Source organism: Lacerta agilis, chromosome 16, assembly GCF_009819535.1.
Source record: "Lacerta agilis isolate rLacAgi1 chromosome 16, rLacAgi1.pri, whole genome shotgun sequence".
NCBI classification, from domain to species: Eukaryota; Metazoa; Chordata; class Lepidosauria; order Squamata; family Lacertidae; genus Lacerta; species Lacerta agilis.
In genome coordinates this window covers 38986214-39057451 of record NC_046327.1, presented here as the reverse complement: position 1 = coordinate 39057451, position 71238 = coordinate 38986214, and the positions used below count along the sequence as shown (strand labels likewise).

Genomic DNA, 71238 nt, shown 5'->3' with positions numbered 1-71238 from the left:
GAGGAGACTCTTGAGAGTCCCATGGACTGCAAGAAGATCAAACTTATCCATCCCTAAAGAAATCAGCCCTGAGTACTCACTGGAAAGACAGATCCTGAAGCTGAGGCTCCAGTACTTTGGCCACCTCATGAGAAGAGAAGAGTCCCTGGAAAAGACCCTGATGTTGGGAAAGATGGAGGGCACAAGGAGAAGAGGACGACAAAGGATGAGATGGTTGGGCAGTGTTCTCGAAGCGACTAGCTTGAGTTTGGCCAAACTGTGGGAGGCAGTGAAAGATAGGCCATGGGGTCACGAAGAGTCGGACATGACTGAACGACTGAACAACAACAATCCCATAATGCAGTGGTCTTCAACCAGTGTGCTGTGGCACCTTGGGGTGCCTTGAATGATGGTCAGGGGCAACACTGGCCTCCGTCCCTCTTTCCTCCCCTCTGATGCCCTCTCTTGTCTCTGCCTCCCAAAGGCTTGCACAGCTGTTTGTTGCAGCAGCCCTGGCTACAAGCTCCCCAAGTGCCTCTGGGGCTTGCCAGGGGGTGCTTCCCAGGCCCCTGTTGGGCAGTGTGCATGGCACCCTTGATGCTTCCTGGAGCTCAGGAGCTTTAGCTGCATAACGAAAGATAGGAAGGATTCTAAAACGCTCCAATGGTCTTTGCTGGTAGCTGGCAGGCAGCCAATCCCTGCCGGCATAGGGCCAGTGTTGTGATTTGCTACTTGCAGCATAAGGTGACCTATCACAGGTGGGAGGGTGTTACCTGGGCTGGCTTAAGGTGTCTATATACTGGGCCAAGTGCCCTAGATTGTCACTCTTGCTCCTGATGCTTCAATAAAACTTTTTGAACTGAACCTAGGCCTCAGGTCATGCTTGAATCCACCTACTCTTCAGGTATTATACTATTAGTGTGGCCCAGCACAAAGTTTAACCCAGCAAGCTAATATCCTCAAGGCTGTCAGCCCACATTTCCAAAGTACTGCCTTCAAGAGCCACTTCCTTTTTGTCCTGCAGGAATCAGAGAGCTATATAATGCTGGGCTTTGGTTTTGCTGCTGACCACAGGAAGAAAACCACAGTGCTAGCTGTGCCAACCCAGATGTTACTTCTAAAACAAAAGGAAGTTATTAATTGCAGACTAATGGAACTGCCTTCCAGTCTGTTGGCAGACACCTGGCACAGACCATTCCTGGCAGCTGCTATTATCCTGCTGTAGCCACTGACATGCTGCTAATTATCCAATTGAGGCAGCCTAATATTATGGGTTTTGGAGAATAACAGTGGGATGGATGAGGACCACAGTTATCCTAAGTCTAATGGTGTGTCAGGAGAGAGATCAGGGAGCGCCTCAGGGAGCCCAAGGCAGTGAGCAGCAAATGGGGTTGTTGTCCCTTGAAAAATTTAGAATATTGAAGGGAACAATACAAGGGTGCCCCTTGTCACCAATATTATTTATTTTCCCTGGCAGGAAAAAATTGTGCTGATGAGACAATTAAAGTAATAATGGTAGGAAACAAAGCATATAAATTAAAAGCTTTTGCAGATGACCTTGTGATTAAAAGCTTTTGCAGATGACCTTGTGATTACTGTAGAAGACCCTAAGAATAGTTTACCAAAGGTTCTGGAAAGGATCCAAGAATTCAGACAGGTAGCAGGCTTTAAAATAAAAATAAAAATAAAACTAAGACAGTGAGAAACCTGACAGAACAAGATAAAAAAAGATCTACAAACAGATATAGGTATGCACAAGAAAAGAAAATATTTGGGGGTATGACTGACAGCTAGGAATATCAATATATTTAAAGATAATTATATAAATATCATATCTACTACTGTGGGCAGGAATCCCGTAAAAGAAATGGAGTGGCCCTCATAGTCAACAAAAGAGTGGCGAAAGCTGTACTGGGATGCAATTTCAAAAATGATAGAATGATCTCGATACGAATCCAAGGCAGACCTTTTAACATCACAGTAATCCAAGTTTATGCACCAACTACCAGTGCTGAAGAAACTGAAATTGACCAATTCTATGAAGACTTACAACACCTTCTAGAAATGACACCAAAGAAGGACATTTCTTCTAATAACAGGGGATTGGAATGCTAAAGTAGGGAGTCAAGAGATAAAAGGAACAACTGGCAAGTTTGGCCTTGGAGATCAAAATGAAGCAGGGCAAAGGCTAATAGAGTTCTGTCAAGAGAACAAGCTGGTCATCACAAACACTCTTTTCCAACAACACAAGAGACGACTCTACACATGGACATCACCAGATGGGCAACACCGAAATCAGATTGATTATATTCTCTGCAGTCAAAGATGGAGAAGCTCTATACACTCAGCAAAAACAAGACCTGGAGCTGACTGTGGCTCAGATCATCAGCTTCTTATAGCAAAATTCCAGCTTAAACTGAAGAAAGTAGGAAAAACCACTGGGCCAGTAAGATTAAATCTAAATCAAATTCCTTATGAATACACAGTTGAAGTGAAGAACAGGTTCAAGGATTTAGATTTGGTGGATAGAGTACCTGAAGAACTGTGGATGGAGGCTCGTAACATTATACAGGAGACAGCAACGAAAACCATCCCAATGAAAAAGAAATGCAAGAAAGCAAAGTGGCTGTCCAATGAGGCCTTACAAATTGCGGGGGAGAGAAGACAAGCAAAATGCGAGGGAGATCGTGAAAGATACAGGAAATTGAATGCAGATTTCCAAAAAATAGCAAGGAGAGACAAGAGGGCCTTTCTAAACGAGCAATGCAAAGAAATAGAGGAAAACAACAGAATGGGAAAAACCAGAGATTTGTTCAAGAAAATTGGAGATATGAAAGGAACATTTCGTACAAAGATTACCACAATTAAGGACAAAAGTGGGAAGGGCCTAACAGAAGCAGAAGACACCAAGAAGAGGTGGCAAGAATACACAGAGGAATTATACCAGAAAGATATGGAGGTCTCATACACCCCAGGTAATGTGGTTGCTGACCTTGAGCCAGACATCCTGGAGAGTGAAGTCAAATGGGCCTTAGAAAGCCTTGCTAACAACAAGGCTAGTGGAAGTGATGATATTCCAGCTGAACTATTTAAAATTTTAAAAGAGGATGCTGTTAAGGTGCTACACTCAATATGCCAGCAAGTTTGAAAAACTCAGCAGTGGCCAGAGGATTGGAGAAGATCAGTCTACACCCCAATCCCAAAGAAGGGCAGTGCCAAAGAATGCTCCAACTACTGCACAATTGCACTCATTTCACACGCTAGCAAGGTTATGCTTAAAATTCTACAAGGCAGGCTTAAGCAGTATGTGGAACGAGAACTCCCAGAAGTGCAAGCTGGATTTCGAAGGGGCAGAGGAACCAGAGACCAAATTGCAAACATGCGCTGGATTATGGAGAAAGCTAGAGAGTTCCAGAAAAACATCTACTTCTGCCTCATTGACTATGCAAAAGCATTTGACTGTGTCGACCACAGCAAACTATGGCAAGTTCTTAAAGAAATGGGAGTGCCTGATCACCTCATCCGTCTCTTGAGAAATCTCTATGTGGGACAAGAAGCTACAGTTAGAACTGGATATGGAACAACTGATTGGTTCAAAATTGGGAAAGGAGTACGACAAGGCTGTATATTGTCTCCCTGCTTATTTAACTTATATGCAGAATTCATCATGCGAAAGGCTGGACTGGATGAATCCCGAGCCGGAATTAAGATTGCCGGAAAAAATATCAACAACCTCAGATATGCTGATGATACTACCTTGATGGCAGAAAGTGAGGAAGAATTAGAGAACCTGTTAATGAGGGTGAAAGAAGAGAGCGCAAAATATGGTCTGAAGCTCAACATCAAAAAAACTAAGATCATGGCCACTGGTCCCATCACCTCCTGGCAAATAGAAGGGGAAGAAATGGAGGCAGTGAGAGATTTCACTTTCTTGGGTTCCATGATCCCTGCAGATGGTGACAGCAGTCACGAAATTAGAAGACGCCTGCTTCTTGGGAGAAAAGCAATGACAAACCTAGACAGCATCTTAAAAAGCAGAGACATCACCTTGCCGACAAAGATCCGTATAGTTAAAGCTATGGTTTTCCCAGTAGTAATGTACGGAAGTGAGAGCTGGACCATCAAGAAGGCTGATCGCCGAAGAATTGATGCTTTTGAATTATGGTACTGGAGGAGACTCTTGAGAGTCCCATGGACTGCAAGAAGATCAAACCTATCCATTCTCAAAGAAATCAGCCCTGAGTGCTCACTAGAAGGACAGATCCTGAAGTTGAGGCTCCAGTACTTTGGCCACCTCATGAGAAGAGAAGACTCCCTAGAAAAGACCCTGATGTTGGGAAAGATGGAGGGCACAAGCAGAGCCGTCTCATCCATTGGGGCTGGTGGCGCGGCGTGCCAGGGCACAATGGCCTGGAGGGCGCCTCTGTCCTCCAGCCCCGCTGGCAGCGCCTGCCGGCAGCGCCCTCTGACTCCCGGCAAGGGAGCTGGCCGGCCACGCCACGCCTTCTGGCTGCCCAGCAGAGCACAGGAGCACAGCTCTGCGCGCCCTTCCAGCGCTTCCGGGACGGGAGGCGAGGGCGGCCGGCTCGCGCTCCCGCGCGCAGCCGGGTGGCGCGGCGCAGCCGGGCAGCTTGCGCTCCGTGCGCAGCCGGCCGCCCACCCGATGGAGCACAAGCAGCCCAGCCGCGCCGCCCGGCTGCGCCGCGCCATCCGGATGCGCGCGGGAGCGCGAGCCGGCCGCCCTCGCCTCCCGTCCCGGAAGCGCTGGAAGGGCGCGCAGAGCCCCGCGCCGCTCCAGCGCCACGCCCCTCATCCCCCGCTCGCCCACCCCCCTCCCAAGGGGCGGCAAGCGCGGGAGGGAGGCGGCGGAGAGGCGGCATGGCGGGGGCACCGGAGGGATAGCCGCGCCAGGGCGGCAGATCCCCTTAAGACGGCTCTGGGCACAAGGAGAAGGGGACGACAGAGGATGAGATGGTTGGACAGTGTTCTCAAAGCTACTAACATGAGTTTGGCCAAACTGCGAGAGGCAGTGAAGGATAGGCGTGCCTGGCGTGCTCTGGTCCATGGGGTCACAAAGAGTCGGACACGACTGAACGACTGAACAACAACAACAATATAAATACTTGGAAAGAAATAAAGAGAAACTTGGAAATATGGAGCAGGATGAAGCCATCTTTTTGGGGACGAATATCAGTTATAAAAATGAATGTATTGCCAAGAGTGTTATTTTTATTTCAGTCTATATCATTGACTGGCAATTCAGGAAGCCTCAAGGAATGGCAAAAGGATATTTCAAGATTTATCTGGCAGGGGAAGAGACCCACAATTTAAGAAGGCTATTGACAAGTTGGAATGTGTGCAAAGGAGGGTGACCAAGATGATCAAGGGCAGAGCCGTCTCATCCATAGAGGCCGGTGGCGCGGCGCGCCAGGGTGCAGGGCACCCCAGGGGCGCCCCCGTGAGCCCGCCGGCATACCGGGCTCCCGCTCCCCAACCCGCCCCCGCCCCCATGGGCAGGCAGGCACTCGCGCGCCGGCGGGCGGGCGGGCGGGCGGGCTGTAAGCCGCCCGCCCTCGCCTCCTGGAGCGGCGCGGGGCTTTGCGTGACCTTCCAGCACTCCAGCTGGGGCTCTGGGAGGCGAGGGCGACCGGCTTGCAGCCCGCCTCCCCCCCCGCCGGCTTGCAGCCCGCCCTCCCGCCGGTGCGCGAGCGCCCGTCCGCCCGCCCCTCATCCTCCGCTCGCCCACCCCCCCTCCCGAGGGGCGGCCAGCGCGGGAGGGAGGCGGGCAGAGAGGCGGCAGGCTGGGGGCGCCGAGGGATCGCTGCGCCAGGGCGGCAGATCCCTCTAAGACGGGCCTGATCAAGGGTCTGGAAACCAAACCTTATGAGGAGCGCTTGAAGGAGCTAGGTATGTTTAGCCTGGAGAAGAGGAGAGTGAGAGAAGATATGATTGCCATCTTCAAATACCTGCAGGGCTGTCTCAAGGAAGATGCAGCAAGCTGGTTTTTTCCTGCTTCAGAAGCTAGTACCTGAACCACAGACCCTTCAAGTGTCCCTATTTTCCAGGGGCGTCCCTGATTTAGAGAAGCTGTCCCAGTTTCTGATTGGATCCCGTAATGGCCCACTTTTCCTTAGGACGTTCCTATTTTAATTGGAGAAATATTGGAGTGTATGGAGTTATCCGACCCCCGAGCTGTCTGAAGCAGGGTGGATTTGATTTAAATCAAACTGATTTAAATCATGATTTAAATCACTAGTCAGTAAGGCTCAGGGCCGATTTAAATAAAAAAATCTGATTTAAATTAAAAAAATCTGATTTAAATAAAAAAAATCCGATTTAAATCGGATTTTTTTAAAATTTAAATCGGCCCTGAGCCTTACTGACTAGTGATTTAAATCGTGATTTAAATCAGTTTGATTTAAATCAAATCCACCCTGGTCTGAAGGCAATCCTGTATAGGGAAGTTTTTTTTAAATGTTTTATTATGTTTTTATATATGTTGTAAACTGCCCAGAGTGGCTGGGGCAACCCAGTAAGATGTGTGTGGTGTAAATAGTAAAATTATAATTATGGAATGGAACGTCCCTATTTTCATCGGAGAAATGTTGGAGGGTATGTTACCATGTTGCAGTAATCTAACCTAGAGTTTACCAGATCATAGACAACAGTAGTTAGAGTGTCCCTGTCCAGATAAGGGTGCAGCTGGGCCACCAATCAAAGGTGATGGAAGGCACTCTGAACTACTGAAGCCACCTGAACCTCAAGCAACAGCAAAGGATCCAGGAGTACCCCCAAACCAGTGGCAAAGGTACAAGATTTGAGTTTCAGGCTAAACATCAGGAAGAACTTTCTGATAATAAGGGCTCATCCTGCGTAGCCAGCACAGGTCTAAGTGGCTCCACCACTTTCCTCCAGAAAAGCTGCTCTTTAGAACTAAATTGGAACAAACGGCAATCTGCAGAAAACCTGTTTACTGTTTGTTCCGATTCAGCACTAAAGATTGGGTTTCCCCAGGGGAAAGTGAGGTTTGGATAAGCCCTAAGAGCTGTTTGACAGTGGAATGAGCTACCTTGGAAGGTGGTTGACTCTCCTTCCTTGAAGGTTTTTAAGCAGAGGTTGGGTGGCCATCTGTCATGGATACTTTACTTGAGATTCCTGCATTGCAGGGGGGTTGGACTAGATGACCCTTGGCTTCCTTTCCAACTCTACAATGCTATGATTCTTTGAGTAGCACAATAACCAACCCATTTTCTCGAAGCAACTTTCCAAAAAATTTTTTAAAAAAATTAAATGCGTTAGTTGTTATTGAGTGAAGGAGAAACACACAGAGGGAAGGCAAAAAACTCAAACCAGGGGGAAAGAAGTCCTTTTCTTCCTCTGAAGTCACACGTATATTTGCCTCTTTTAGACATAAAAATAAAACAGTACAAGACTCCCACTTCCCCTGCATCACCATGCCTAGCTATTTAAAGATTGTTTTAACATTTACTTTTCACTGAAAGGAGCCCTCCCCCCCCATCTGCACTAGAGTGAACAACATCACCTGGCATTTAAAATATTTTAAAAATCAACAAACAGTTAATCTTCCCCTCTCCTTATCAAGGCTTCTAGCAAAGGAAAGGAGAAAATTCTGAAAATGTTGCCTGTCAGCAGCCAAAATGCTTCCAGTTGAAAGAGATAACCATAGCCCTTCTCTGATAGGTCAGTCGTATCGCAGGAAGGTCTCTTGCTTTCCCTCCACCCTCTTCTTTTGGCTTAAGAAATAGATGTTCTCTCCCAGGAATCCATGTCCTGGGCAGTTCCAAGAAGTATAAATCAACCTTCAACCTACAAGCGCTAATGGGAAGCAAAATGAAAAAGTCCAGAACTTAGTGTGTGCCTGATTGCAGGGTGTAAGAACAAGAGTAATCTCAGTTGTGTAGGTTGCTGCGCTTCCCCAGGGGAGGGCAAATATTAAGTAGTGGGTGGACATAGCAGACGACACAGTGATTCTCCAAGCAGCTCTCTTTATTCTCAGGCCGGAACAGAAATGGACTGAAGGGCTGAGCCAGCCTGCTTATATAGTACTCAGTAACATGCAACAGTAACAACTCTCTCTAGCTACCCAATCCGTGAACGGCACTCTCAATCCTTCATTTGCATATTGTGGACCTGAGTGAGAACTGCAGCCAAGGTGAGCAGAGTGAAACTATATACACAACACCCCTAGTGCACAGCTGTCAACTTTTCCCTTTTCTTGCGAGGAATCCTATTCGGAATGAGAGAATTTCCCTTTAAAAAGGGAAAAGTTGACAGCTATGCCCCAGTGGCCTGGGGTGAGAACTTCAATACATAACAGCAAACTGATGTCCAGAGAGTTGCAGGAGTATTGTACAAAACAAAGGCTGTGTTTGGGGAGCCCTTTCATTGAATACATGGAAAGACTGTGAAGAGCAGCAGCCCTAGCAAATGGATCTTATGGGGACTGTGCCACTTTTCCTTCCTAATGATCCCTCCAGTGTGTGTGTGTGTGTGTGTGTGTGTGTGTGTGTGTGTGTGTGTGTGTGAGAGAGAGAGAGAGAGAGAGAGAGAGAGAGAGAGAGAGAGAGAGAGAAGCTTATGGGTAGACCAGATGTACTAATTCATTGTCTGCAATACAAAAACACCCATGCAAGCATGCACCCCTCTGCAGCACAATTGATACTAGTGTCTGGGTGTCTATCACAACACAGTCTTCTTTGCTGCTGTGGTGCACATCAAAATTAGCACCAAATTTTGGTAAACAGACAAGGCATTTTCACATGTCACCATTTGAGCCTCCCTTGCTTTTTTCATTTTGAATCCTGATCAACTGTCCATGCAAAACAGGAAGCAGAGGAGGGGCATTTATCATGTGAATGAGCATCCTGGGCCAAGGTAAGTTACAAATGTCCTTCCTGTTACAAACTCAGTTGAGGCAAAAGCCTCTTGGAGCTTCCTGAGTGAAAATATTCCCAGGAGAGACAAGGCCTGAGTTCATCATATTGTGGACCCTGAGGATACAGAATATCATTGCTACTGTGGAAAATAGTCCCCTCTTCAAATCTGGCAAAGGCAGTAGATTACACATTGAGGATGAGTATATTTGGCCCCACGCTATGTGGGCCGTAAGCAGTGCTGTTTTTCTAGAAAAAGAGGTGCTGGAACGCAATCAATCAGTCAATCAATCAATCTTCTTTATTGGCATAGTAAGAGTATGGATCGGAACACAGCACAGGTGATGAAACATAGTCGGAGGGTAAGACTGTGCAGACATCATGAAATACAAAGGTGGCTCTTAGGACCACCTATGGTGAAGTAATTTCATGGCATCAATCAAAAATATTGCCACATTCTCCACAACGTCAATCCTACAATTATTCCACAGATAGGTCACCCTGGAAGAGTCAGTGTGATAGATCCCCTCCTTCAATAAGGGGGCCAAATACTTATCATATATTTTTGCATATAATAGGTAATGAAATAAAACGTGTGATGGATTCGACCTGTTTTGTGCCACAAGGGCAGGACCTTTCAGAATATGGGATTTTGAAGAATCTACCTTGCAAGACTGCAGACGGCGAGGGAAAGAGCTCTGCATAGATGGGGATCATAAAGGTGATGTAAATTCCTCCTAGCCATAAAGACCTATTCCCCAATGGGGAATAGGTCTTAATGGCTGTGCTGCTGAGGGTTTGGAATTCAACCTCTTGAATTCTGCACTTGATTGTCTGGAATGCTTCCAATTGTGGGAGCAAAAGCAGCGACTCGAGTGATAGGCCACAGGTTCTGATTTTGCTCTCAATGCAAGCTAACCATTTGGAATGGTGAGATTCTCCCAACATATGGAAAGTTAAAGAAGATGGGTTGGACTTGAACTCACCACGAACACCTCCCTCATTTTCTTAGAATGGCAATGGAACTCACCTGAGAGGTGCCAGAACTGAGTTCCAGTGAGTTCTGGATGAAAAAAAGCCCTGGCTGTAGGTGGTCATCTAGTGGAGGGCACCAGGGGAAAAAATGGTCAGGGGCACAGAATGGATGGTGGAGATCTCTAGGTGGGCCAAAAATAAAAATATCAGCATGTACTAATGACAGGAACTGTTCTCCCTCCCCAAAGCCTAGGAAGAAAGCTGCCTCTTTCTTCCTCAGAGCTGACTGGTTAGAAAGAACCAGGAATCAGGTTTCCTCGATTTCTGTCTCTAGCTGGAGAAAAGAAGTCTAATTGAAAACAGCCATCTCTTTACTTCAACACTGCCATTTCCCACCCACTCAGGCACAAGAGGCTGCAGGGTCTGGCGTCTGCATTCTGAGGCTCCCTGCTTAAGAATGGAGAGGGAAAGGGGCTGGTTCTGAGAAAGGCACAGAAAGATGAAGGATGGGCGTCTCGCCAAAGCCTATGGAGGCAACGTATGCAGATTGCACCCACCCACACTCTCTCACCAAACATGGGTGGAGCACCTCCACCAATGCTCCTCAAAATGTACATTCTCAGACTTGGAACCTGCCTCCCTGGTCTGGAAGAAACAACCTCTTCCCTGCTCATCTAGCCACTTCCCTCTCTTCTTTTAGAAATTCATCCTCAAGTGCATACCTCTCCAGAAAATAGTTTCTGCATGAATAAAGCCTTTGAATGCCAGAAACTAAGTGATTACTGTATTCCAGTCTAATTCACCCAAGCTGCAAGGTCTGCTAACAGGTTACGGACACAGGCATTGATTTGGAACGCCAAACTTTGTTTCCAAAAGTTTCCCTTCCAGAAGCCTTCCCATCCCAGCTGCACTTCTCCAAGGAGAGAGCCAGCAAGAAGGGGAGTGAATATCAAGGAAACTGAAGAGAAAAGATTGGAGTGGGCTAGAAAGTAAGAGCAGGCTGCAAAGGAAAAAGGAAGGAGTCAGCAAAAGCAGGAGGAGACAGTTTGCATTGCTGAGAACTGCAATTAGATTGGGTTGGGGTTAGCATTAGAGTTAGGGTTCTGGTTACTGTTAGTGTTATTTGTGGTTAGGGTTACATTTGGGTTGAGGTTAAAGAGTGGGTTAGGACTAAGCTTGAGGTTCAGATAAGGGTTGGGGTTTGAGTTAGAGTTATGTTTAGGACTAGGATTAGGGCTGGGGTTAAGTTTATGATAAGGGTTAGGGCTAGAGTCAGGCCCATGCATGGGTGGGGGGCTGCCAAGTACATATGCTCCAGGTCTGAGAGGGCTAAGCAAGCTGGGGGGCCCTGCAAGTGGCCTGCCGGACTTATGCTGTCATGCCAAGAATGCCCTGCACATCCCAGCCACCTCGGGCCTCTGTATGGGCCTGGCCAGAGTTAGAGTTAGTGCTGGGGTTAGGGTTACATTTTCCCGGGACATTCCCAGAATTACAGAATCCATCCTGGCTTCTGATTTGATCCCGGAGTGTTTGTTTCCCCCTCCAGCCCGGCTGCCTAGCTTGGGGAGTAGGATGAGCTGGCACTTGCAGCCAGCACTTGCGCTTGCAGAGGAACCCTCAGGAATCAGAACCGTTGTGTCCGGGAGAGGCAGTTTCCTGCCAAAGCGGAGGCGGTGGGTGGGCACAACTGCACACTCCAGTAGTTGTTGCCACCGCCTTCCCACTTACTCCTGCAGCCTTGGTCCACTATAACAGAGGTGAGTTTATCTCACACCACATGAAAATCCGCCTGAATGAGGAAGGAATAAGACACACAAGAAGTGTTAGCTACACCCCACAACAAAACTCAGTCACTGAAAGTTTGTATCTTCTCTGGAAATGGCATTCCCAAATGCTAACTGAGTCAAGTTTTACTGCCTGCACCACTTTTTTCTGAATGGAAAAACACATGAATCTGACATTTGGAGAGATTGTAAACAAACCATTTTTAATTTACCAAATGTGTGATCTTCGTATGCTAGGGGTAGAGGGAAACACCGGAAGGAACTTGGAATTACACACAGTATTTTAAAGGTCTAGCAGCCTATATTTTCATGTAGCACCTTAAAGACCAACTAAGTTTGTTCTTGGTATGAGCTTTTATGTGTATGCACACTTCTTCAGATACACTGAAACAGAAGTCACCAGACCGGTGTGGTGGGAATGGGTCATTGGCTGATAGGAGAGGCAAACCTGTTGACCACTGTTAACGACTGCAATTGGCCTTGCAATATTTTTTCCCCCCGACTATGGCAGACCAACACAGCTACCTACCTATACTTTCGTGTTTTACTTTGCTGCATATTTTGTGATTTTAAATCTCTTCTGGGGTTCTGTCACCAAAGTGTACTTGCCCTAAACTTGGATCTATGCATCCAGGAATTCTCCTTTCTCTATTCCTACTTTTTCCTTGCTACCAACAGTTTTGTCCCTATCTTCCTCCCTCCTGAGTTCTACAAGGGCAAAAAAACTGAGACAGAGGAGCCTGACAGCCAGGGCCATCCTCTGGCTTGGTTGTTAAAGTCAGGTGGGTGCTGGCTGGGGGAGACTCACATTGGTGGGACATGGCCCCATTTGCCCTATTTGGCTAGCCTCCACTGTCACTGTTAGATTGCAATGCCAAACACACATATTGGAGAGTATAATCCATTGGACACAATGGAAATCCTTTTCATGTAAAGCTACATACTGTAGGATTGCAACATTATCATGGCAGGCACATTTGTGGATTTGCGCACACATTGCCAGATTCATCAATAATTATTTGGCACATCAAATCAATGTGTGCAGAGGAGGGCTGCCACAGGGGTGGTGAAGCAAGATTCTTTTCTCCTGCTCTGGAGGGTGGGAACCCAACCAAGGGCTTCAAGGTGAACATCAGGAAGAACTCTATGGTGGTGACAGCTGTTCAACAGTGGAATGGATTCCATTTGGAGGTTGTGGACTCTCCTTCCCTGAAGGTTTTTAAGCAGAGGTGAGATGGCCAGCTGCCATAGATGCTTTAGTTGAGATCCCTGCATTGCAAGGGGATGGACTAGATGACCCTCAGGATCCCTCCCAAATCTACAATTCTGTGTTTCTATGAGCCAGTGTGGTGTAGTGGTTAGGAGCGGCAGACTCGTAATCTGGGGAACCGGGTTCGCGTCTCCGCTCCTCCACATGCAGCTGCTGGGTGACCTTGGGCTAGTCACACTTCTCTGAAGTCTCTCAGCCCCACTCACCTCACAGAGTGTTTGTTGTGGGGGAGGAAGGGAAAGGAGAATGTTAGCCGCTTTGAGACTCCTTCGGGTAGTAAAAAGCGGGATATCAAATCCAAACTCTTCTTCTTCTTCTTCTAATGACCATCATTAAGAAACTGGGATAAGAAGCACATAGGACACATTCTAATTTTGCAGATTTACATGTATACATAGCTGGCTGGGTGGGTAATATAAACAGTAATGTCCAAAAGCCATGAGATGCAGGAAGTACATTTTCAGTCTGTGATTTATTGTTGCTGGTTTTAAATGTCGTTTTGTTTTTAACAGACATGTTGTTTTAATTTTTCATTTTGTGCTGCTTGCATTTTATAGAGATGTGACTAATGCACTTCATAGATAAGAAAATAAATCTTTGTCTACGTGAACCCTGGAGAGCCATTGCTTCAGTTGAACTCCCACAGCACAGGGGGCTCCAACCTAGGAATCAGAAGTTTGTGAATCAGAAATTCTCCTCTTGATGCCTCTGGTGCCACTTCATAAATCTGAACAGCCTGGAAAAGAGCTGAACAGTTCAGAAAATTAGATGTATGACCACACAGAAGTAGTATTTGCAGGAATTTAGAGCAGGAGTTGAAGCACCAAGGAGCTTCAAATTAAGAGTTTTGATTGCAGTATTGGTGGTGGTTGCATAACTGGATTGAAAACGTCTGGAGAAACTCTGTGAACTTTGACTTTAAAAATTACAATTAAAAAATAGCTCAGTTCCTGAATTGTGCTTTACCTCACATCATTCCACAATTTCACATAGTTTCATCCATGGCTTTACAACCCCCTCCCTCCAGGGCTTGCTTACTTTAAGTAAAGACTGAAACTGGAATGTGTTTTCTGTGCCAAGGCTTAACCTCAGAATAAATGAAGCACTACTGAGCATGTGCACAGTTTGCCCCAGGGTTTCCAGGCAATGCATTACTGGACGGTTCAGCATGTCAACACTACAGTATCAGGAATTAACTGCCAGCAAGCATGTCTGTAAAATTTAAGATTCACCTATGTCAAATCTGGAAAACAAAGCAGAACCATAAATTAACACTGTATAACAGGGGTAGGCAAACTAAGGCCCGTGGGCTGGATGTGGCCCAATCGCCTTCTCAATCTGGCCAATGGACGGTCCGGGAATCAGCGTGTTTTTACATGAGTAGAATGTGTCCTTTTATTTAAAATGCATGAAATATACTCGGAGTCCAGTGTGAATTTCATGCTCTTTATTCAGCTCATAGTAGTGAGGAATGCAGTTTCCCCAAAACGTTTGCTTTATATACACTATTTACACAATGGACCCCACGTGATTGGCTAATTCCGGGATACTCCTGTATGCCAATCGGAGTGCGGATTCACTTCCACCTGGAGCTGGATTGGGTGGCTCCTGCAGACCAATCAGACTGCTGCAATCTCAATCCTATTGTTCTGGGACCAGTCAGACTGCTGCAATCTCAATCCTATTGTTCTAGGACCAATCAGACTGCTGCAGTTTGGATCCTATTCAACTCAGTACATAACAATGCATCTCTGGGTTATTTGTGGGGCATAGGAATTCGTTCACCCCCCCCCCCCAAAAAAAATATAGTCTGGCTCACCAAATGGTCTGAGGAACAGTGGACCGGCCCACGTCTGAAAAATGTTGCTGACCCCTGCTGTATAGGGATTGTGTTCTCAAGTACAGGATTCCAACACTTGACAGGGTTGTCTACTGCTGGGAAGCTGCACTACTAAGGGAGCCACATGTCCAGCACTGTCTGGTTGGTTAACAATAGTTACGAGAGAGTAATGGGAAATGATTCACAAAGAATTAAAAAAATATTCTTAAACTCACATTTCCCCAAAGAAATTATCTGTTAGGGATAATAAGTGGTTACATTCCAAAAAAGGCACTCACAATCGTTCAGTACATGACTGCTGCAGCTAGAGTAGTTGGGGGGGGGAGTGGAAAGAAGAAGAGGTACCCACAAAGGAAATTTGGCAGGACAAATTGATAGAATACATAGAACTAGTAACTATGACCATGAAACTAAGGAATGAGGATGAGTTAAAGAGAAGAGTGGAGGTGTTTTGGAGATTATTTTAGAGGGTGCAATATACAATTTAACCTACGAGTAGGAGTTAACAAATGAGCAGAAGATAACATCAAAAAAGTAAGTGTTGAGATGATAATGGGTAGAATATCAGTATATGCAGTAGATCAAGGTTTCCCTAGAATGCCACGGAGAGATGGACTGGGAAATCCTAGGAAAAGAGATAAGTGATGGATACTGTATGTTAAAATTGCATAAGTAAGAGTTGTGTCTCCTTCATGGATCACTGCCTTGTCGTGGCGAAGGGGCTTGAATAACTCAGGGAAGCTATGAGCTATGCCATGCAGGGCCACCCAAGATGGACAGGTCATAGTGGAGAGTTTTGACTAAACGTGATCCACCTGGAGCAGGAACTGGCAAGCCACTCCAGTATCCCTGCCAAGAAAACCCCATGGACAAAGACAACAGGCATATAAAAGATATGACGCTGGAAGATGAGCCCCTCAGGTCGGAAGGCATCCAACATGCTACTGAGGAAGAGCGGAAGACAAGTACAAGTAGATCCAGAGCTGATGAAGCGGCTGGGCCAAAGCCGAAAGGACGCTCAGTTGCGGATATGCCTGGAAGCCAAAGGAAAGTCCAATGCTGTAAAGAAAAATATTGCATAGGAACCTGGAATGTAAGAACCATGAACCTTGGTAAACTGGATGTGGTAAAAAATGAGATGGCAATAATAAATATTGACACCCTGGGCATCAGTGAACTAAAATGGATGGGAATGGGTGAATTCAGTTCAGATGACCATCATATCTACTACTGTGGGCAGGAATCCCGTAAAAGAAATGGAGTGGCCCTCATAGTCAACAAAAGAGTGGCGAAAGCTGTACTGGGATGCACTCTCATAAATGATAGAATGATCTCGATACAAATCCAAGGCAGACCTTTTAACATCACAGTAATGTGATGCACCATTTATGGTTTATGCACCAACTACCGGTGCTGAAGAAACTGAAATTGACCAATTCCATGAAGACTTACAACACCTTCTAGAAATGACACCAAAGAAGGACATTTCTTCTCATAACAGGGGATTGGAATGCTAAAGTAGAGAGTCAAGAGATAAAAGGAACAACTGGCAAGTTTGGCCTTGGAGTTCAAAATGAAGCAGGGCAAAGGTTAATAGAGTTCTGTCAAGAGAACAAGCTGGTCATCACAAACACTCTTTTCCAACAACACAAGAGACGACTCTACACATGGACATCACCAGATGGGCAACACCGAAATCAGATTGATTATATTCTCTGCAGCCAAAGATGGAGAAGCTCTATACACTCAGCAAAAACAAGACCTGGAGCTGACTGTGGCTCAGATCATCAGCTTCTTATAGCAAAATTCCAGCTTAAACTGAAGAAAGTAGGAAAAACCACTGGGCCAGTAAGACACAATCTAATCAAATCCCTTATGAATACACAGTAGAAGTGAGAAACAGGTTTAAGGATTTAGATTTTGTGGACAGAGTGCCTGAAGAGCTATGGATGGAGGCTCGTAACATTATACAGGAGGCAGCAACGAAAACCATCCCAATGAAAAAGAAATGCAAGAAAGTAAATTGGCTGTCCAATGAGGCCTTACAAATAGTGGGGGACAGAAGGCAAGCAAAATGCGAGGGAGATCGTGAAAGATACAGGAAATTGAATGCAGATTTCCAAAATATAGCAAGGAGAGACAAGAGGGCCTTATTAAACGAGCAATGCTAAGAAATAGAGGAAAACAACAGAATGGGAAAAGCCAGAGATCTGTTCAAGAAAATTGGAGATATGAAAGGAACATTTCATACAAAGATTACCATAACAAAGGACAAAAGTGGAAAGGACCTAACAGAAGCAGAAGACATCAAGAAGAGGTGGCAAGAATATACAGAGGAATCATACCAGAAAGATATAGAGGTCTCGAAACCCTAGGTCAGTGGTGGTGAACCTATGGCACGTGTGCCAGATTTGGCACGCAGAGCCCTCACTAGGTCAGTGGTGGCGAACCTATGGCACACGTGCCAGATTTGGCACGCAGAGCCCTCACTGCTGGCACGCGCACCATCGGCCCATCCGGGAGAGGCGGCTCTGCGTGGCCAGCAGCCCCGGCGAGTGTGGGCGGGCTCCCGCCTGCGGGGACTGCAGCTTGCCGGAGAGGCTGGGGGATTTGGGGGGCACCGGCGGGGGCTTGGCGGAAGCTGCACGGGCGTGGAGGTCCTTGAGGAAAGGTCTGGCTGGGGAAGGAGCTCGGTGGAGCCTCTTCTTCTCGGCGAAGGAGTGGTGCGGGCTCTGCGGCGGCTTCAGAGGCTCGCCGAGGCTGGTGCCATTCAAAGTCTCAATAGTCCCGGCTGCCTAAGAAGACGCCGGGGAGGGGCGGACACTTGAGGCTCCTCGAGCCCTTCCCGAGCGCAGGAGTGTGAGTGGCGAAGACTACGGTCCTCCCGGCAGAGCCCCGCAGCAACAGTGCCTTCCTCTAGTTTTCGCCTTTGCTCTCTCATCACTCCTGCTTCCTCCTTGCCCGCCACAAAGCTCACACTTTTTCCTCAGTCTGATTCAGCAAGACGGGCTCTCCTCCACCCCTCGGTCAGAAAACACAAACACACACAAAGCACAATCGGTGGCAATCTTCCTCCCACCCCCACCCCCACAGATCTTTCCAATCCGCTTGATGCAGCTCACGGTAACGTTGCACCCTGCAACATCGACTCCCTTCCCCCCCAAAAAAGCTCAGCAGCTTTGGGGCGCCCCCCCAAAAGCAAAGCAACTTTTGTGCGACCCCCCCCCCAAAAGCTCCAAAACTTTGGTCGGCAGCTCCCCATAAAAAGCTCAACAAGTTTGGGCACTTTGTAATAAGTGGTTTTTGGTTTACAGTTTGGGCACTCGGTCTCTAAAAGGTTCGCCACCACTGCCCTAGGTAGTGTGGTTGCTGACCTTGAGCCAGACATCCTGGAGAGTGAAGTCAAATGGGCCTTAGAAAGCACTGCTAATAACAAGGCCAGTGGAAGTGATGATATTCCAGCTGAACTATTTAAAATTTTAAAGGATGGTGCTGTTAAGGTGCTACACTCAATATGCCAGCAAGTTTGGAAAACTCAGCAAATGCCAGAGGATTGGATAAGATCAGTCTACATCCCAATCCCAAAGAAGGGCAGTGCCAAAGAATGCTCCAACTACTGCACAATTGCGCTCATCTCACACGCTAGCAAGGTTATGCTTAAAATTCTACAAGGCAGGCTTAAGCAGTATGTGGACCGAGAACTCCCAGAAGTGCAATCTGGATTTTGAAGGGGCAGAGGAACCAGAGACCAAATTGCATTCCATAGTAGACAAATGTTGCTTGTTTGTAGATAGATAGATAGATAGATAGATAGCTTTAACAGTTTCTTAGCATTTTCTTAAAGCGATAGGCTATCCATTTTGGGGCCCTGGGGCCCCTCCCACAAGGAATACCTCCAAAAAAGCACACTGTGGAGGAGGAGAGTTTCCTGGCTCCCTCTCAAAGAAGAATTCAAACTCAGGCTGCAGTGTCTACCAAAATCTTTAATGCTCCGATCAGTGCGATACATGGGCAAAATGCCATTAAAAGGCACAGCAGGTGCTACGCATAGCCAAGCAAGCAAAGACATGGATCCAGGAATGACACACACCCCAGCTTAGGAGCGAACTCCTCTTAAGCCCCCCCCCCAATACACATGAGGGGGCCAGGGACCACCCCCGTCAAGTTGATGGGCATTGCCATTTAATGGTGTGTGCCGTGTCATGTGACTATGTAGGGCAGGGCTTACTGTCGTCGTCCCCGCCCCCCATATTTTATTCAAGTTGGCACCGCAGCAACCCTGTTATTAGGGAGTGGTGCCGGTACTAATTTCTCACCCATGCGCAATGATCCTATGTTGAAAACAAACACATTTGTATCCACTGTATCCATGCGCCGAGGGACTTTTTTATGTGTCATTATGACTGACAGGTGGTGGAAGGAGCGAGCCAGAGTCTTGTGAGTGAGACTGTCCCTGGCTGTAATACTGGTTTTAGCCCTCTCACTGCTCAGAGTTGAAGTTGTTATTTACAACTTTAAAAAGAGATACAACAAATTTTCACTTGTGATCTCCACAGTTGGTAATTGTAAATGTTGCTTGTAGATAGATAGATAGATAGATAGAGCGAGAGAGAGAGCTTAATTCAGTAACTCCCTAAAAAGTGTTAGGAGAGGCAATACATTTAAATTAAAAGGAAACTGAAAGAAAATAGAAGACCAACAAAGAATTAATCATAATAAAACAGGGACAGTAGATTGTGGACAGATGATGGACTTTGAGAAAGCCCCCAAAAGAAAGCTTAGCCAAATTTAAACTGAAATCTCATGAAAATACAAAGATGAAGATTTTAAAGAGAATCAAGAAAAGCAGATACACCTGATGACTAGAAAAGCCAAGGGAAAACTAAGACAAATGAAGGAACGTGAGGGGAGAAAGCAAGTTTATTTACCTTTCGACCGACAAGTCTTTGGATGTACGAAGGAGCAGAGGAAAGGGTAGGTGGATATGAAGTCTGCTTCAAGCAGAGTGAAGAATAATTGCAGAAAATAGAAGGCTTTTCTTTTAAAAGGCAACTAGAGAAGCCGTTTCATAAAAAGAAGGCTGCAGTTTCTGTTGCCAAAGTTAATATTTATTTATTTAATTTCTATACTGCCTTAAACCCAAAGGTCTAAGGGCGGTTCACATAAAATATCCAATACACAAAATAAAAAAAAAAGAACAACCCAATAACAGGTTACCAGATCATAGGCAACGGTAGTCAGGCAATCCCTGTCCAGAGAGGGGCGTATCCAGATAGGGGCACCAGCTGAAGCTGATGGAAGGCACTCCGGGGCGCTGAGCGGCTTCCCTTGTCTCTCGACAGAGGTCATTGTACAGGGCGACCAAGGCAGTTTCTGTGCCAAAAGCAGGCCTCAACCCTGATTGAAATGGATCCAGAAAAGAGCACCTGGATCTGGACTGCAACCACTCGCTCCAGAACCTGGCTCCAGAAGTTGGAAAAACCAAGACTGGTAAGATTTTAACACAGGTAAGTCTTAGAAGCGAGAAGGGTAGGGGGATCCAGGCGGGGGAAAGCTGTGCATGTGATAAAGAGCAAAGCAGAGGGGCAGAAGACAACATAGTTCCATTTAATTCCATGTTAGCTCAGGTTCCCTTTGCAGCCATTTTGTGATAGCTTCTTGGGGACTAGAGATAAGCTCCTTCGCTAATGGGCAGAACTTCCTTTTATTTATAATGTGGCTTCCAAGGTGTAGACCTAGTGGTGGGGGAAGCAAAAAGGGGGAAATAACTGAAAAGGCCACAAGGAGCAGCAGCAAAAAGCAACCAGCCAAGGGTGAGAGTATTATACCTAATTGTAGTTACTGGGCAGCTGTAGAAGAGGCATTTTGAGGGGAATGTACTGACGGCAATGGTTAGAAGCGGCCTGGTAGAGCCCTTGGAGTGAGTAGAGGTTTTCACCATTTTGCCAACCATTTTTAAGCAAAAAAAAAAAAAAGTCCAGCAAACGTTTAAGCACATATTCAGAATTAGGAAGGATGAGCCTTGACCATTTTCCCCTGTACATAAGGGGCAGAAAATTTTGTCTGCTAATGGTAAGGCTGAACTGACTGAGAAAATATTTGAAATTTTATGAATCCGGACGCTCTGGCCATTTTGATTCATACACAAGGGGGTGGCTGATTGTTCCACTAATGACCAGAGCAGGACCACACAAAATAATGATAACAACCCACATTTGTGAAACATTTTGGAACAGAGGTCTGTACCCTTAAATCCTGTAGATAAAGGAGGCATGTAGCTCCCAGTTTTCTTTGCCTGGGGTACAGGTATGTCTCTTTAAGGCAGGAAACATTATTCATAAATGCTGAAACTTTATTAGAATTTTAATTTGACCCAAATTGTATTAATGGCTTTTTGGTGAAAACTTGCACGATAGGGTTGATAGTCGCTGGGTTTCTGACAAACACTAAAATTTGAATCCTCACCAGTACTTCTGTTCCTAAGGTAGAATTCCCATTTAGAATACTCATTTTTACACCTGGTGCATCAAACTGCTTCCTTTGTCTGCAACAGCTGCCTTGCTGATTTCAGTGTGAAAAAGCAAATAAGGCATTTTGAGGGTGAGTCTACTGATGGCATTGGAGTGAGTAGAGGTTTTCACCATTTTGTCGGTCATTTTTAAGCAAAAAATGTCCAGCAAACGTTTAAGCACAAACATATTCAGAATTAGGAAGGATGAGCCTAGACCATTTTTTCCTGTACATAAGGGGCAGAAAATTTTGTCTGTTAATGGTAAGGCTGAAATGACTGAGAAAATATTTGAAATTTTATGAATCCCGAATCTCTGGTCATTTTGACTCGTACATAAGGGGGTGCCTGATTGTTCCACTAATGACCAGAGCGGGGCCACACAAAATCATAATAACCCACATTGATGAAACATTTTGGAACAGAGGCCTGTACCCTTAAATGCTGTAGATAAAGGAGGCATGTAGCTCCCAATTTTCTTTGCCTGGGGTACAGACAGGTATGTCTGTTTAATGCAGGGAACATGGTCCATAAATGCTGAGACATTATTAGAAATTTAATTTGACCCAAATTGCATTACTGGCTTTTTGGTGAAAACTTGCACGATAGGGTTGATAGTCGCTGGGTTTCTGACAAATACTAAAATTTGGATCCTCGCTAGTACTTCTGCTCCTAAGGCAATATATTTAAAAACCTGTTGTAGAAACTGTTTCCTTTGCCTGTAACCTCTCACTTGGTTACCTTTAACTGCAATCATAGCTTCTATTAAAAAAAACTTTTGAATTATCAGAGGTGGTGATAGGCACTAATAACGAACAAGTAATTTCTAAATGTTCTATTGTAATTGTAGCAGCAATACAGTTGTGTGTCTTCTGGCTGAAGGTCCACTAGGTGAGTATCTTGTGCTTGGCTGAGGAGAAAATCTCTGTTGTGTTCTGCCTGCAACTCTTTGTACAAAGATTCTTTCAGGTCGCAGTGAGGGGGACCATTCAAGCACCCGGAGCCTGTTGGAGAAAAGTTAGGCTCTAAATGGAATAATACATCAAATATGCAAACTAAATATTCCCAAGAGCTTGTATTGAGCCATGTTGGTTATTCCAGTGTTTTTCAACCACTGTTCCACGGCACACTAGTGTGCCGCGAGATGTTGCCTGGTGTGCCGTGGGAAAAATTGTGTTTATTTGATTCCTATTCAAAAGAATTACTTTATATATAGTCAATATAGGCACAGAGTTAAATTTTTTAACATTTTCTAATGGTGGTGTGCCTCGTGATTTTTTTCATAAAACAAGTGTGCCCTTGCCCAAAAAAGGTTGAAAAACACTGGGTTATTCAATCACATTTTCAGAAGAGCTGTGAACTCGAAAGCCTAATGCAGTCGCTCTCCGTGCTTCTACCTGGAGGGACTTCTCTTGTCGGGACACCGCTGCAGGGGAGGCCCTTTCCTATGCCATCACCACACAATAAGGTACATCTTTTGGTGGGACAGCCATCCTTGTTTTGTTGCAGCTCTTTTTTTTACAGATCTCACAGAGCTACCTGTGCCGGAAGCAGATCTGCTCCATTGCCAAGTAAGAGGCAGTGTCAGAGCTCTTGATACATCAAGTGAACATCTGCAGTGTAGGATTGAGAGACACCTGCATCTTGGCTGCGCTGCTTTAGGTAACCGGCTGTTTTTGCTCCTGTGTCTGGAGGGGAGGGCTGCTGAAGACCCTAGTCTCTTCCAGGTGCATCTCAGGGACACGAGAAATAGAATTTTGCAAGCCTTCAGGAAACTTAACTGCAAGTGAACTTCACACTCCATAATTCAGTCATCTTTTTCAGTACAATCCTTTTGTGCTGGCCTCTCCATTTCCCCCCGCTTGATCTCTTCACAGTTCTGCCCAAGAGCCCACCACCCTCAGGTGAAGCCAGCTCTTCCTGCAGAAGTCAGGTCAGTAAGAACAGCTATGTTCAAAAAACATTTCTCTGGAATTGGCGGGAAAGGGCTGGGGACAAACTAATGAGTCCAGATTGCTTTTCACAGACCAGCAGAAGGAACTTCCAGGCCCATGGATTCACACTTCAGAGGGACAAACAAAAAGGTGAGCATAAAGGCAGAGTTTGAAGACTGGGACCAGTCTCTCTGTTCTGCCCTGCAAATTAATGGCAGTCAACATGGCACTCGGTGACTTGAACACATCTAGGTGAATATCCCTTGCTTGGCAAGGGATACAACCTCGATTGTGTTCTGTCTGCAACTTCATAACTCTTAAGGGTTTTCTTTTTTCCTGAGAGAACATTCTGTATTCAGAGTGTTCTCTCAGGTTTTGCTTTTCACCTTGTTGCATTGGCCAAAAAAAAAGCAAAAGACGCTGGTGGTCGGCGCTCCTGGTTTCCAGGACGGGGTTCAAGCCCCTGCGGTGTCCCTGCTTACTTCCAATGCAACCTCTCTCTCTCTCTCTCTCTCTCTCTCTCCCTTAAGAGCTAAATGAAGCAAGGTCACTGGTGTGTGTCTAAGACAAGGTGGATTACATGGATGCTTCCCATCCTAGCACTCCTTGCCATAGGGAACAAAAAACTTACTTCTTTTATATATATATAGGACTGCCTCTTAATTTTGCATTGTTTGTTTAGGCAGTAACCAATATACAAACATTCTTGTACATTTTATGCTCCTTATCGCTACCCCCAACATCTGTGAGCTGAGGATCCCTTTCCCATCATCATCATTGGCCAAGATTGTGCTGGGCTCCCTGGCCCCTGACCCTGAGCCCCGCAAAGAAGGGATCAGCAAGGAACTGGGCGTGACGGAGGACATCTTGCATGTGTGAGTATTGTTCTGGCACCCCCTTCTACAAGAGGCAAGGTGTGGTGGCATTCGGGGCAGATGATGGGCTCTGAGTCCTGGGTGCAGCCTGCTGGAAGGTCTCCTGCACAAGAGACAAGGTGGCACCGTAATGGATGGCATGTTGGACGTGAACCAGGGTTTAAACAACAACAACAATTCTATTATTTGTTCCCCGCCCATCTGACCAGGTTGCCTCAGCCTCTCTGGGCAGCTTCCAATAGATATAAAAATATAAAACATTTAAAACTTCCCTATACAGGGCTGCTTTTAGATGCATTGTAAAAGTTGTATAGTTATTTATCTCCTTGACATCTGATGGGAGGACGTTCCACAGGGCGGGTGCCACCACCGAGGAGGCCCTCTGCCTGGTTCTCTGTAACCTTCTTTCTTACAGGAGGGAACCGCCAGAAGGCCCTTGGAGCTGAACCCTTTGGAATGAGTCTGCTTCTTGGCCTGACCTACCCTGCAGGGTTGTTTTGAGCATAACTTGGAGGAAGAGTGGGGTGCAAGTAAAATAAAGTGGTGTGCTGAGCAAGACCTGCATTTGGATCAGTGTGTTTCTGCAAACCTCCTGTGAGGCTCATACAGGACAACTTCCTGGGGATGTAGGAATCTGCCTATCATCCATTTAGCACAGGATCATCTGCAGTTTTTCAGGGGGACAGACAGGCATAGTTCCCAGACCTACCAGGGGCTGACCATCTGCATGCAAAGTGGCTGCTCTCCCACTGAGCTGGGGCCCTTCCCCAAAAAGGGGGGGGGGGTTGTGCCCACTGCTAGTGAGTGAAAGTTGGTGGGATGCAGATCCCCTCGTATTTTCTGTAAAGTGGTATACATGCTGCTGATCCTATATAGAGAAGGAGGATAATAAGAATAATTCCTCCCATCCTCTCTGTTGAGTCCTTTACATTCAGGTGGTGCTATGATAAGAATAAATTAATTAAGGGAAACAGTCTATTTTCTGTCATCAAAATGTATTGGACCAGGTGCCCTGTGTCTGGCAAGAGTCAAAGGGAAGCTCAAGGACTGGAATAGAATGAGGATATTGGCAGAAGGAGTGGCATGTTCATAGGACTCTTAAGTGTAGTGTAAGTGTTGACGTTTTATGTTTCAGTCTACACAAAATATATACATATATATTATTTTTTGCAGTCGATGGAGAGCAGATGAAGCCCGTATTCTGCATGTGTCCATCAGCTCCTTCCTGGAGCATCTCTCCTTGGTGGTGGAAACTATGGACCTGTTTGGGCCTCCGGTGGCTTGATAGATGGTTGCAACAGGAAGCTTCCCAACAGTCTTGGCTGGACTCTGGACTTGCCCCTGGGCTACTGATGTCAGAGGAGGCCCTGAACATGCCATCCTTAGAGCCAAGATGTTGCTTTGTGTTCTGGAGCCAGCGGGGAACTCTTTGCTCTTGGATACTTTTGGACTTGGATAGATTTTGGGTGCTGAGAAGCAGACAAGCCTGGGACTGCTTTGATATAAGACAAAGTACATGGAATCTGGTGCTCTAATAAATTATCAATTGTACTTTACTTTATTGTCTGCATGTGTTAACTGATTTAATATATTTGAGCCAGATCACCATATTGAGTAATCAGTTACACAAACACAAGCAAAATCTTAATCATAGTGTTTCTCCAGGTGTTGCTGGACTCCAGTTCTCTTCAGCCCCATCCCGCATGGCCGAGGGTCAGGGATAATGGGAGGTTTTAGCCCTCTCACTGATCAGAGCCAGGCCCAAACAGAGGGGGGGGGTCATATGGGCCACTTGGCTCAGGCCTCTGATTCCAAAGGGGGCCTCAGTCAGCATATTCACAATCGCTCACCATTATTTAAATGTAAATACTTAAAATAATCCTTTTCCTTATGTATTTTTAAAAAGCACTATTATTTATATACTTACTTATATATAAGACTTCGGAGATCCCCAGGGTAAAAAATAGGGGGGGGGGGCACATTATCTACCTGGCCCGGGCCTCTGCCTGGCTCTGCAAGGACCTGCAAACATGCGCTGGATTATGGAGAGGAGCTTCATGCTCCTTCGCTCCGGGGAGGCAAGCAGCCCCTTGCCGCTGCCGCTCCTGGGCGGATGGAGCTCCCTAGCTGCGCCGCCCAGGGTGCCCACCTGCAGGCAGGCAGGGAGCGGTGGACCATAGGCCGCTGCTTCGTGCTCCGAAACAAAAAACCAACCAATGAAACTCCAGAACAAAAAAACCCGGACATTTTGCGTCATTTAAAAAATCCGCCCGGATGGACATTTCAGTCCTGAAAAAGACGACGTGTCCAGGAAAGAACAGACTTATGGCAACAAGAATATCTGGGGAAGTGTGCATGCACATGAAAGCTCATACCAAGAACAAACTTAGTTGGTCTCTAAGGTGCTACTGGAAGGAATTTTTTTATTTGTTTCAACAATAATTTGTAATCTTGTTTAATACAAATCGGCAGAACTTATGTTAAAAACAAGTTTCTGTAAAAATATGCTCCTCCAGTGAATAGGAGGGGCTTTTAAATTGATCTAACATTTTAAAATGGATTTATCTGTTCAATCAATTAAATATTGCAGCCTAATAAAATAGGTTGTCTGTCATCCCTTGCAAAATGACTTCTTCCCCTCGCAGAAGTCACTGTAGGGTTACGTAAGTAGCCAGATGACTGAGGAAGAGGAAATCACATGGTCTCTGTCTGGAATTATTAACTTAGAAGTTGATGTGTCACTGAGTCAATTTCCATTTCACTGGAAAGCAGAAAATTCCTCAGTGTATTTGGTTCTTGGGTCAAATGTTTTTAATCTGACCCAAACTGCTTCTCTTCAGTTGAAATGTACAGGGTGGGGGGCAATGGGTAGGAATAAGAAGAACCCAAAATATTTGTTGTCAGAATATTGCCAGTGGCTCCCGGAAGTTACACACCAACAGGTATCTAAAATCTGGCCACCCTTGCCACCATGATATTTCATGCTCAAATCATCCACCCCGTTGTTGAACCAGCACCGGCTGTGAAAACACAAGGAAAATCGATGTCTGTATTTGAATGGAAAGAGAAGGTTCTTGCTTAAGGAGCAGCAAACAGGATCAACTTCTCACTGCATTTTGGACTCCCACATGCAAAGGATTTGGGGTTGGGGTTGGATTGACTGTGAAGCTGTCATGGGTGGGGGGCGTGTTTGCAACAGGAATTCCCAACTTATTTTGGTCCATGGGCACATTTGGATTTTAGAGGCAGTGCTACCCCCTCCAGTCACTTCTGCCCCACACCACCTGCTTAGCTTTTGTCAAGTTGCCTTTCCCTGTCCCTTCAGGAAGCTAGTGGCCAGGGATGGTGGGAATCAGATATCCAGGTGTTTCTGGACTTGTATCTCCCATCATCCTTGACTGCTGGTCATCCTGGCTGGGGTGGGTGGGAGTTGGACATCCATACCATAAACCGTCCTGTGATTGTTGGATGAAGGATGGTATAGAAATTTGATATATAGCAACAACCCCCGCCATCCTGGGTAGCTCATTTGGTTAGAGGGTTGGTGGTGCTGATAATGCCAAGGTTTCAGGTTTGATCCCCATATGGGACAGAGGCATATTCCTGCATTGCAGGGGGTTGGACTAGATGATCCTTAAGGTCCTTTCCAACTTTCCAATTCTATGATTCTATGATAATAATCATGTTTTGGCCAAATTCTACTGTGGTAGCAGGAGTTACTGGACATGACTGCATAGCAACCCAACGGCCAGGGATGGCAGGAGCTGCAGTCCACCAACATCTGGGGAGACACCGGCTTCCATTCCCTGATGTTGCTTTGGAACTAGCTGGGCCCATTTCTCCACCCCGTAACATTTCATTTCACATGTCATTTGTATACTGCATTTCTATATTAGTATACACAAAGCAGTTTACAACAACAATATACCACAAAGATCACTCAGGCTTATAACAATCTAATCTAATACAGAAAGTCATAATAAAAACATAGCTTTAAAATAAGCAGTTTATATCAAATGAAGTAATATTCAACAGTCCATTAGAATATACAGTGGTACCTCTGGTTACGTACTCAATTCTTTCCGGAGGTCCGTTCTTAACCTGAAACTGTTCTTAACCTAAAGCACCACTTTAGCTAATGAGGCCTCCCATTGCCGCTGCGTCGCCAGAGCACAATTTCTGTTCTTATCCTGAAGCAAAGTTCTTAACCTGAAGCGTTATTTCTGGGTTAGCGATGTAACCTGAAGCGTATGTAAGCCGAGGTACCACTGTACTAGTACACAATAAAATTAACTCTCAAGATTATCAGCAAATACTACTTACACATAAATTCACTAATCTACAATCAATAAAAACAAAAGCAAGTCACAATGCCTAAAATACCACAATACATACAAAACCATATCAAAGGATCAAAGTGAGAAAGAAAGTCACACAACTTTTAATTTTTTAAAAAATCTCCCTCCTCCCTCTCTTTGTTCTTAAAGTCCTTGACTGAGGGTGGGAGAGGCAAGGCTCTGCTACCCTTTTGTGCACTTCCATGCTGAAGAAGCTGGAGGGAAGCTGAGGCAGTCAATGTGAAAGGGTTCATTTCCATTGTGCATCCCATTCTCCTCTTCATCCCTGTTTCTGCTGCTTGTTCACTTGTCATGTCAATCTGACTGAAGCTTCAATATAATGCCTGGGGCAGCCACACCTTATACAGTGGTACCTCGGGTTAAGTACTTAATTCGTTCTGGAGGTCTGTTCTTAACCTAAAACTGTTCTTAACCTGAAGCACCACTTTAGCTAATGGGGCCTCCCGCGAGCATGATTTCTGTTCTTATCCTGAAGCATTATTTCTGGGTTAGCAGCAGGGGCGTACCCAGGATCAAAACTGGGGGGGGGGGGAGCCATGGTCGTTCAGGTTCAAAAACATAACCAGCTTCAAAAAACAAAAACAGCTTTAAAAAACATAACCCCCCCCCCCCAAAACAGAAAGCCCCAAATGGCTGAAAAACTCAGTTTCCCAGGATCCTCAGTCCTCGCAAAGGAACTACTCACCATGCAAGGGAACTCAGTTTGCCAAGCTCCCTTGCAACGATGAATCCCGGCAACGATAAATTCGCCCCCTGACACTGCCCAAGTCTCAGCCTGCAACCCCATTTGACCAAGCAGGGTGCAGGCTAGGATCCGGTCTCTGATAGGCACGCCAGCTCTTTGTCGGCATGAGGGAGGGGGAAACAGCCGGCGCTACACACACACACACACACACACACACACACAGAGTGGCCAACTGCCTCGGCAAGAGCGGAAGAGCTCAATTGTTATTGAGATTTTGGGAGGGGGAGAAAGACCAGTCTTGAGCTTTTTTTCCTTTTAGGCTGCCTATAACCATTTAATATTTTTTTTGGCAGCTCCCCCTGCCCCCCCCTGGGTACACCCAAGGTTAGGGGAGTGTGTAACCTGAAGTAGATAACTCATTTACACATGAAAAGCACTATGCAAGAGGTGAAATTCATACAGGCACCTTTCCTTTTCTAATTAGCTCTTGCCAATCATGTGGAAGCTGAAAAGTGCCTTCTAGGAAACTTTTTGCTTGAACATAAAAATATGTTAGACTGCCCTCTGCTGGTTCCTTTAAGAGGGATCACTAAACTTGCACATGAAAAACTTGGGTGCAATCTAGGATTTGGAGTTTTGAAATCTGGGGAAATTAGGCAGTGGCGAAGTTGGTAATGCTGAGACAGTTGTTTAACTCAGAAGAAGAGTTAATCCCTTTATCAAGTTGGAAACAAAGATAAAACCTACCAAGAGCAGCAAGCTAGAAAAACATACTAGACTGTGTACATATTATCATTGGCTCTGGCTCCAGTGTGCTCCCACTGCTAGTGCTTGGAGCTGAGAATGCAAGACATTAGCCACAATCCATAGGTATCCTTTAGCTTCTTGAGAAACATTGTTTCCCTCAAACATTCCCACTTGACTGTGGCTAAGCTGATGTGTGACATTTCAGACAGTCATTTCACATGCACAGGTGACAGATTCATGATGGGGTTGCAGGTGCAGGGAGACAATCCAGGTAACACACATCAGCTGAAGACATCTCCACCTCATCTCTGGTGTGTACAGCAACATATAAACATGACTTCAGATGCAGCCACTGCAAGCAACTTCACTGTGTTTCAAGCTGCTAATGTGTACCTAGGCTTCATTGCCTGACTGGTGCCTGCAGCTCTTTGCGCATCAGAATCACCTTGTGCACACCATACATTTAAAGCACAGTACTTCCCCCAAAGAATCCCTGGAGCTGTAGTTTGTAAAGGGTGCTGGGAACTGTAGCTTTGTGAAGGAGAAATGACAGTTCCGAGGATTCTTTGGGGAAAACACTGTGTTTTGAATGTATGATGTGTACACAACTCTAGAATACCATCTAATTGCTTCAGACTACCTTCATTCTAAGGGACGCGGGTGGTGCTGTGGTCTAAACCACAGAGCCTAGGGCTTGCCGATCGGAAGGTCAGCGGTTCGAATCCCTGTGATGGGGTGAGCTCCCGTTGTTTGGTCTCAGCTCCTGCCAACCTAGCAGTTTGAAAGCGGTTTGAAAGCACGTCAAAGTGCAAGTAGCTTCCGGCGGGAAGGTAAACGCCGTTTCCGTGTGCTGCTCTGGTTTCACCAGAAGCGGCTTAGTCATGCTGGCCACATGACCCGGAAAAACTGTCTGCGGACAAACGTCGGCTCCCTTGGCCTGTAAAGCGAGATGAGCGCCGCAACCCCAGAGTTGTTTGTGACTGGACTTAACTGTCAGGGGTCCTTTACCTTTACCTTTTATACCTTCATTCTACACAGAGTACATCCACTGAAATGAATGTACCATCTCTGAGTATGATAAACAATGGACACCAAACCGAAGGTTTTGCTCCTGTAAGGTGAGGGAGAAATGGAATAGGAAGTGTCCAGTACATAACAGGCTATGCTGATCTCTAAAGAACAAAATTCCTTAGATACATTTGGCTGCATTTAATGCAGCAAAAATTATTTTGGGGATATAGAATGATAGAAATGGGACCCCAAGTGTCATCTAGTCCAACCCCCTGCAATGCAGGAAGGTCAACTAATGCATCCATAACACATGGCCATCAAACTTCTAAACTTTAAAACTTCTAATGAAGAAGAGTTCACAGCCACCTGAGCGAGTCCGTTCCACTGTCAAAGAGCTCTTACTATCACAAAAACTCTTCCCAATGTTTAGTCAGAATCTTCTTTCTTATAACTTGAAGTCATTGGTTCTAAACCATCCAACAAGTCTCCAATGAAAATGGGGACGTCCCATTCCATGATGATAATTTTACTATTTATACCACACACATCTTACTGGGTTGCCCCAGGGCAGTTTACAACATATATAAAAACATAATAAAACATTTAAAAAAACTTCCCTATACAGGATTGCCTTCAGACAGCTCGGGGGTCGGATAACTCCATACACTCCAATATTTCTCCAATTAAAATAGGAACGTCCTAAGGAAAAGTGGGCCATTACGGGATCCAATCAGAAACTGGGACAGCTTCTCTAAATCAGGGACGCCCCTGGAAAATAGGGACACTTGAAGGGTCTGTGGTTCAGGTCCTAGCTTCCGAAGCAGGAAAAAACCAGCTTGCTGCATCTTCCATGAGACAGCCCTGCAGGTATTTGAAGATGGCAATCATATCTTCTCTCACTCTCCTCTTCTCCGGGCTAAACATACCTAGCTCCTTCAAGCGCTCCTCATAAGGCTTGGTTTCCAGACCCTTGATCATCTTGGTCACCCTCCTTTGCACACATTCCAGCTTGTCAATAGCCTTCTTAAATTGTGGTCTGAGCAAGATGTGGTCTGACCATGGCAGAATAGAGCGGGACTCGTACTTCCCTTGATCATGGCACCCAGCTTCTTGCCTCAAGTAGAAGGAACACTGCCAGAAGTAGGTACCACCGCCAGAAGTACCACCGCTTGCAATACCTCCTCCAAACATGCTGCCAACAGGATACGCAAAAACATGGCAAGTAAGTAGGCTACATACCCACTTAGGGTGGTCACTAACGTAGCGACAACAACCAAAACATAGGCCTACTTTGAATTTTGCCGACAACTTATTATTAACACGGCTTGTGATGCCTGGGTGTGCACAAATAAAAGACCTATGACAGTTTACAATATCCTGTCTATTTTGGCTAGAGCTGCTCCACTGGCATTAACACCAGTCAATATTATGGCGGGTTTTAAAGTTTTGGGAATTTTCCCACTGAATCTTGAAATATTTACAGACTCTGATTTTATGCTATCTTACTTTACTGACAGGCCAGCTCCTGCCGTAGGCCTACCAAATCTTGAAAGCACCAACAATCCTGAACAGACTTCAAACTTGCCAGAAAAATTGGCTGTTTATAGCCTTAATTCAAAACCATCGAAAGCATCAACTCCTTCTACACCAATGCAGGCTAGCACTTCCAAAGAAGCTGTTCCTTTGAGTTCCACTCAAACTTTCCCTATTGCTTATCAAGAAGGCGTTCCTTCTACATCCAAACAAACTTGTCCTACACCAGAAGAAGTTAGGCCTTTTGAGAAGGCGGCACCTTCATCTTCAAATTTAAAAGGCATTAAAAAAATCAAATCCTAAAAAAGGTTCAAAAAGCTTACATTCAAGTGATGAAGTTGAAGATTGTTTATGCATTTATTGCTTTGAACCTTATGCCAAATCTAAGGCAAAAGAAAAGTGGGTGCGGTGCACAAAATGCAAGAAATGGGCGCATGAAGACTGCACCAAAGGGGATGTTACATTTTTTGTTTGCGTTCACTGTGATTCAATGATGACTTTTGTTTAAAAAGAATCTGTCTTTGTAAAATTGTTAAGTGACAGTTTTTGGAAAGATTAAGTGGCATTTGTTTTCTATATCCAATCACTTTCTCTATTACTCTATTATTATCTTACCTACTATTATGCCTTTTTAGTTTACAATAAAAAATACATATTAAGTAACAAGCAAGATTTATTACCTGTGTTTTACCATTTAAAGTATAGTTGGAAAATTTGCCCCTGTACATTTTAGTAGGCTGGAAAACTTGCCCCGCATACAGGGCACATTTTCCAAATTAACATGATCAGACTTAACCATTTGCTGTCAAAATTATATTTACTTTTTTTTGGGGGGGAATGTGCTAGTTTGTAGATAAAGGTATAGGAAATACAATGATATCCTGTTTACCTCAAAATAGATAAAAATACAAAATACAAAAAATACATTATAAAAAGTTGTTAATGCTCTGTTAATGGCCGTGTCCTTTATTATGTTTTGCAGGAGGAGACACGCTGGAGGCAAGGCTGGTGTGAAACAATATGGCATGTCCAGGCATTCCTGGCAGTCATTGTTGCGTGAACTTTTGGGACATTATCTTGGGGCATCAGCCTTGGTTTGTGGCTGGGTGTCAGAGTGTTTGAATGGCTCTCTTAATAAAGTCTATTTGTCCTGGTTGTGTGGTAGTCAACCTTTTTATACCTACCGCCCACTAATGCATCTTGGATGGTAAAATTTCCTTACCACCCACCAGTGCTCTATGGATGGAGTATTCAGCTTGTGCTGTAGAACCCCCTACCGCCCACCTAGAATCCTGAAACGCCCACTATGGGTGGTAGGGACCAGGTTGACAACCCCTGGTGTAGACTCAATAGATGGCAGTGTGGGGCTGCCTATAACGGACATGTCATAATGGCAACAATTTTTACATTTATACACATAAGCTCTCACTTCGGCTACATTCACTTTGTTGTTACATTATTTCATAGGGTATTTCTTAGGCATCCCTTTAGAGACATTAATAGAATACAGTATATTACATTTTACATGATTATTATTATGAAGAGAGACCGAGGTTGTACATTATTCTGTTAGTCCTTGGGCACACACTTTATTAACAGTAGGTTTCCAGGAATGTGAAGGGGGGAATCCCCCCCCCAGTTCTGTTTACATCAGTCAAGGGAGCCATGTACTCAAAAAGGTTGAAAACCTGTGGCATAAGGGATAAAACTAAACCCTGAAGACCCCAGGTACCAGTGCAAACAGTGCCACTCACCTCTAACTAAGACAGCTGCTCCAGAAGGATACCATGGTCGATGGTATCAAAAGCTAAGAGGTTGAGAATTAACAAGGACACATCTCCATTGTCTCTCTCCTGACAGAGGTAATCATACAGTGTGACCAAAGCAGATTTTGTACCAAAGCTGATTGAAATGTATCTAGAAAAACAGCTTTCTGCAAGAAAGTGTGAATCTTTCCCTTTTGAAGGGAGTAAGTTTCCAAAGTGTGTTAGTCAGTTTGTGTACTGTGAGAAAATTTCATCTAGCGGGTTTTTCGTTTCGTGAGGCATTCATCTTGCGAGGTACCACTGTAGTACAACCGTAGAGTAGAAGGAAAGTATTTAGGGCTTTATAAAGGCTTCCAAGTCCGTGTGTGTATGTGTGTGTGTTGGGCTTCCCAGGGAAGGGGGCCGGCAGGCTGGGGCGTGGAGTGTCCGACGCAGCCTCAGCACCTGGGCAGGAACAGGTGCCCAGCACCCGCTTGCTCTTTCTTACAGGCTAAGCACAATTCCTTATCGTTTACCATCGTCGTCGTAATCATCTCTACTATTGTGGTTTTATTCCGCCCTTCATCCAAAGGAGGGGCGGCCCCAATAGTGCTCCCCCGCTTGCTTTTTAGCCTCACGACAATCCTAAGAGGTAGGCCAAGGTGAGACAACGGTGACCTGCGCAAGGCAGCCCGGAAAGCTCTGCAGGTGAAGGGGGGGGCATCCTTATCTCTCGACCACCCCCCGCCCCTTCCCCGGTCTCTCTTCCTTCAAAATATAAAATCAAAAAATCAAACATTCCTTCCGGTAGCACCTTAGAGACCAACTAAGTCTGTTCCTGGTAGGAGCTTTCGTGTGCCTGCACACTTCTTCAGTTTCGGTCCCTCCCCCTCCGGTTAGAAACAAACAAGAACACGAGCGGCGTCATCAGCCGCACGTTGCACAGAAACGAGTCTAACATTTTTTGGATCTATAGTCTCTTATGATTCCGGTCCTTAGAAAACGGAAATGCGCGGAGAGGTCCCTCTAGTCTTGTCCCCCGACTCTTTCTACGCTGAAAAGCCATCTAAGCACCGGAAGCGGAAGTAGGGAAAGCCGTTTCCTAGAGCGGAAGGGTCAGTCGCGTGGCGTCTCTTATGAAAATTCCTGTGCGCCCACATGAAGCAAAGCCCCTTTCGCGACTGACGTCATCGGCCAGGGACGAAAGTTTTTTGTTAAAGTGCGCGTGCTCTGTGTTTGCCGCCGGGCGAGGCGCGGGAGCCGCTGTGATGTTCCGGCTTTGCGCGCAGCTGCTGAGTCGGGGAGTCGCTTCGCGGGTGAGGCGACGGTGCGCGCGTGAGGGAACGGGCGGCAAGAGAGCGGCCCAGGCCGCTATGGGGCTATTCCTCCGCCGCCCGGTGGTTCTTGGGAAGCGGGGGCCTCCCCTCCCCTAACCTCCTCCGAAAAGCGCCCTCGGCCACACGCCCAGGGGTCCGTACTGTAATTTTTTAAAAAATGAAATGAGGATTGTACTTGGCGAACCTGTTCAGGCTGGACTTCAGCTGGCGCTACTATCAATATTTGGTGAAATAAACGAGCAGGGCCCCCAGCTTGAGTAAAATATTGTGGGGGAGGTTGGCATGGGCGCAGGCCGGATTTTTTGGGGGGTGGGGGAGAACCTCAGTTAAGTATTTTTCCCCATGGGCCCTGGTAAGCCTCACTCCACATAATCACAAGACGCTGTGCTTGCACACCATTTGAATGGCAGTGTCCATTAACTGGGGGGGGGGGCTATGGAAACGAGGAAATAAAATTGAAGACGCTATTAATTTTTTTATTCATGGCAGCACGTACTGCCATGGTTCAGAAGTGGAAGAACAGCATTGGAGAGGCCTGGTAGGGTTAAGCCAGAAGCCTTGGGTGTTTTGGAGAGATCTTATTGAATATATGGACAGGGCAAAGCTGCTACACTCCTTGACAGCCTCCACAGACATATGTAATATGTGAAGACAGTATTATTTTTGTAGTTATATCAATATTTTTAAGCATCCCCATTTCCTTCTTTTCAGCTCATTTCCTATGTTTGTATTTGTTCTGTGAAGTATAAGATACACTAGCCACTTATATTATTTATGTCTATTGTCCATCAAAATGTGATTCCCCATCCCCCATTATGTTTGCTTTATTGGTTTCTAAACTATGTGCAAAATTCACAATGAGTATTTGAAAAAACATATTTGTGTTGATCACCACATATCACAGCAGCAAGTTCATTATTTTTGTGTGAAAAGGGACTTTCTTTGCCTTGTCTTGAATATTACTTTTTATATTCACAGTCAGTTCTCAATACAGTGGACGCTTGGGTTGCAAACATGATCTATGTGGGAGGTACGTTCGCAACCCACGGCGTTCGCAACCCACAGCACCGCGTCTGCGCACACGTGGGTTGCGATTTGGCACTTCTGTGCATGCGCAAAGCGTGATTTAGCGCTTCTGTGCATGTGCAAAGTGCGATTTAGCGCTTCTGCGCATGCGTGAGTGTCGAAACCCGGAAGTAACGCATTCCGGTACTTCCGGGTTCAGCACAGTGCGCAACGCGAAATTGTGCAACCTGAAGTGGCCGTAACTCGAGGTATGACTGTTCGTGTGAATATAGCCACAGAGGGAACAAGAACAAGGTGAAGCCCTACACAGATGTACTTGCAGCTGTGTAAAGAAGTGCATGGTGTTATCTTTTCTGAGTCTTCTCTTGGTTGCACATCCACCTGCTATGCAAACCCAATCCACTTCAGTCCTGAGATACCCAAAGCAACTTTGATGGATGTCTGTGGGGACTACTCATCAAAACCATTTTTGGAGAACTGACTTATGAGGCAGAGGGAGCTTTCATGACAGGGAGTGCTACCTTTTTGCAGTGTGCCACTAAAAGGAGTTTAGGGCAAAGTCATAACATTTTGACAGTATGGTGAGCACATGTATCGAAAAGCATCAACGTGTTGTAACTCATTTTTATATACAGCATCACAAGTGAACATAAGCAATGGAAAAGCAAAGAAAAGGGGGAAAATAAGCAAAAGTGTCAGGCCTCTGCCTCAGTGAGCATATATGTACATTTCAGTAGTGTGGGGAAATTGGGGGTGTTAAAGAGGAAGGATGATGGTAAGGATAATGGGATTAATATGATAAAAAAGTTATGCATTCATTAGTTACAGCCTCATCCCTATGCATCAGTTTACAGTGGTACCCTGGGTTACGTACTTAATCCGTTCCGGGTTACAGTACGTAACCCGAACAATCCGTTCTGCGCATGCGCAGACCGAAAAAACCCCCCAACCCCGGAAAAAAAAACGCGAAAAACGCTCTGCACACGCGCAAATCGCGCGCGCATCAGGTTGTGCTTCCAGGTTAGCAGACTTCGTACCCGAAAAGTACACAACCCGAAGTGTATGTAACCCGAGGTACAACTAGTGGAATTACACTATGGTAAACATCTGCAATTTGGGGCTAAGTTGAGAGAGGTGGCACCAGGTTGGCATTCTGTCTGATGATCCAAGCATAAGCCATATCCATGATAAATGAGCTATAAGGAATAATAATAAGGAATAAGGAATAATTTATTGGCCAAGTACATTTTCCAGCATACTTGGAATTTTGCTTCAGCTACATTGCAATGTAAACATAGCTTATACAGGTAGGTAGCCATGTTGGTCTGCCATAGTCAAAACAAAATAAATAAATAAATAATTCCTTCCAGTGGCACCTTGGAGACCAAGAACAAACTTAGTTGGTCTCTAAGGTGCTACTGGAAGGAATATTTTTTATTTTGTTTTATACCTTATCCAAACACTGTTCCACTAACAATACAATGACTCAGCAAAGAATCCCCACCATAACTGACCTCCCCTTCCACTACACAACTACGAATTTAACAATTTAATGGCACAAGGGGAAAAACTGTTCCTGTGCCTGGCCAGTTTTGTGTATAAAGTCCTGTAGCGACGTCCAGATGGAAGTAAATCAAACAGATGATGACCGGGATGCAAAGGATCTGCAACATTTCCCTCTGCTCTCTTCCTAACTCGGGTAGCATAGAGTGTCTCTATTGAAGGCAATTACCCTTTCTGCAATTTTTACTGCTCGTTGGAGCCTTTTCTTGTCTATCTTGGAGGCTGTGCTGTACCAAGCAGTAAAGAATTACCGAGAACAGTTTCAATGCTGCCTGTAAAATTGGATCAACACTTCCTGGGGCAATTTATATTTCCTTAGTTGACGCAGGAAATACAACCTCTGGAGGACCTTTTTAATAATACTGTAAATGTTGCCTGACCAATTTAAAATTTGGGAAATTATAGAGCCCAAGAACATAAAGGACTCTACTACTTGATTGAGTTGTCGGTACCTTCAGATATCTTACTCCATTTTTATTTCTTCCCCTAGCCTTTGTGTACATTGTCAAACCAGACAGGATTTCTAGGCAACCCTGGTGTTTCAGCTAGTGTGACAGATGCAGCTTCATTAAAAGGTAAGGCCTTTTCACGACTAGAACAGACTTGTTGCCTCTAGATGTTGTAGGGCACCTAGATTCTATCAGTCCTAGATTGCATGGCCAGTTGTCAGGGGCACTGAGAATTGTTGGCAGAACATTAGAACTTCCTCACAGTGAGCTTATGGGGAACACAGGCTTTTAAATAGTCACCTGGCATTTCCTCCAGGCATACAATTAAGAAAGCATTTATAAATTGGATAAGATGTTAACTTTCTTCTTTGCAGTAATGAGTCCCAAATAAATAAAACAGGAATGTGTGCATATGGCCTTGTAAAAATGTATATGGAGTGATGCTTTTGTGAATTTCCTTACAAGTTTCAAAGAAATTATTTCAAGCAAGATTGCCCCAAATCACACCTGCACATATTTTCCCCCATGCTTCCTTTTAGAAAAGTATCCTGACACAGTCTCTAGTGAGCCCATCCTGCGGAAATGCAGCATTGACATCCCCAAACACCTTGCACCTGTTCAGGCCTGGGTAGAGTCCCTAAAGCATTATGACGCCAGGCACGTGGGCTTGACAGATTTGCATCCTGATGTGTTTGCAGTAATGCCCCGGTAAGAATTGATTACCAATTACTAGATATTTGCAGAGATGGGCTGGAAGTGACCATCACTCGTCAAAAAGTGGGCGTGGGGATTTCTCATAAAGCATTTCATGCATCAAGGAGTGATGGTGAAGGTTGGGGGCAGGTTGGAAATTTGTAACAGAAAAGGGATAGGGAGTATTGGTTACGATACATAAAAGGCTGACATGCAGATCTTAAGTTTCAGGAATCATTCAGTTGAGCACCTGGCAATCATATAGACCAGGCTGGGCCTGTCCTTATGTTCCAAGGGATAAGATGCCTTGAATGGTTCCTGAAATTTGGCTGTGTGATTTCGGGAGTCTGGGCTTTTCTGTTCGTTTTTACAAGCAACTCCCAATTTGTGTGGGGGTTGCTTTCCGGGTCATTGCATGCAATTGAAACACCCCTCTCTGCCCCTGCTCCACCCTGCTCCTGTTCTGCCCTTTTAGTGACGCCTTTTATGATATTTCTGGGTCATTTCTGGGTTCGCCACTGTGCACATGTGCGTGATTGCGTGCATATCAGTTGTGCCTAAAATGTGAGTTGCCTGTATTAGCTAAGCTTGTTAGGGAGCATTTAACACCAAAACAGAAGTTGAAATCTTACCTCCTCATGACTTTCCTAGGCCAGGTTTCAATTGGTATCCTCCATCTCTTCTCCCTTGGATAAAATGGAGGCTTCAATTACTGTGGCAAAAGGGACTGGTGTAAATATTTTGTGTTTAAATTCTGAACCATTTTAACCATTTAGTGTGGTGTGTTCCCATTTCCCAGATCTTTTGCTAACTCTTGCTTCTTGTTGCTGTTTGTGTGTTTTCCCCTCAGCATTGATATTCTACACACAGTGGCCATCTGGCAGAAGAACTTCAAGAGAATTGTAAGTATAGAAATTGGAAGATCAGGAGCTGGTGGGCAATATGGGGAAGAACATGGTTCAGTGGGAGTTTTGCAGGGATAAATTTGGGGCAGACAATTTGCCGGCAAGAAAGGGGGCAAAATAATAGGCAGTGGTAGAGGGAGGGCCACTCTTTGCTAATGAAGTTAAAAGTCCAAAGTCAATTTGTTTATCTTGGGAAGACTCCACATTTTGCCACATCCATGAATTCCACTATGAAAGCAATTCTTTAATCTTACAAGGTTGTTGTAAGAATTACTGAGGTAAATTGTGCCCAGACTTTGAACATTCTGATTGTGTTTGGCCAGAGCAGCATACACCAGTCTCACCTGCCTTAATTTTCCAGAGTTATGCCAAGACAAAGACTCGCGCGGAGATGCATGGTGGCGGCAGAAAACCCTGGGCACAGAAGGGCAGCGGACGGGCCCGGCATGGCAGTATCCGGTCACCTTTGTGGCATGGTGGTGCGTGATGATCTCTCTCTCCATCTCATACCACTGTGGGATATGTCATCTCTGTAAGCCTTGGAGACACTAGTAGCTGTTCCCTTTTGTGGCTGGGATGCAGATACCCAAAACACTGCTCTGTCAGCAGAGCCCAAACACTGTCCCTTCAGAAGGTTGCTAGTGTGCAGCCAAGATGATGTGTTTATTCCCACTAATGCCCCATAGACTTCTCTGGCTCTTGCTTTTAGGTGGTGTTGCCTGTGGCCCTCGTGGTCCCACCAGCTACTACTACATGATCCCCATGAAAATGCGTGTCCTGGGACTCAAGGTGGCATTGACAACCAAACTGGCACAGGTATCACACAGCCACAGTTCTTTGTGAATATAAAGAGTTATTACCAGTGTAATACGCTGGTGACTGGTCAAAGGGTTGGCTCATGGTTAGTTTTTTAAGGCCTGGAACTGGACTCTGTAGTTATGTTTTTTTATCTCTGTCTAGCAGTAGTCATATTACTTAGTTGTTATATAGTACTTACAGGGTTTCCAAACATCATTATAGGATATCCTACAGCAGTCCTGTAACATAGGGAATCTGAAGACCCCATTACGTCTGTCCACCTGCTGAAGTGAGGGTGCAGGTTGCTTGCAGTCCTTTGCCAATGCAATTGGGGTCACAGTAACCAAAAATTTTGCACAAAATAATAGCAATCATAAAGAGGAACAGTTTTGTTGGGTTGCAAGGATTTCTAACTAGGGAACAAATCAGGTTTGTAAAAGGGCTTCATTAACCTGTGGGGTACTATTGATCCCTGATAGTAGTGAGGCTAAGGAAAGTGAATGATTTGTTACTTTAGAAACAGAAATACTGTGCTTCCCCACCCGCCTCTGTGCGCCTTTCTCCTAACATAACAAGCAGGTTCTGGCTAGACACTAAGAAGATCAATATAATTTATGTGGCATTTCTGAGGTCATTTTAAGCCTTACCACCTTAATTGCATTGGTTCCCACCTCCCCCCTTATTTTTTTCATTCATTCCAATGCGTGAGTTGGCTGCTGTTATTGTTGCTGCTTTGTAGTTGCTGCTGTTGTTTTATACGGGGTGGTCAATGTGCATGTAGCCTTACTGACTAGCATAAGTAGAAATGGCAGATCCCCGCAAGTGAGGTTTCATGTAATTGGGCTTTGTTCTAGTTCAGAATGAATAATTTGAAGGGTTAAGCCAAAGGATTTGGGGAAGGCTTTACTTCTGCTGTCCTTTCCTCGAGTCAGACCACTGGTCCTTCAAGTTGCTTTTTGTCTATTCAAAGTGGCAGTAGCTCTGTACAACATCCGACAGTGTTTTTTCCAGCTCTGACATCCTTTTAACGGGGTGGGAAAGGGGGTGTGTGAACCTGCAACCTTCTGCATGCAAGGCATGTGCTCTGCCACTCAGCTACAAACACTTGTTTGGGATTTTCAGGAAAGGCTTTTGTGACACCTCACAGGTGCCCTGGAAGAGAGCTGCAGACATCATGGGAGAAGTACCTTAGCAGGCAGTAGTAGCTTATTGTTAGCAGAAGTAGCTTATTGTTGCCTAATAGAGAGTTCATTTCCTTCGGCTCTTTTCTTCTTTCTCTGCCTGCAGGATAATCTGCGTGTTGTAGACTCTCTAGATATGCCAACTTCTGACCCACAGTATCTGATGGACCTGGCTCGCTACAGACACTGGGGAGAATCAGTGCTGATTGTTGATGTGTGAGTTTTGCTTCTTCAGGTTCTGTTTGGGGGTGTGGCTGAGGATACAGTCTGTCATTGGGGTCAGAGCTTTAGAGACACTCATGTCTGGTTTTGGAGGATGTTGGTTTGACCAGAGGTTGCTGCTGTCTTGAGCCATGGGAACACTTTCAGAAATGGCCCAAGTGTTTGTGACAACTTTTCTCCAGGCCATTGGTTTTCAAACTGAGGAACCCTAGAGTTCAGCAGAACCTTATTCAGCGGTCCGGAATAAAAAGTTCAGTAGTGTCCCAGCAAGTTGCTTTGAAGTACCCACCACTACTGATCTCTTGAATTGTGCAGTCACATTCAGTGTTTGGTTCACACAGGGTGAAAGTAAGATCCATCAGGCCTGGCCCATGGGAACCTGCTTTGTTCTCTAGAGTATGCCTTGGTATGCTCCATGGTGCATTCCGTGAGGTTGAGATGGAGAAGGTCTCTTCAGAGATCACTGACTGCATCGTAAAACACAAAATGTCCAGCCAAGGTGGAAGGTGTTTTTTTTGGTCATGTAAACAAGAAAAATAGCATTAGCTTCAGTCATGTGGCTGGGGGTATTCGTAGTGGAGCTTTATGGATTTAGGTAGCTTTTATGTGTCAGAATGTGTCTCTACATAAAATGGCTCAAGTTTCAACTATGTCCCTTGTGATTTCATCCAAGTTTGAAATGCCCTTCGTCATAAATGTCGCACGCTTGTTTAGGTATGCAAGAACGTGTCTCTTGTAAAGGTTGGAAATTAGGCACTTTGGTTGTTGTTGTTTAGTCGTTTAGTTGTTTCTGACACTTTGTGACCCCATGGACCAGAGCATGCCAGGCACTCCTGTCTTCCACTCCCTCCCACAGTTTGGTCAGACTCATGTTAGGCACTTTGTTATTTGGGCACAATTACCTTAAGCTGCTGTGTTAACAGTGGAGGGCCCTGAAACTTGAAGCCCTCGTTGAAGTGCATTTGTTTGGCTTGTTTTTCATTGTGCCTCTGGGATAGATACAGAGTGTTCTTTTGACTAAAATTCATGCAAACAACTTTCATATTGACACAGCAGAGAGACTTGCAATGCTTTAAGCAGCCTTTCCCAAGCTGGTGCCCTCCAGATGATGTTGGACTCCCAACTCCCACCAGCCCCAGGCAGCATAAGCATAGTCAGGGATGATGGGAACTGGAGTCTTAATATCCAGAGCGCAGCAGTTTGGCAAAGGTTGCCCTACAGACTGACTGAAAGACTTAACAGAGTTATTGTCTGCAAAGTGCGCTTTAGCCTGCAACAGCTATAAGACATTGATTTCTTAAGGCACTGTAGCAATATTTTCTATTTTGCGGCAAGAGAATTGCATGGCAAACATTTTGGAACAGTTGTAATCTTGGTGAGGCTTCCAAACCGAGAGCGACTCTTCTTAAATAAGCTCAATCCCCTTTTGAGCAATGAGCCTCTAGTGCAGACTCCAGCAGGGACAGGAGGCAGGGACAGAAGGAGGCAGATGAGGACGACCACCCCTGTAATTGCATACCACCCAGCCAAAATGTAAAGGGGAATGACTAGTATTTTGTACCCGACAAATCCTGGACCTGAACCTGCAAAACATATATCATTTTCCATTTCTGACTTCCAGCAATGACTTATCTGAGAACATCAAAGCTGCAACGAGAGGCCTTAAAACCATCACAGTACTGCCAGCCGTAGGTGAGTGGGGTTCAGGAGACTGGGCAGGGCCTTCTGCAGAATGACTCACTACATGCTTAGTCTGAGTACTTTCAGCCAAGTATGCTTGTAGTGCAAGGATATAGGAAGCTGCCTTCTACTCAGACTGGGGGTCCATCTAGCTCAGTATCTCCAGGTTTTTAGAAAGGGGTGGTGGTTGTTGGCTTGTTTCTATTTTTATTCTGAGAACCGCCCTGAGACCTCCGGGTCTAGAGCGGTATATAAATTCAGTAAATAAAAACAAAACACTCCAGGCTGTCCACCTGCAGATGCTGGGGATGGAACCTCGGATCTTCTGGATGGAAGGCAGATACTATGACATTTCTCCTCACTGGCCCCACCCTTCCTGCGACCCTTCAGCTGTTTGGGGCCAGGTCTCATTACAGATACAGCCTGACCCCTGTGTCTTTTTTCTCACAGGTCTCAATGTGTACAGTATGCTGAAGTATGAGACCCTTGTGCTAACCCTGGATACAATTGCCTTCCTGGAAAAGAAGCTGCTGTGGCATGACTTGCGATACAGGCTGCTATACCCTTTGCAGTTGCCCTATAGCGACTTCCCATAACCTTTATGGCAAATGTGGACTGAACAGCTGTGAGCTAGACACCTCTCACTCCTTGCATCCTTGGAAGAGTTTTTCCCCACCTAACATGAACATTAAAGCTAACTTGTCTTCCCAAGTTGCAGCCTGCCTTTATCTTTAGACACAGTTGTTTTAAAAATTTTGAAAAGTTGATTTATGGTGCTTACTGTTGAATTTGCACAAGTGAGGAAACAAAAAATGCTTTTGTGCTATACATTTCTATGGTGAATTGTGTGTGTGTGTGTGTGTGTGTGTGTGTGTGTGTAAAAAACTGCTGGATCAGACCAAGGGCTCTCCTAGTCCAGCACTTTTTCCATATTAATAATTATTATTATTCCAACATATATAAAAACATAATAAAACATTAAACTTTTAAAACTTCTTGATAAGTCAAACCTTGTTTGTCAAACGTAATCCATTCCGGAAGCCCGTTAGGCTTCTGAAATGTTTGACAACACAGGCGCGGCTTCTGATTGGTCGCAGGAGCTTCCTGCACTTAAGTGGAAGCCGCGTCAGACATTTGGCTAACGAAAAAAGTTCAAAAACTGGAACACTTCTAGGTTTTTGGCGTTTGGGAGCTGAAATGTTCCAAAACGGAGGCGTTTGGGAACCGAGGTTTGACTGTACAGGGCTGCCTTCGGATGTCTCATCTCATTGACATCTGATGGGAGGGTGTTCCACAGGGTGGGCGTCACTACCAAGAAGGCCCTCTGCCTGGTTCCCTGTAAGCTCACTTATTGCAGGGAGGGAACTGCTAGAAGGCCCTTGGAGCTGGACCTCAGTGTCCGGGCTGAATAATAGGGGTTGAGACGCTCCAGGTATACTGGGCCGAGGCCATTTAGGGCTTTAATGGTCATTACCAACACTTTGAATTCTGCTTGGAAACATGCTGGGAGACACTGTAGGTCATACAAGATCATCGGTCTACCTGCTGCTTTCTGGATTAGTTTGTAGCCAGAGTGACTCCGCAAGCTGCATGGGAGTTGAGGCTCTGCTTAGCCAGGCTTGCTCACTGCGGTGCTGCCACAGCAAGCATTCTGGCTGGTGCTCACACCACCTCTGCCTCGCGGCTGCCTTAAACACCCTGCTCCAGCCGCTGGCTTTGCCCAACCCCCAGTCAGCTGGCCCAGTGGCGGAGCTTCATTCTCCGGCACTGGGGGTGGGGAGCAGGCGGGGGTGGCGCTGGCATGCATCCCAGGGGCGTGGTGCGCCGCCCAAAGGGGCGGGGCACGTATACTGGGGTGTGGTGCACCGCCCAAAGTGGCGTGGTGTGTGTTCTAGGGGCATGGCATGCCGCCCATGGGGGCGTGCTGCACAGCACGAGTGGGGGGGGGGCAGCCGCAATGGAACCCCCTGGGACCGCGTCAATGGGAGCGATGCGCTCCTATCGCCCCCACCTTCCTCTGTCCCTGAGCTGGCTGGCCTGGAAAGGCACGAGGCCCCTGCCTCTGCCCCCTGCAAGCCATAGCCATGGGGCAGAGAGGCAAAGATGAGGCGCGTGGGCTCTGCACAGGCTGTTGCTGCAGAGGCACCCAGTCAGTCCCTCCCGTCTGTCCCCATGGAAAGATAATAATAATAATAATAATAATAATAATAATAATAATAATAATAATAATAATAATAATAATAATAATAATTTTTTATTTATACCCCGCTCTTCCCTGCCAAACCGGGCTCAGGGCGGCTAACACCAATAAAATCACAACAAAAACAAAAAACAATTCATTAAAAATACAGATTAAAATACAATTTAAAATTTAATTTAGACTGCAGCCTCATTTTTTTAAGTAGCCCACCAATCACATCAAAAGAATGAAACATCAGGGAGAAACTGAAACCAACCCAAAGGCCAGGTGGAACAGCTCCATCTTGCAGGCCCTGCAGAAAGATGCCAAATCCCGCAGGGCCCTGGTCTCTTGTGATAGACCGTTCAACCAAGTCGGGACCAAGTTTTAAATTTATTTTCTTTACCAGCTCTATATAAACTCAAATAAACAATTACAAAGTGTTTTCTTATGTCCTTTGGATCCTCTATTATTTTCTCTTCCACTTCCAATTTGGATCTAACATTAATTTCTCATTTTTTCTTTAACTGCCATGCCCATAATTTCACCAGTTTATTTGCAAATTCAAAGTTCTTTTGTCTTAATCTTTTTCTCTTCCATTCTATTTCTTGGTTCACTAGCATAGAAAATTGTGTTTGTAATCTTTTATTTCATCTTTTGTTTTTATTTTATTTCATCTTTATTAGGATTCTTTATCAATTCTTTTTCTTTTTTAATTAATTCATCCATAATTTCCTTTTTCTTTGCTTCTCTCATCTTCTTTTGATAAGCACTTTGCTGGATAAAGAAGCCTTGCTAGCGTCCCAAAGCATATGTATCCCTGTCCCTTGGTTTAAATTTAATTCAAAATATTCCTTCAATATTTTTTCAGCTTTCTCCAAAGTTGTATGATTGCCCTATAGTCCTTCATTTAACCTCCATCTTCTTGTCAAATTTTGCTTTCCTTTTTTTATTTTTAAACAAGAAGTTTATTTAAACAACAAGACGCTTTACTTGAAGGGAAAACTATCCAAGATCAAATTTTTGTTTAGAGTAATTTACCCCTACTTAAAGACAGCTTGCTCTACATGTAACAGCTACATACAAAAAAGTTATAAAATCGTCCTTGGTTGTACAACGATAAAAGAAAAACATTGAAATTATCCAATCAAATAAGGTATGCAAGGTTTTTGTTTTTCAACAATGAGAGCAAAATAACTTACTGGAATATAAAGATAAAAGTTAGAGGAGCATGCCATGGAGGAATGGGGCATTTTCACAGACGCAGTTTGTTTTTACCACCCCATCTCCATATGATGTTGATCAAAACATACCATTGGCCATTTAGTTAAAAAAAATGCATGTCTGTGGACATGCACCAGTTACGTTATGTACAATAGAAGGAATAGGAAAAGAAATCAAAGAGAGAAAGCTATACTGCAGTAGTCAAGATGTGGCTGAACCAAGTCTCGTTTTTCTAATTGTGAATGTGTTGTCTGTGGGAAAGGGAGTTTGGTTCTCTTTTAGTAGACTCCTCCTGTCTGCTGCTGGAACACATCAATTGTATCTTCATCCTCCATTTCCAACTGTGCAGGTGTATCTGTTTCATTGATTGGCTGCCCATCAAACCGGAATCTGATTTGCCTCATTGACAAACCCTGTCGTTCACAATAGGCTTTCATTAGTTTGCTAAGTGGTGTATGCCTTTTAATCTTAAACTGCACCACAGATCCATCTTGCCCTGCAACCTTCAGATTAATGTGGTCATTATTTTCAGTCTTCACACCTTCCTTGGGCTTCTCGTCAGCCATGGCGAGTTCAGCGGGGGCCGGTCTGCTGCGAGCACCTCACGCAAGCAAGTGGGGGGACGGAAGGATGAAAAAAGGCGACCGCGACGGCCAAGACAAAAAGACTCAAATTTTGCTTTCCTTTTAATTCTAAATAAACTGGGTTGTGATCTGAAAATGTCCTTGGTTGTATTTCTGTCCATTTTGATCTTAACACTAGATCTTCTGAGATCCAAGTATAGTTGATTCTTCCAGCAGTTTGATGAGGATCTAAAAAATGGGTATACTCTCTGTCATATACATGTTTGAATCTCCATATATCATTCAATTTTAAATTTTTGACCATATTAAAGAAAGTTGTAGGTAGTCGCCCTTCTTTATTGTCTCATTTACTCAATGTTCTATGCATATCCAGGTAGACCACCCCATTAAAATCACCCATTAAAATAATTTTTGGTCCATCAGTTCAAACATTTGTCCTCTAGCTCCTTATAAAATTCCGAATTTTTAAATTTGGTGCATATATTCCAATAATTGTTATTTCTTCGCCTTGCAACGCTACCTGCACAGCACAGCAATCATTCTTACCTTTTCATCTTTAAATAATTGTTTTGGTTGAAGTTTCTCTTTTATGGACATTATTACACCTCTCTTTTTTATAATGTCTGAGGAGATGAAGTCCAGTGCTAATCTTTTATTTGCCAAGACTCTTTTGTGTCTTCTTGCAACATGTGTCTCCTGTAAACAAATTATATCTATTTTTGTTTTTTGTAAAATATGTTCTATTTCATTTCATTTCTTTTTATTATTTAAACCATTCACATTCCAAGACAAAATCCTCAAATCCATAATTCCCAATTTATTAATTTTTCTAAAAAGTTTTTAAGAGTCTGTCGTTTTATTTTTATCTTGATCTATCTTTCCACCAGCTGCACCTTTTCCTTCAATATCTTCTTCTGCTCTCTTTGATCCTAATTGTTTCTTATTAGGTTTCTGCTTCGCTTGGGCATCTACATCTTTGCTTCTTTCCCTTGTATGTGAATGAAAGGCCCTCTGGGTACTCCCATCTGTAACGAATCCTGTTGTTTTTCAATGCCTCGGTCAAAAATTTGTAATTGCTTTTTAAAAAAGAATTCTCATAGGAATTTCTTTTAAAATTATCACTTTCTGGTTGTCTATTTGAAATTCCCCCCCCCCTCGTAATCTGTCTGAAGAATCCTATCTTTAATATCATGTGAATTTAAAATCAACAAACAGTCCCCTGGTAGATTCTCTGTTTTTGCATAATTTGATTTTATCCTAAAGATTTTCAATATTGCCGTATCCAATTCTCCTTCATCCATCTCCATCCAGGTGGCCAGTTCTGTTATCTTCTCTCTTATATATTCCTCTGGATTCTCCACCAATCCTCTCAAATGCACAGTTAGCTCCTTCTGTTTCATCTCCATCAGGGCTAATTGATCCCAAGCAGCTTCTTCCATTGCTCCAAAATCTTCGGTATTTGCTTTAATCTGACCTTGTTCTTCTTTCAATTCTTTATGCTCTGTGTCTTTTTAGACGTTTCTTCCATAATTTTAGTTTTTTTTATTTAACTCTTGAACCAACTTTTCCAGTCCCATCGTTTTGGTTGATAATTCTTTAATCTGGCCTGTTAGTCCTTCCATTTAGTATTCTGTTCAATTTGAGTCCCCATTTTATCCATTTTCCTTCAAGCTTCTTAATATGATCAGTTATATTCTTCATAACTGCTATTAATTTTGCCAAATTAATTTATTCTTGAACTGAGCCCCTCTTCCCTTGTCCTGGTGTTGTAGATGTAGGTCCTGTCGCCTGTGACTTTTTAGATGCCATTTTTATTGATTTGGTTCTGTTTGTTTGATTGGTTTCACTATTTATTTATTTGATTTTGCCTATTCCTCTTTCCTTTGCTTACTTTTTAAAATTTTTAGTTTTCCTTTCATTGTAATATATATTCTCACCACTGGGTGTCACCCCTCCTCCTTTCTCTTCTATTTTCCAATTTTATTTTTCCCTTGTAGTACACCTATTATTTCACCACCAGATGTCACCTTTTCTTTACCCTTTGGCCACTGCTGTCTCAATTGTCTCTCTTGCTGGCTACACTGCCAACATTGCAGCGCAATTTTAAATCCAAAAGAGAAAGCCAAATGTTTGGCAGAGAATGAAGCTGATTCTCCCTGTTTCTTACACCATCAGGACACAAATATATATTTACAAAAAAAGAAAAAGAGCCAGCCCCCCCCCCCGATCTTGTGTTCAGATCTTAAAGGAGAAGAAGTCTGTTTTCCACAAGCCCATGTAGCGGTCTTCTAAATACAAGTCACTGTTAGAACTTAAATTAAGTCTCTGTATTCCAAACGTATTTTCAGATGTTTTCAGTAATAAATTGTCCTGTTCCAAATCGCAACCAAATGAAATATATTGCTCTATCTCCCGTTTCCGGGAGGGAAAATGCTTTCTCTTTTACTCCACTGTATTTTTAACTTCCAAGTCTTTAAATCCAGTTCTTCAATTTTCACTCTTCTAAATTACCAGGATTGTATATTTAATTCCTCCGTATTTATTGACATCTATGAATTGTTCCCGTGCAAGTTAAATTTCACCAGCACAAGGTGAACCTCCGTTTTTTCACCCTGTCTTTTTTTTTGCCAATTAATTGTCCCATTCCAATTTTCCAATTTATTTTATCCAATGTGGCTTTAAATTTATCGAAAAAAAATACCGCTTGTGGCCAAAATTCAGGGCTTTCCGCCAGAGACTTTTTGTTTGCTTCTTGTACCTCTGCCACTCGATCCCATCTCAACCCCCCCATTTTTGGCGGGGGAGACAGGAGAACCCGCAATTTAGCGCTGCCAAAGCTCCACGCCCAAATCTTCTCTTTGGGCTTCTTTTGGGAGGCACAGCGCCCTTGTGAACACCCCAAAAGTCTCTCAACAGTAGATTCTTCTCTGGAGGCTAAGGTGGCTACTTCCTCGCCATCTTACAATCACCCCAGAAGCTTAACACTTTAACCTTTTCCAACCAACTATACCAGGGGTAGTCAACCTTTTTATACCTACCGCCCACTAATGCATCTTTCTTGATGGTAAAATTTCCTTACCGCCCAGCAGTGCTCGATGGAAAGAGAATTCATCTTGTGCTGTGGAACCCCCTACCACCCACCTAGAATCCCATGCCCACTAGTGGGCGGTACGGACCAGGTTGACAACCCCTGAACTATACAAAGGCAAGAATTCCACTCATTGCTTCACTTGTTTTTGCTTCTGGTCCCAATTACCTCTGCAGTTTTGTCTGGGCAACAGCACAGAAAGTTAATGCACTTTTACACTTTGGCTTCCTTTGGTAAAGTAGTATCAAACTAAGCAGCAAAACAGGAATGACCTCATGAAAAGGAAGCCCATTAACCTTGGGGTTTGGGGTTTTGAACTACAATTGCTGTTTCCTCTTTGCAAGATCTTTTACCACACAGAACATCTGCATGCTAAGCAGAGGTGCTAGGCAGCTGCTAAGGCTTCTTGAACCCAATAGGGTCCTTTTTTTTAATTGCACAGGCCTCATTTCTTCATGCGCAAACTTCCTGTTGATAACAGCCTTTTATGCGTCCAATGTTCCATGTTTCTGTTTTTGGTTTTTTGTGCCACTCTTCTTGTGCTGTAGTGGGAGAGCACCTGCCCCCATGGCAATAATGCACTATACATGGGGGGAGCTTTACAGAACAATTGATAAAGCAGATGGGATATTATTGCATTGATAACAGGTTTCAGAATATAATTGAAAAAAGAAAAAATGCACCAATCTGGAGAGGCCCCTGGTCCTTTGTCTCTTGCCAACACTCTTTGTTCCAGTTCTTCTGACTTGCACATTTTGGAGTAAAGATAGATGCAAATATTCAACCAGCTTCTTTAAAATACCCCCTTCTTTTTTATATATATAATATTTTATTGAGTTTTCCAATTTAATATTCCAATAAGAACCACATTAAAACATTCCAAATTACAATACAATCAAAAAAACCCAAATATATTGCCAAATTATATATCTTTGGGTGACTTCCCATGCTCTGAATTTCACAGAGTGCTAATAATCTAATATCACATTGCATTTCTTAATTAGTCAATAAACCATTCCGATGTTAATTCTTCACTTAATTTTCATTTATGTTTATAACCACTGATCTGTTCACACTTTTGTCTTCATAATTCTGTGTGAAATATTCCCCCCTGATATTATCCACATTCCAGCATATTCAGTTTCTGCCAACAGGAGCCATAATACGCCAGATCCCAGACAAAAAGACACCATTAGCTCCAGGTAGCCATCCAGAATTCCCCTCCATAGTCTCGCACCATCTCCCAATATGCTGGTACCTCTGCAAAAACAAATTAACTCCAATCCAGAATTTTTTTTCTTCCTTCCACTAAGGGAACAGCAGCAGTGTTCTTTCAAACCCACACATTCAAACAATATCCCCTTCTCCTTTAGCATATATTTAACTCCCTTGTTGTCCAAAGGCACTACTGCCTTCCCTAGCTGGTTTCCTGCTTCTAATGTAGTTAAATATTTTTCTTCTTCTTCATCTGGTGGTAAGTTCCTAGAAATTATTTTGCTTTGCTGCTCTGATTACCTGTTTGCATTTATTTTGCTAGACCTTGTGTCCCTTTCTGTTCTCTTTTGGGCAAGACTTCCATTTTCTGAATGAAGTCTTCTTACCTCTAGAAGTTTCCTTGACTCTGCTTGCTGACTATGCTGGCATCCTCTTGGACTTAGTGGGACCTTTCCTGAGCTTTTCTCTCTCCTCCTTTCACCCACCCCACCCTGACCCAGCATTCTGGAGAGAAAAATAGGTCTTTATTTAGGCTATAAGCCCACACATTTCTGGTACATAAATAAAATATAGCTATAAATCACCACCACTATTTGGGGGCACAGTCTTTAAATATGTCAGTATACGATTTGAAGGAATAAAAATCAATAATCGTGTAACATTCCAGCACGTCTCTTATAGGAGAGAACTGAAATCAGAAATCTTGCTACCTGCAGTGCTCTGTGCGGGTCATTGGCATTCTGGAGGGACTTGAGCCTCTTCACCCTTAAAAAAAATTATTTTGAAGCCCAATGCAACTTGGTTGGATTTCTATGGGAGATCTGTGTGTTTGTGTGTGATTTCAGCAGCACTGTCCAGAGCAGACTTTTATTTCTAATGTTTTGCTGAATTCTTTCCCTCTAATGGAAACTCTTTCAGAGCCCAAGTTCAGATATATTTTCCTGGGTTCTTGCTCAGATGGAATACAACTGTTGCTGTGAGGTAATAGATTTTATTATCAGGGATCCTCAGAGGCTTCTGAGTAATTGAAATAAAAGTTTCATTTATCCTTCTGCCAAATGGCTTTTCCCCACCTGGGTGTGCCAAGGAATATTGTGCAGAATTTAGAATCTGAGAATATCAGCTTTGGGATTTGGGAACTTTCTGGTTCAGATGAAAACAGGTGTAGATGTTTTATGCCCACCTGTCTGAATATAGTTCATCCGCCATGCATTGTGACCTGGCAGCTGACCCAACCCCCTACTCCCATTTTCACAGTTCTAGGAAGGCAGCAAAACTAGGAGGTCCATTGAGTCCTTGTAGGCCTACCTTGTAGGTGTGCTGTGTTGGGCTTGAGAGATCACAACTTTTGCAAGTCTGCCTTTGAAAAGTACACAGAGTGCCTGCAAAGACTTCCAAGATTCACTGCAGCTGGGAAAGAAAAAACTCTTCCCAAACTCCACAGAGACAGCCTGTACTAGCAGCGTATTACAGCCGGCGGGTTTTATTCCAGCATCCTGATTCCATCCTGAGACACAGAGATTAAGGAGCTGAAACTGCTCCCTTATTTTCACCCGCCAGGCCAGGAAAAGCTTCATTTCCTTTGTTTTGTTTCAGGGTTGTGTGAAAAACATTGGGGCAGAGCCAGAATAAAAAGTGGCAACTGTGCTTGTTATTTTGTAAGAAATATATTTTTGTTTTCATTAAGTTGATCTGAAAACTTTTATCAGTACAGTTTTTGTTTTGTTTTGACAGATTGGGGGAGGCTCGAGAGTCATGGGCGGGTGGGCGTTGCCCAGGAGGGGCGCAAGGCATGGTTTCTCTGCCAGGCAAGGTGCAAAGCCCTTCTTTCGCACCCCTGTGAAACATAAATGCGGGTGTTTTTTAATAAAAAAAACAACAACTGGGCAACAGCCGCCCGCCCTTGGCTCCCAAGCCTCCCCTTATCAGTCAGAGGCAGGAGATCGGGGGAGGCTCGGGAGTCATGGGCGGGCAACGCGTTGTTGCCCAGTTTAAAAAAACCCTGTGCATTTATGTTTCACAGGGTGCGAAAGAAGAGCTTTGCCTGTGTGCTTGGGCCCAGGGTCTTTTGCCTCACCATCCCCACTACTGACTCTCTGTTGCTACTCAGCTTCAAAAAAAAAAAAAAAAAAAGTGTCCCCGGATTCATTGAAAAAAATCTGGTAACCATACTGCAGATTGGAAGAGCAGCAGATTTATTTCAATGATTTTTTGCACTGCTGATAATTACTGCTCACTCATCAAAGCAGTGGACAGGGTTTGTGACCCTGTGCAGGCTTCCCCTGCCAGGGTGACCCCCGCTTTTGTTGCTGGCTCTTGCTCTGCCCCCTCCCTGGCTACCCAATCAACTGCTGGCTGGGGGGCGGAGCAAAGACCAGGTAGTGCAGGGCTCCAGCTGACCATCTGTTGTTGTGTCTCCTTATTTATGGGCTGGCTCCCGAGCCAGAGGCATGCAAGCAGTCCAGCATCCTCTTCTCATTGTGGCCAGCCTGATGCCTCTCAGAAGTCTAGAAGCCTGATGGCAACACTATCCTCCCCACTCCAGATTCCTATCAGCAGTTTCCCTTCAGACGCATGAAAAAGATCAAGCAGATGCCACTTGGGTTTAATATATTGTAAGTTTTCACACTTCCTGTGGGTTTTGATTAATTTGCCCCTGTTGTATAAAGAGTGAGAGCTAGTGACGTTTGAACCAGAAGTCCTTTCTCCATGGCCTGACTCTGATGTTGCCATTGCAAAACCACTTCCATGTAGCTAGAGGCCTGCTGGGCAGTGGGAGCACATTTGGAAAGTGTGGAAGCTGTCTGTAGTATGATGCTCTGACTTCCGCTTGCCTAGGTCACTGCTGCAATGACATGTTTTGCAAGTTTAATTGAGCTGACAGGCTGAAATTAGAAAAACAGAAGAGTGTGTATGTGTGGCTACAGAGGTGAGGAAAATGTAATTCTCTTTTTCCCCCAACATAATTTTTATTAAGTTTTCTCAAAATTATAATTTATACAAGAATGTACAACATTTATGAATTCTGCATGTATGCAAAGGTTTGTATCAATAAAAAAATACTCTTATGCTTATATCATATACATAGCTTATACAGTTTGTAGAAAAAAACAAACAAAACCCCCCACAAAAAACCACGTCCCCCCTTCTGCTTCCCCCCGTTCTTCTTCTGTTTTCTTTTGACACCTAATTCCACGGATATATACTTCTTTATTACATTTGCCATCTGTCACATGTTATCAACTTAGTCCCATATTGTAGAACCTCTCCTTCCAATTTATTTCTACCTACATTATCTTATATTGTTAAATAATTTACTTGTATATATAAATGTAATTCTCAATATGCACACATGCCTTGTCAAAACTGCATCTGGTAGGATCACATCTTCTGAGTGATTTTCAAAGCAGGGATGGGGGAGCCTGTGGTCCTCCAGATGTTCTCATCATCGTTGACCACTGGCCGTGTTGACTGGGGCTGATGGGAGATAGAGTCCAACAGCAGCAGCAGCAGCAGTTGGAGGGCCAGAGCTCCCCCAGACCTGTTCTGAAACTCAGGGAACTATCTTGGCCATTGAACACTTATTCCTACACTCAATTTTATATTCCTCAGAGCTATTTCCTCATCACCATGTTTTTTTTGTTTCGAAGGGAGGAAGTGCTTGGGTGGGGCAATGAGTATGAGGGTGAGTCAGCCAGTTAAAGGATATGCATGTTTCCTGAACCAGAACGTTAAATAAAACTTTAGACAAAAGAGTGGCTAAGCTTTGACTTCCCTCGACTGTTCTGGCTCCATATAGCTAGCTGGAAAACCATCCAACTCCTAATGGTCATCTTTTCTGCCTTGTCCTGGTGAAGATGATACCTGTCTTGCCTCTGAACTTTGCTGTACTTCTCATCTTCTGGTTGCCTGTGGGTGAGTCATCCTGAAAACTCCTTACATTCCAGTGACAGGGAGAGCTGTCTAGTTTGTGCTCCCTTGGTGGAGGAATCTGGAAACTGGTTTCATCTAAAGGTGCTTCCCGATGGGGGCTTAATTTGCAAACAGATTATTGAGATATTGCCAGTGAGTTGTTGCAACAGTTTTTTAAAAAGTGTATTGTCGTAAAGGTAAAGGTAAAGGGACCCCTGACCATTAGGTCCAGTCGTGTCCGACTCTGGGGGTTTGCGGCGTTCATCTTGCTTTATTTGGCCGAGGTAACTGTACAGCTTCTGGGCCATGTGGCCAGCATGACTAAGCTGCTTCTGGCGAACCAGAGCAGCACACGGAAATGCCGTTTACCTTCCCGCCAGAGCAGTACATATTTATCTACTTGCACTTTGACGTGCTTTCGAACTGCTTTCCATAGAAAGGGTAAATCCAGATTAAATTGTGCGTGCGTGCTTTGGGCTGGCATTTTGAGGATGAGAATGTTGTGTGGGTACTGCATGACTAAGGCACACTGATCCCATGCTAAACATCTTTCTAAAAGCATCCTAAGATCCCCCAATACAAATGGGGGCATGGAAAATGTCATGTGCAATGGATGGGGTGTGAGAAGTGTTGGTGGCAAGGAAAAAAATAGGTATAAAAGGAAAAATCTTGCATGCCAAGATCCAATCTCATTTATACAAGGTCTAAACTGAGAAAAACAAACTCATTCCAAAAAGAAACATGAGCCCTGGGTAAGTGCCTGGAACCCCTGGAATCTCACACCCCCTCGGAGGCCAGGGTGGCAGGCCGCAGTATTATTATGTGCGTAAGGAGAGATTCCTGGTTCCTGGAGAGACCCTTGGTTTAGTTTCCTTGGAAGGAAGAGGACTGGAAATATATGATGACATTTCTGTGATAGGAGATAGGAGATAGATATCTCCTATCTGCCCAGTAGATTTCTAAAGGAGCCAGAGGGCCATAGCACTGGATTCACCACTGAACAAGCCAAGCCAAGCTGCTGTCTTTTTCATACCCAGTTTCAAGGCTCCTGCCTTTTGACTATTTCAGACAATAGCCTATGCTTCCCCCCCCCAACATACTGCCCCTCATCTAACACCCCATAAACCCCAAAGGCATATTAGGGGGAACTGCTTTTCAAAAATATGTATATTAGGCAAAATTACATCAAAATATTTATAGTATTTTTTGTAGAATTGTATGATGTTATTGTACATGTCTAATATATCTTTCTGACTGTGCGTGCATGTTTTAGGAGATATTCACACAAAAATACCGCTGAATTATCATGAGGACTTTATTGTTAATATTGGAAACTGATTTGGAAACGTGGAAAACTGAATTTAGGATTGAAAAAATGAGAAACTGATGGATACATACTTCAGTCATGAGGTGTGGAAGAGATTTGCATTCTTAGCCTTATGCTGACCCACCGGAACAGGTCCCAGTCCTCTTTTCTACTTCATTGGCTGCCTATTTGTGCCCGGACTCAGTTAAATCTGTTTTTATAGCCATAAATTACCTAACAGGTACTCGTACTTCAAAGGAAACATGAGAACCGTCGTGAGGGGAAGGAGACTAGGAATCTCTACCAGATAAAAGCCCCCCCCCTACTGTTGCACATCACCCCAGTCTCTGGTGGTGCAAGATTCCAGAGGTTCCAGGTGCTGACCTAGGGTTCGTGTTTCGTTTTGTAATGAGGCTCTGTGTCATCTGTTTGATATATGGTTTATTTACATATATATTATGCAGTCACCATTCCTAGGGCATATCTATACATATATATACGATCTGAAACTATGATGGTGGGGCTCACAGTATCAACACTCCAATAGAGTATTCTCTCATGGCCACAGCTTTGGATTCCAACAGAAATCAGGCATGGCTCTGACTCTCCCAGCTGCCTAGCCTGCAGCTTCCAGCTTCTGGTTTCTAGCTCACATAACTCAAATTCCCAACTCAGGACTTCTGGTGAGGCAAGATGGCAAGCGCCTCTGAGGACCACCAGCACCAACTGTGCTGCCTGGCTGGTCCGCACACCAACGCTGCCGCTACCACTACTGCAATCGGGGGGGGGGGTGTCCAACGCAACAACCAGGGAGGCTGCATGGAGCCTCCAGCTCCTCCAGCGGCCTCAACCCCGCTGGGAACGGGAGCACTGATGGCCCAGTGGAGCTCCATGACCTGGAGGCCTCTGGAGCTGAATAGAAAACAAAAAGGAGGGGCCCCTAGCTGAGCACCAGCTTATATGGGAGGGCCAAGGAGACCGCAGGGAATTTCACAGCTGGCCACATGACCCGGAAGCTGTAAAGCGAGATGAGCGCCGCAACCCCAGAGTCGTCCACGACTGGACCTAATGGTCAGGGGTCGCTTTACCTTTACCTTTAGATATGCCCCAGGAATGGTGACTGCATAATATTGCAACACATTCTTGCTGAATAATGCTGGAATTGCCAGCAGTATCTCTGCAGCCTGCCCTCCCCATATCTTTTCTTTCTTATAGTGCACTTCCTTGAAACTTGCAATGTGACTATCCACCCTGAGGCACCTGTTGTGGAATTTGGAGGTTCTGTGAATCTGAACTGCACAACTACGTGTGCTAACTACACCCAGTTGGACTGGGAGGTGTCTGTTGGAGGAGGAATCCAGAAGGGCGATGGGTGGATTTCTCTAAACATCACCAATGTGTCTGAATGGGAACTTCAACCTATATGCATAGTCCAAAGAACAGGCTTTGATTCCTTAGACACCAATGTGATCATCTATGTTTACCGTGAGTATGCACAGAATTTCAGAGCTGGGAGGGATCTGGAGGTTATGTAATTGGATCTGGAGGTTATGTAATTTAGCCTCCTTCCTCACACATGCAATGTCGAGGGGGGAAATAACAAATATGCATGTTATTAGACATGGTATGCTGCATAACATGGCTGTGAGGCCTAAGGAAAGAGGGAAGAAAACCCAAGACCTGCCCAAGACATTTTGGTGATTGGGGCAGATGGTCTTAGCGGCTCCTCTGCTCTACAAAAATCATGCTGCATGTAGTATTAGCAACACCAGTCTCACAACAAAACACCTTCTGGGCGCACTTTAACATAACTTAAGGGCAGCGGCGAAGCATATGCTACCACTGCCTGGGGTGGAGTGTGGAGGGAGCTCGCTGCATCTTTTCTCGCAAAGTGGAGCGGGGGGGGGGGATACTTGTGCACTGCAGCCCAGCCAAGGAGAGAGGTGGCAAATCTTCTGCCAACCCTCCTTCTCTCCACTCCTGGGTCAGACCTGTGGCTGGCTGGCGGTGTTGGGCCATCACAATGAGGGAGCCTGCCATGGGGGTGCTGTCCGGTCGTGCCCCCTCCAAAAATGTGTCCACAGCCCCCCCCCCATGCTATGCCACTGCTTCAGGAGGCTTAGGACTTCATGTCTGCCATGACAACCATGGGGCTGTCGCAACATAACATCAGCTCAACACACATTGTAGGTTACACTCTGGATCTTGTCTTTTTGACTGGGTGGGAAGAGGGTGATCTGAAAGTGGTCAGATCACTTCTTGTTGAGTTTTAGGTTTTTAGCCTCTTTCCCCCTCTGTAGAGGCAGCGGACCCACCCTCGGAGGTTGTGGGATCCGCGTAGTTTCCAGACAACTCTGGAGGATTTTCTGCCTGATATGCCTGGCGTTCCTGTCAAAGCCTTGGCCAACCTCTGGAACAACAGGACGGCTTGGGCTGAACTTTTGAGTAGTGGTTTCCTATAAATAATATATTTTATTGAAAACAAACTGAACTTTCAACAGAAGCCTTTGATACTTGTGTTTATGTCCTTCTATTGTACATAAATTATCTTTTGTAAACTTCCTTGGAATGCCTTTGCCCTGAAAATCAGTATATAAGTGCAGTCAGTCAACCAACCAACCAACCAACCAACCAATAGGAGCTCATCCTTGTCCACCATTATTTGATTAGGTTAGGATGCTCAGTTGTCATGCAGAGTTTTCCCTCCCATTGCCCTGAAATTGTTGTCTATATTTAGTTTAGACAACTGGGATGGTTAATATTTCCAACTTCAGAAAGCCAGGAGCTGCAAACATTGAAATTATCCAATCAAATAAGGTATGCAAGGTTTTTGTTTTTCAACAATGAGAGCAAAATAACTTACTGGAATATAAAGATAAAAGTTAGAGGAGCATACCATGGAGGAATGGGGCATTTTCACAGACGCAGTTTGTTTTTACCACCCCATCTCCATATGATGTTGATCAAAACATACCATTGGCCATTTAGTTAAAAAAAATGCATGTCTGTGGACATGCACCAGTTACGTTATGTACAATAGAAGGAATAGGAAAAGAAATCAAAGAGAGAAAGCTATACTGCAGTAGTCAAGATGTGGCTGAACCAAGTCTCGTTTTTCTAATTGTGAATGTGTTGTCTGTGGGAAAGGGAGTTTGGTTCTCTTTTAGTAGACTCCTCCTGTCTGCTGCTGGAACACATCAATTGTATCTTCATCCTCCATTTCCAACTGTGCAGGTGTATCTGTTTCATTGATTGGCTGCCCATCAAACCGGAATCTGATTTGCCTCATTGACAAACCCTGTCGTTCACAATAGGCTTTCATTAGTTTGCTAAGTGGTGTATGCCTTTTAATCTTAAACTGCACCACAGATCCATCTTGCCCTGCAACCTTCAGATTAATGTGGTCATTATTTTCAGTCTTCACACCTTCCTTGGGCTTCTCGTCAGCCATGGCGAGTTCAGCGGGGGCCGGTCTGCTGCGAGCACCTCACGCAAGCAAGTGGGGGGACGGAAGGATGAAAAAAGGCGACCGCGACGGCCAAGACAAAAAGACTCAAATTTTGCTTTCCTTTTAATTCTAAATAAACTGGGTTGTGATCTGAAAATGTCCTTGGTTGTATTTCTGTCCATTTTGATCTTAACACTAGATCTTCTGAGATCCAAGTATAGTTGATTCTTCCAGCAGTTTGATGAGGATCTAAAAAATGGGTATACTCTCTGTCATATACATGTTTGAATCTCCATATATCATTCAATTTTAAATTTTTGACCATATTAAAGAAAGTTGTAGGTAGTCGCCCTTCTTTATTGTCTCATTTACTCAATGTTCTATGCATATCCAGGTAGACCACCCCATTAAAATCACCCATTAAAATAATTTTTGGTCCATCAGTTCAAACATTTGTCCTCTAGCTCCTTATAAAATTCCGAATTTTTAAATTTGGTGCATATATTCCAATAATTGTTATTTCTTCGCCTTGCAACGCTACCTGCACAGCACAGCAATCATTCTTACCTTTTCATCTTTAAATAATTGTTTTGGTTGAAGTTTCTCTTTTATGGACATTATTACACCTCTCTTTTTTATAATGTCTGAGGAGATGAAGTCCAGTGCTAATCTTTTATTTGCCAAGACTCTTTTGTGTCTTCTTGCAACATGTGTCTCCTGTAAACAAATTATATCTATTTTTTGTTTTTTGTAAAATATGTTCTATTTCATTTCATTTCTTTTTATTATTTAAACCATTCACATTCCAAGACAAAATCCTCAAATCCATAATTCCCAATTTATTAATTTTTCTAAAAAGTTTTTAAGAGTCTGTCGTTTTATTTTTATCTTGATCTATCTTTCCACCAGCTGCACCTTTTCCTTCAATATCTTCTTCTGCTCTCTTTGATCCTAATTGTTTCTTATTAGGTTTCTGCTTCGCTTGGGCATCTACATCTTTGCTTCTTTCCCTTGTATGTGAATGAAAGGCCCTCTGGGTACTCCCATCTGTAACGAATCCTGTTGTTTTTCAATGCCTCGGTCAAAAATTTGTAATTGCTTTTTAAAAAAGAATTCTCATAGGAATTTCTTTTAAAATTATCACTTTCTGGTTGTCTATTTGAAATTCCCCCCCCCCTCGTAATCTGTCTGAAGAATCCTATCTTTAATATCATGTGAATTTAAAATCAACAAACAGTCCCCTGGTAGATTCTCTGTTTTTGCATAATTTGATTTTATCCTAAAGATTTTCAATATTGCCGTATCCAATTCTCCTTCATCCATCTCCATCCAGGTGGCCAGTTCTGTTATCTTCTCTCTTATATATTCCTCTGGATTCTCCACCAATCCTCTCAAATGCACAGTTAGCTCCTTCTGTTTCATCTCCATCAGGGCTAATTGATCCCAAGCAGCTTCTTCCATTGCTCCAAAATCTTCGGTATTTGCTTTAATCTGACCTTGTTCTTCTTTCAATTCTTTATGCTCTGTGTCTTTTTAGACGTTTCTTCCATAATTTTAGTTTTTTTTATTTAACTCTTGAACCAACTTTTCCAGTCCCATCGTTTTGGTTGATAATTCTTTAATCTGGCCTGTTAGTCCTTCCATTTAGTATTCTGTTCAATTTGAGTCCCCATTTTATCCATTTTCCTTCAAGCTTCTTAATATGATCAGTTATATTCTTCATAACTGCTATTAATTTTGCCAAATTAATTTATTCTTGAACTGAGCCCCTCTTCCCTTGTCCTGGTGTTGTAGATGTAGGTCCTGTCGCCTGTGACTTTTTAGATGCCATTTTTATTGATTTGGTTCTGTTTGTTTGATTGGTTTCACTATTTATTTATTTGATTTTGCCTATTCCTCTTTCCTTTGCTTACTTTTTAAAATTTTTAGTTTTCCTTTCATTGTAATATATATTCTCACCACTGGGTGTCACCCCTCCTCCTTTCTCTTCTATTTTCCAATTTTATTTTTCCCTTGTAGTACACCTATTATTTCACCACCAGATGTCACCTTTTCTTTACCCTTTGGCCACTGCTGTCTCAATTGTCTCTCTTGCTGGCTACACTGCCAACATTGCAGCGCAATTTTAAATCCAAAAGAGAAAGCCAAATGTTTGGCAGAGAATGAAGCTGATTCTCCCTGTTTCTTACACCATCAGGACACAAATATATATTTACAAAAAAAGAAAAAGAGCCAGCCCCCCCCCCCCCGATCTTGTGTTCAGATCTTAAAGGAGAAGAAGTCTGTTTTCCACAAGCCCATGTAGCGGTCTTCTAAATACAAGTCACTGTTAGAACTTAAATTAAGTCTCTGTATTCCAAACGTATTTTCAGATGTTTTCAGTAATAAATTGTCCTGTTCCAAATCGCAACCAAATGAAATATATTGCTCTATCTCCCGTTTCCGGGAGGGAAAATGCTTTCTCTTTTACTCCACTGTATTTTTAACTTCCAAGTCTTTAAATCCAGTTCTTCAATTTTCACTCTTCTAAATTACCAGGATTGTATATTTAATTCCTCCGTATTTATTGACATCTATGAATTGTTCCCGTGCAAGTTAAATTTCACCAGCACAAGGTGAACCTCCGTTTTTTCACCCTGTCTTTTTTTTTGCCAATTAATTGTCCCATTCCAATTTTCCAATTTATTTTATCCAATGTGGCTTTAAATTTATCGAAAAAAAATACCGCTTGTGGCCAAAATTCAGGGCTTTCCGCCAGAGACTTTTTGTTTGCTTCTTGTACCTCTGCCACTCGATCCCATCTCAACCCCCCCATTTTTGGCGGGGGAGACAGGAGAACCCGCAATTTAGCGCTGCCAAAGCTCCACGCCCAAATCTTCTCTTTGGGCTTCTTTTGGGAGGCACAGCGCCCTTGTGAACACCCCAAAAGTCTCTCAACAGTAGATTCTTCTCTGGAGGCTAAGGTGGCTACTTCCTCGCCATCTTACAATCACCCCAGAAGCTTAACACTTTAACCTTTTCCAACCAACTATACCAGGGGTAGTCAACCTTTTTATACCTACCGCCCACTAATGCATCTTTCTTGATGGTAAAATTTCCTTACCGCCCAGCAGTGCTCGATGGAAAGAGAATTCATCTTGTGCTGTGGAACCCCCTACCACCCACCTAGAATCCCATGCCCACTAGTGGGCGGTACGGACCAGGTTGACAACCCCTGAACTATACAAAGGCAAGAATTCCACTCATTGCTTCACTTGTTTTTGCTTCTGGTCCCAATTACCTCTGCAGTTTTGTCTGGGCAACAGCACAGAAAGTTAATGCACTTTTACACTTTGGCTTCCTTTGGTAAAGTAGTATCAAACTAAGCAGCAAAACAGGAATGACCTCATGAAAAGGAAGCCCATTAACCTTGGGGTTTGGGGTTTTGAACTACAATTGCTGTTTCCTCTTTGCAAGATCTTTTACCACACAGAACATCTGCATGCTAAGCAGAGGTGCTAGGCAGCTGCTAAGGCTTCTTGAACCCAATAGGGTCCTTTTTTTTAATTGCACAGGCCTCATTTCTTCATGCGCAAACTTCCTGTTGATAACAGCCTTTTATGCGTCCAATGTTCCATGTTTCTGTTTTTGGTTTTTTGTGCCACTCTTCTTGTGCTGTAGTGGGAGAGCACCTGCCCCCATGGCAATAATGCACTATACATGGGGGGAGCTTTACAGAACAATTGATAAAGCAGATGGGATATTATTGCATTGATAACAGGTTTCAGAATATAATTGAAAAAAGAAAAAATGCACCAATCTGGAGAGGCCCCTGGTCCTTTGTCTCTTGCCAACACTCTTTGTTCCAGTTCTTCTGACTTGCACATTTTGGAGTAAAGATAGATGCAAATATTCAACCAGCTTCTTTAAAATACCCCCTTCTTTTTTATATATATAATATTTTATTGAGTTTTCCAATTTAATATTCCAATAAGAACCACATTAAAACATTCCAAATTACAATACAATCAAAAAAACCCAAATATATTGCCAAATTATATATCTTTGGGTGACTTCCCATGCTCTGAATTTCACAGAGTGCTAATAATCTAATATCACATTGCATTTCTTAATTAGTCAATAAACCATTCCGATGTTAATTCTTCACTTAATTTTCATTTATGTTTATAACCACTGATCTGTTCACACTTTTGTCTTCATAATTCTGTGTGAAATATTCCCCCCTGATATTATCCACATTCCAGCATATTCAGTTTCTGCCAACAGGAGCCATAATACGCCAGATCCCAGACAAAAAGACACCATTAGCTCCAGGTAGCCATCCAGAATTCCCCTCCATAGTCTCGCACCATCTCCCAATATGCTGGTACCTCTGCAAAAACAAATTAACTCCAATCCAGAATTTTTTTTCTTCCTTCCACTAAGGGAACAGCAGCAGTGTTCTTTCAAACCCACACATTCAAACAATATCCCCTTCTCCTTTAGCATATATTTAACTCCCTTGTTGTCCAAAGGCACTACTGCCTTCCCTAGCTGGTTTCCTGCTTCTAATGTAGTTAAATATTTTTCTTCTTCTTCATCTGGTGGTAAGTTCCTAGAAATTATTTTGCTTTGCTGCTCTGATTACCTGTTTGCATTTATTTTGCTAGACCTTGTGTCCCTTTCTGTTCTCTTTTGGGCAAGACTTCCATTTTCTGAATGAAGTCTTCTTACCTCTAGAAGTTTCCTTGACTCTGCTTGCTGACTATGCTGGCATCCTCTTGGACTTAGTGGGACCTTTCCTGAGCTTTTCTCTCTCCTCCTTTCACCCACCCCACCCTGACCCAGCATTCTGGAGAGAAAAATAGGTCTTTATTTAGGCTATAAGCCCACACATTTCTGGTACATAAATAAAATATAGCTATAAATCACCACCACTATTTGGGGGCACAGTCTTTAAATATGTCAGTATACGATTTGAAGGAATAAAAATCAATAATCGTGTAACATTCCAGCACGTCTCTTATAGGAGAGAACTGAAATCAGAAATCTTGCTACCTGCAGTGCTCTGTGCGGGTCATTGGCATTCTGGAGGGACTTGAGCCTCTTCACCCTTAAAAAAAATTATTTTGAAGCCCAATGCAACTTGGTTGGATTTCTATGGGAGATCTGTGTGTTTGTGTGTGATTTCAGCAGCACTGTCCAGAGCAGACTTTTATTTCTAATGTTTTGCTGAATTCTTTCCCTCTAATGGAAACTCTTTCAGAGCCCAAGTTCAGATATATTTTCCTGGGTTCTTGCTCAGATGGAATACAACTGTTGCTGTGAGGTAATAGATTTTATTATCAGGGATCCTCAGAGGCTTCTGAGTAATTGAAATAAAAGTTTCATTTATCCTTCTGCCAAATGGCTTTTCCCCACCTGGGTGTGCCAAGGAATATTGTGCAGAATTTAGAATCTGAGAATATCAGCTTTGGGATTTGGGAACTTTCTGGTTCAGATGAAAACAGGTGTAGATGTTTTATGCCCACCTGTCTGAATATAGTTCATCCGCCATGCATTGTGACCTGGCAGCTGACCCAACCCCCTACTCCCATTTTCACAGTTCTAGGAAGGCAGCAAAACTAGGAGGTCCATTGAGTCCTTGTAGGCCTACCTTGTAGGTGTGCTGTGTTGGGCTTGAGAGATCACAACTTTTGCAAGTCTGCCTTTGAAAAGTACACAGAGTGCCTGCAAAGACTTCCAAGATTCACTGCAGCTGGGAAAGAAAAAACTCTTCCCAAACTCCACAGAGACAGCCTGTACTAGCAGCGTATTACAGCCGGCGGGTTTTATTCCAGCATCCTGATTCCATCCTGAGACACAGAGATTAAGGAGCTGAAACTGCTCCCTTATTTTCACCCGCCAGGCCAGGAAAAGCTTCATTTCCTTTGTTTTGTTTCAGGGTTGTGTGAAAAACATTGGGGCAGAGCCAGAATAAAAAGTGGCAACTGTGCTTGTTATTTTGTAAGAAATATATTTTTGTTTTCATTAAGTTGATCTGAAAACTTTTATCAGTACAGTTTTTGTTTTGTTTTGACAGATTGGGGGAGGCTCGAGAGTCATGGGCGGGTGGGCGTTGCCCAGGAGGGGCGCAAGGCATGGTTTCTCTGCCAGGCAAGGTGCAAAGCCCTTCTTTCGCACCCCTGTGAAACATAAATGCGGGTGTTTTTTAATAAAAAAAACAACAACTGGGCAACAGCCGCCCGCCCTTGGCTCCCAAGCCTCCCCTTATCAGTCAGAGGCAGGAGATCGGGGGAGGCTCGGGAGTCATGGGCGGGCAACGCGTTGTTGCCCAGTTTAAAAAAACCCTGTGCATTTATGTTTCACAGGGTGCGAAAGAAGAGCTTTGCCTGTGTGCTTGGGCCCAGGGTCTTTTGCCTCACCATCCCCACTACTGACTCTCTGTTGCTACTCAGCTTCAAAAAAAAAAAAAAAAAAGTGTCCCCGGATTCATTGAAAAAAATCTGGTAACCATACTGCAGATTGGAAGAGCAGCAGATTTATTTCAATGATTTTTTGCACTGCTGATAATTACTGCTCACTCATCAAAGCAGTGGACAGGGTTTGTGACCCTGTGCAGGCTTCCCCTGCCAGGGTGACCCCCGCTTTTGTTGCTGGCTCTTGCTCTGCCCCCTCCCTGGCTACCCAATCAACTGCTGGCTGGGGGGCGGAGCAAAGACCAGGTAGTGCAGGGCTCCAGCTGACCATCTGTTGTTGTGTCTCCTTATTTATGGGCTGGCTCCCGAGCCAGAGGCATGCAAGCAGTCCAGCATCCTCTTCTCATTGTGGCCAGCCTGATGCCTCTCAGAAGTCTAGAAGCCTGATGGCAACACTATCCTCCCCACTCCAGATTCCTATCAGCAGTTTCCCTTCAGACGCATGAAAAAGATCAAGCAGATGCCACTTGGGTTTAATATATTGTAAGTTTTCACACTTCCTGTGGGTTTTGATTAATTTGCCCCTGTTGTATAAAGAGTGAGAGCTAGTGACGTTTGAACCAGAAGTCCTTTCTCCATGGCCTGACTCTGATGTTGCCATTGCAAAACCACTTCCATGTAGCTAGAGGCCTGCTGGGCAGTGGGAGCACATTTGGAAAGTGTGGAAGCTGTCTGTAGTATGATGCTCTGACTTCCGCTTGCCTAGGTCACTGCTGCAATGACATGTTTTGCAAGTTTAATTGAGCTGACAGGCTGAAATTAGAAAAACAGAAGAGTGTGTATGTGTGGCTACAGAGGTGAGGAAAATGTAATTCTCTTTTTCCCCCAACATAATTTTTATTAAGTTTTCTCAAAATTATAATTTATACAAGAATGTACAACATTTATGAATTCTGCATGTATGCAAAGGTTTGTATCAATAAAAAATACTCTTATGCTTATATCATATACATAGCTTATACAGTTTGTAGAAAAAAACAAACAAAACCCCCCACAAAAAACCACGTCCCCCCTTCTGCTTCCCCCCGTTCTTCTTCTGTTTTCTTTTGACACCTAATTCCACGGATATATACTTCTTTATTACATTTGCCATCTGTCACATGTTATCAACTTAGTCCCATATTGTAGAACCTCTCCTTCCAATTTATTTCTACCTACATTATCTTATATTGTTAAATAATTTACTTGTATATATAAATGTAATTCTCAATATGCACACATGCCTTGTCAAAACTGCATCTGGTAGGATCACATCTTCTGAGTGATTTTCAAAGCAGGGATGGGGGAGCCTGTGGTCCTCCAGATGTTCTCATCATCGTTGACCACTGGCCGTGTTGACTGGGGCTGATGGGAGATAGAGTCCAACAGCAGCAGCAGCAGCAGTTGGAGGGCCAGAGCTCCCCCAGACCTGTTCTGAAACTCAGGGAACTATCTTGGCCATTGAACACTTATTCCTACACTCAATTTTATATTCCTCAGAGCTATTTCCTCATCACCATGTTTTTTTTGTTTCGAAGGGAGGAAGTGCTTGGGTGGGGCAATGAGTATGAGGGTGAGTCAGCCAGTTAAAGGATATGCATGTTTCCTGAACCAGAACGTTAAATAAAACTTTAGACAAAAGAGTGGCTAAGCTTTGACTTCCCTCGACTGTTCTGGCTCCATATAGCTAGCTGGAAAACCATCCAACTCCTAATGGTCATCTTTTCTGCCTTGTCCTGGTGAAGATGATACCTGTCTTGCCTCTGAACTTTGCTGTACTTCTCATCTTCTGGTTGCCTGTGGGTGAGTCATCCTGAAAACTCCTTACATTCCAGTGACAGGGAGAGCTGTCTAGTTTGTGCTCCCTTGGTGGAGGAATCTGGAAACTGGTTTCATCTAAAGGTGCTTCCCGATGGGGGCTTAATTTGCAAACAGATTATTGAGATATTGCCAGTGAGTTGTTGCAACAGTTTTTTAAAAAGTGTATTGTCGTAAAGGTAAAGGTAAAGGGACCCCTGACCATTAGGTCCAGTCGTGTCCGACTCTGGGGGTTTGCGGCGTTCATCTTGCTTTATTTGGCCGAGGTAACTGTACAGCTTCTGGGCCATGTGGCCAGCATGACTAAGCTGCTTCTGGCGAACCAGAGCAGCACACGGAAATGCCGTTTACCTTCCCGCCAGAGCAGTACATATTTATCTACTTGCACTTTGACGTGCTTTCGAACTGCTTTCCATAGAAAGGGTAAATCCAGATTAAATTGTGCGTGCGTGCTTTGGGCTGGCATTTTGAGGATGAGAATGTTGTGTGGGTACTGCATGACTAAGGCACACTGATCCCATGCTAAACATCTTTCTAAAAGCATCCTAAGATCCCCCAATACAAATGGGGGCATGGAAAATGTCATGTGCAATGGATGGGGTGTGAGAAGTGTTGGTGGCAAGGAAAAAAATAGGTATAAAAGGAAAAATCTTGCATGCCAAGATCCAATCTCATTTATACAAGGTCTAAACTGAGAAAAACAAACTCATTCCAAAAAGAAACATGAGCCCTGGGTAAGTGCCTGGAACCCCTGGAATCTCACACCCCCTCGGAGGCCAGGGTGGCAGGCCGCAGTATTATTATGTGCGTAAGGAGAGATTCCTGGTTCCTGGAGAGACCCTTGGTTTAGTTTCCTTGGAAGGAAGAGGACTGGAAATATATGATGACATTTCTGTGATAGGAGATAGGAGATAGATATCTCCTATCTGCCCAGTAGATTTCTAAAGGAGCCAGAGGGCCATAGCACTGGATTCACCACTGAACAAGCCAAGCCAAGCTGCTGTCTTTTTCATACCCAGTTTCAAGGCTCCTGCCTTTTGACTATTTCAGACAATAGCCTATGCTTCCCCCCCCCAACATACTGCCCCTCATCTAACACCCCATAAACCCCAAAGGCATATTAGGGGGAACTGCTTTTCAAAAATATGTATATTAGGCAAAATTACATCAAAAATATTTATAGTATTTTTTGTAGAATTGTATGATGTTATTGTACATGTCTAATATATCTTTCTGACTGTGCGTGCATGTTTTAGGAGATATTCACACAAAAATACCGCTGAATTATCATGAGGACTTTATTGTTAATATTGGAAACTGATTTGGAAACGTGGAAAACTGAATTTAGGATTGAAAAAATGAGAAACTGATGGATACATACTTCAGTCATGAGGTGTGGAAGAGATTTGCATTCTTAGCCTTATGCTGACCCACCGGAACAGGTCCCAGTCCTCTTTTCTACTTCATTGGCTGCCTATTTGTGCCCGGACTCAGTTAAATCTGTTTTTATAGCCATAAATTACCTAACAGGTACTCGTACTTCAAAGGAAACATGAGAACCGTCGTGAGGGGAAGGAGACTAGGAATCTCTACCAGATAAAAGCCCCCCCCCTACTGTTGCACATCACCCCAGTCTCTGGTGGTGCAAGATTCCAGAGGTTCCAGGTGCTGACCTAGGGTTCGTGTTTCGTTTTGTAATGAGGCTCTGTGTCATCTGTTTGATATATGGTTTATTTACATATATATTATGCAGTCACCATTCCTAGGGCATATCTATACATATATATACGATCTGAAACTATGATGGTGGGGCTCACAGTATCAACACTCCAATAGAGTATTCTCTCATGGCCACAGCTTTGGATTCCAACAGAAATCAGGCATGGCTCTGACTCTCCCAGCTGCCTAGCCTGCAGCTTCCAGCTTCTGGTTTCTAGCTCACATAACTCAAATTCCCAACTCAGGACTTCTGGTGAGGCAAGATGGCAAGCGCCTCTGAGGACCACCAGCACCAACTGTGCTGCCTGGCTGGTCC

At 44.2% G+C, this 71238-nt stretch overlaps 4 protein-coding genes and 1 long non-coding RNA gene across 5 annotated transcripts in view; 3 read left to right on the top strand and 2 right to left on the bottom strand.

Moving 5' to 3' along the window:
* Positions 1-23054: 23054 nt before the first annotated feature.
* LOC117060819 lies at positions 23055-23335 on the top strand. The gene is made up of 2 exons (XR_004428036.1): positions 23055-23183; positions 23277-23335. It is a non-coding gene; the product is annotated as an uncharacterized LOC117060819 (long non-coding RNA).
* Positions 23336-35364: 12029 nt separating this feature from the next.
* Positions 35365-44703, top strand: MRPL4 (mitochondrial ribosomal protein L4). Its single transcript, XM_033173445.1, has 9 exons — positions 35365-35454; positions 38555-38639; positions 39053-39221; positions 40057-40108; positions 40473-40590; positions 40821-40927; positions 42197-42306; positions 43934-44004; positions 44443-44703. The coding sequence occupies exons 1-9, from the start codon at positions 35407-35409 to the stop codon at positions 44586-44588; spliced, it is 906 nt and encodes a 301-aa protein (XP_033029336.1). The 5' UTR covers positions 35365-35406; the 3' UTR covers positions 44589-44703.
* A 2919-nt stretch (positions 44704-47622) lies between these two features.
* On the bottom strand, positions 47623-48058 carry LOC117060711 (small ubiquitin-related modifier 2). Its single transcript, XM_033173172.1, has one exon. It carries the CDS (start codon positions 47959-47961, stop codon positions 47674-47676), a length of 288 nt encoding a protein of 95 aa, XP_033029063.1. The 5' UTR covers positions 47962-48058; the 3' UTR covers positions 47623-47673.
* A 12554-nt stretch (positions 48059-60612) lies between these two features.
* On the bottom strand, positions 60613-61048 carry LOC117060713 (small ubiquitin-related modifier 2). Its single transcript, XM_033173173.1, has one exon. The coding sequence runs from the start codon at positions 60949-60951 to the stop codon at positions 60664-60666; it is 288 nt and encodes a 95-aa protein (XP_033029064.1). The 5' UTR covers positions 60952-61048; the 3' UTR covers positions 60613-60663.
* A 7923-nt stretch (positions 61049-68971) lies between these two features.
* The window catches only part of LOC117061015 (sialic acid-binding Ig-like lectin 5), a 7707-nt gene continuing 5440 nt past the window's right edge, over positions 68972-71238 (top strand). Inside the window, exon 1 of the mRNA XM_033173676.1 lies at positions 68972-69188. Coding sequence (XP_033029567.1) covers positions 69131-69188 — 58 coding nt within the window. The 5' untranslated portion in view covers positions 68972-69130. The remainder of the gene's footprint in view (positions 69189-71238) is intronic.

Coding starts and splice junctions, on each gene's coding strand:
- MRPL4 (XM_033173445.1), top strand. CDS start 35,407: ATGTTCCGGCTTTGCGCGCAGCTGCTGAGTCGGGGAGTCGCTTCGCGG. Junction 39,222..40,056: donor GTGTTTGCAGTAATGCCCCG/GTAAGAATTGAT, acceptor TTTTCCCCTCAG/CATTGATATTCTACACACAG. Junction 44,005..44,442: donor CACAGTACTGCCAGCCGTAG/GTGAGTGGGGTT, acceptor TTTTTCTCACAG/GTCTCAATGTGTACAGTATG.
- LOC117060711 (XM_033173172.1), bottom strand. CDS start 47,961: ATGGCTGACGAGAAGCCCAAGGAAGGTGTGAAGACTGAAAATAATGAC.
- LOC117060713 (XM_033173173.1), bottom strand. CDS start 60,951: ATGGCTGACGAGAAGCCCAAGGAAGGTGTGAAGACTGAAAATAATGAC.